The sequence below is a fragment of the Salvelinus namaycush genome, chromosome 42, assembly GCF_016432855.1.
Source record: "Salvelinus namaycush isolate Seneca chromosome 42, SaNama_1.0, whole genome shotgun sequence".
NCBI lineage: Eukaryota > Metazoa > Chordata > Actinopteri > Salmoniformes > Salmonidae > Salvelinus > Salvelinus namaycush.
Window position 1 is genome coordinate 15787390 of NC_052348.1, and position 72089 is coordinate 15859478.

Sequence of the window (72089 nt, forward strand, 5' to 3'; positions counted from 1 at the left end):
GTTGTTAATGGTTTGCCTTGGTCTTGTTGACCCCCTCCCCTTCCTGTTTGGTAAATGTTCCTCCATGTTGTTAATTGTTTGCCTTGGTGTTGTTGACCCCCCTCCTCTCCAGTTTGGTAAATGTTCCTCCATGTTGTTAATGGTTTGCCTTGGTGTTGTTGACCCCCTCCCCTCCAGTTTGGTAAATGTTCCTCCATGTTGTTAATGGTTTGCCTTGGTGTTGTTGACCCCCCTCCCCTCCAGTTTGGTAAATGTTCCTCCATGTTGTTAACGGTTTGCCTTGGTGTTGTTGACCCCCCTCCCCTCCAGTTTGGTAAATGTTCCTCCATGTTGTTAATGGTTTGCCTTGGTGTTGTTGACCCCCTCCCCTCCAGTTTGGTAAATGTTCCTCCATGTTGTTAATGGTTTGCCTTGGTGTTGTTGACCCCCTCCCCTTCCTGTTTGATAAATGTTCCATGTTGTTAACGGTTTGCCTTGGTGTTGTTGACCCCCCTCCCCTCCAGTTTGGTAAATGTTCCTCCATGTTGTTAATGGTTTGCCTTGGTGTTGTTGACCCCCTCCCCTCCAGTTTGGTAAATGTTCCTCCATGTTGTTAATGGTTTGCCTTGGTGTTGTTGACCCCCTCCCCTTCCTGTTTGATAAATGTTCCATGTTGTTATCGGTTTGCCTTGGTGTTGTTGACCCCCCTCCCCTCCAGTTTGATAAATGTTCCTCCATGTTGTTAATGGTTTGCCTTGGTCTTGTTGACCCCCCTCCCCTCCAGTTTGGTAAATGTTCCTCCATGTTGTTAATTGTTTGCCTTGGTCTTGTTGACCCCCTCCCCTCCAGTTTGGTAAATGTTCCTCCATGTTGTTAACGGTTTGCCTTGGTGTTGTTGACCCCCCTCCCCTCCAGTTTGGTAAATGTTCCTCCATGTTGTTAACGGTTTGCCTTGGTGTTGTTGACCCCCCTCCCCTCCAGTTTGGTAAATGTTCCTCCATGTTGTTAATGGTTTGCCTTGGTCTTGTTGACCCCCTCCCCTCCAGTTTGGTAAATGTTCCTCCATGTTGTTAACGGTTTGCCTTGGTGTTGTTGACCCCCCTCCCCTCCAGTTTGGTAAATGTTCCTCCATGTTGTTAATGGTTTGCCTTGGTGTTGTTGACCCCCCTCCCCTCCAGTTTGGTAAATGTTCCTCCATGTTGTTAATGGTTTGCCTTGGTGTTGTTGACCCCCCTCCCCTCCAGTTTGGTAAATGTTCCTCCATGTTGTTAATGGTTTGCCTTGGTGTTGTTGACCCCCCTCCCCTCCAGTTTGGTAAATGTTCCTCCATGTTGTTAACGGTTTGCCTTGGTGTTGTTGACCCCCCTCCCCTCCAGTTTGGTAAATGTTCCTCCATGTTGTTAATGGTTTGCCTTGGTGTTGTTGACCCCCCTCCCCTCCAGTTTGGTAAATGTTCCTCCATGTTGTTAACGGTTTGCCTTGGTGTTGTTGACCCCCCCCCTCCCCCCCTCCAGTTTGGTAAATGTTCCTCCATGTTGTTAATGGTTTGCCTTGGTCTTGTTGTCCCCCTTCCAGTTTGGTAAATGTTCCTCCATGTTGTTAATTGTTTGCCTTGGTCTTGTTGTCCACCCGCCCCTTCCTGTTTGGTAAATGTTCCTCCATGTTGTTAATTGTTTGCCTTGGTGTTGTTGACCCCCTCCCCTTCCTGTTTGGTAAATGTTCCTCCATGTTGTTAATTGTTTGCCTTGGTGTTGTTGACCCCCCTCCCCTCCAGTTTGGTAAATGTTCCTCCATGTTGTTAATTGTTTGCCTTGGTGTTGTTGACCCCCTCCCCTCCAGTTTGGTAAATGTTCCTCCATGTTGTTAACGGTTTGCCTTGGTGTTGTTGACCCCCTCCTCTCCAGTTTGGTAAATGTTCCTCCATGTTGTTAATGGTTTGCCTTGGTGTTGTTGACCCCCCTCCCTTCCTGTTTGGTAAATGTTCCTCCATGTTGTTAATGGTTTGCCTTGGTGTTGTTGACCCCCTCCCCTCCAGTTTGGTAAATGTTCCTCCATGTTGTTAATGGTTTGCCTTGGTGTTGTTGACCCCCCTCCCCTCCAGTTTGGTAAATGTTCCTCCATGTTGTTAATGGTTTGCCTTGGTGTTGTTGACCCCCCTCCCCTCCAGTTTGGTAAATGTTCCTCCATGTTGTTAATGGTTTGCCTTGGTGTTGTTGACCCCCTCCCCTTCCTGTTTGATAAATGTTCCATGTTGTTAACGGTTTGCCTTGGTGTTGTTGACCCCCCCTCCCCTCCAGTTTGGTAAATGTTCCTCCATGTTGTTAATGGTTTGCCTTGGTGTTGTTGACCCCCCTCCCCTCCAGTTTGATAAATGTTCCTCCATGTTGTTAATGGTTTGCCTTGGTGTTGTTGACCCCCCTCCCCTCCAGTTTGGTAAATGTTCCTCCATGTTGTTAATGGTTTGCCTTGGTCTTGTTGACCCTCCTCCCCTCCAGTTTGATAAATGTTCCTCCATGTTGTTAACGGTTTGCCTTGGTGTTGTTGACCCCCCTCCCCTCCAGTTTGGTAAATGTTCCTCCATGTTGTTAACGGTTTGCCTTGGTGTTGTTGACCCCCTCCCCTCCAGTTTGGTAAATGTTCCTCCATGTTGTTAATGGTTTGCCTTGGTGTTGTTGACCCCCCTCCCCTCCAGTTTGGTAAATGTTCCTCCATGTTGTTAACGGTTTGCCTTGGTGTTGTTGACCCCCCTCCCCTCCAGTTTGGTAAATGTTCCTCCATGTTGTTAACGGTTTGCCTTGGTGTTGTTGACCCCCCTCCCCTCCAGTTTGGTAAATGTTCCTCCATGTTGTTAACGGTTTGCCTTGGTGTTGTTGACCCCCTCCCCTCCAGTTTGGTAAATGTTCCTCCATGTTGTTAACGGTTTGCCTTGGTGTTGTTGACCCCCCTCCTCTCCAGTTTGGTAAATGTTCCTCCATGTTGTTAATGGTTTGCCTTGGTGTTGTTGACCCCCTCCCCTCCAGTTTGGTAAATGTTCCTCCATGTTGTTAATGGTTTGCCTTGGTGTTGTTGACCCCCCTCCCCTCCAGTTTGGTAAATGTTCCTCCATGTTGTTAACGGTTTGCCTTGGTGTTGTTGACCCCCCTCCCCTCCAGTTTGGTAAATGTTCCTCCATGTTGTTAATGGTTTGCCTTGGTGTTGTTGACCCCCTCCCCTCCAGTTTGGTAAATGTTCCTCCATGTTGTTAATGGTTTGCCTTGGTGTTGTTGACCCCCTCCCCTTCCTGTTTGATAAATGTTCCATGTTGTTATCGGTTTGCCTTGGTGTTGTTGACCCCCCTCCCCTCCAGTTTGATAAATGTTCCTCCATGTTGTTAATGGTTTGCCTTGGTCTTGTTGACCCCCCTCCCCTCCAGTTTGGTAAATGTTCCTCCATGTTGTTAATTGTTTGCCTTGGTCTTGTTGACCCCCTCCCCTCCAGTTTGGTAAATGTTCCTCCATGTTGTTAACGGTTTGCCTTGGTGTTGTTGACCCCCCTCCCCTCCAGTTTGGTAAATGTTCCTCCATGTTGTTAACGGTTTGCCTTGGTGTTGTTGACCCCCCTCCCCTCCAGTTTGGTAAATGTTCCTCCATGTTGTTAATGGTTTGCCTTGGTCTTGTTGACCCCCTCCCCTCCAGTTTGGTAAATGTTCCTCCATGTTGTTAACGGTTTGCCTTGGTGTTGTTGACCCCCCTCCCCTCCAGTTTGGTAAATGTTCCTCCATGTTGTTAATGGTTTGCCTTGGTGTTGTTGACCCCCCTCCCCTCCAGTTTGGTAAATGTTCCTCCATGTTGTTAATGGTTTGCCTTGGTGTTGTTGACCCCCCTCCCCTCCAGTTTGGTAAATGTTCCTCCATGTTGTTAATGGTTTGCCTTGGTGTTGTTGACCCCCCTCCCCTCCAGTTTGGTAAATGTTCCTCCATGTTGTTAACGGTTTGCCTTGGTGTTGTTGACCCCCCTCCCCTCCAGTTTGGTAAATGTTCCTCCATGTTGTTAATGGTTTGCCTTGGTGTTGTTGACCCCCCTCCCCTCCAGTTTGGTAAATGTTCCTCCATGTTGTTAACGGTTTGCCTTGGTGTTGTTGACCCCCCCCCTCCCCCCCTCCAGTTTGGTAAATGTTCCTCCATGTTGTTAATGGTTTGCCTTGGTCTTGTTGTCCCCCTTCCAGTTTGGTAAATGTTCCTCCATGTTGTTAATTGTTTGCCTTGGTCTTGTTGTCCACCCGCCCCTTCCTGTTTGGTAAATGTTCCTCCATGTTGTTAATTGTTTGCCTTGGTGTTGTTGACCCCCTCCCCTTCCTGTTTGGTAAATGTTCCTCCATGTTGTTAATTGTTTGCCTTGGTGTTGTTGACCCCCCTCCCCTCCAGTTTGGTAAATGTTCCTCCATGTTGTTAATTGTTTGCCTTGGTGTTGTTGACCCCCTCCCCTCCAGTTTGGTAAATGTTCCTCCATGTTGTTAACGGTTTGCCTTGGTGTTGTTGACCCCCTCCTCTCCAGTTTGGTAAATGTTCCTCCATGTTGTTAATGGTTTGCCTTGGTGTTGTTGACCCCCCTCCCCTCCAGTTTGGTAAATGTTCCTCCATGTTGTTAATGGTTTGCCTTGGTGTTGTTGACCCCCTCCCCTCCAGTTTGGTAAATGTTCCTCCATGTTGTTAATGGTTTGCCTTGGTGTTGTTGACCCCCTCCCCTTCCTGTTTGATAAATGTTCCATGTTGTTAACGGTTTGCCTTGGTGTTGTTGACCCCCCTCCCCTCCAGTTTGGTAAATGTTCCTCCATGTTGTTAATGGTTTGCCTTGGTGTTGTTGACCCCCTCCCCTCCAGTTTGGTAAATGTTCCTCCATGTTGTTAATGGTTTGCCTTGGTGTTGTTGACCCCCTCCCCTTCCTGTTTGATAAATGTTCCATGTTGTTATCGGTTTGCCTTGGTGTTGTTGACCCCCCTCCCCTCCAGTTTGATAAATGTTCCTCCATGTTGTTAATGGTTTGCCTTGGTCTTGTTGACCCCCCTCCCCTCCAGTTTGGTAAATGTTCCTCCATGTTGTTAATTGTTTGCCTTGGTCTTGTTGACCCCCTCCCCTCCAGTTTGGTAAATGTTCCTCCATGTTGTTAACGGTTTGCCTTGGTGTTGTTGACCCCCCTCCCCTCCAGTTTGGTAAATGTTCCTCCATGTTGTTAACGGTTTGCCTTGGTGTTGTTGACCCCCCTCCCCTCCAGTTTGGTAAATGTTCCTCCATGTTGTTAATGGTTTGCCTTGGTCTTGTTGACCCCCTCCCCTCCAGTTTGGTAAATGTTCCTCCATGTTGTTAACGGTTTGCCTTGGTGTTGTTGACCCCCCTCCCCTCCAGTTTGGTAAATGTTCCTCCATGTTGTTAATGGTTTGCCTTGGTGTTGTTGACCCCCCTCCCCTCCAGTTTGGTAAATGTTCCTCCATGTTGTTAATGGTTTGCCTTGGTGTTGTTGACCCCCCTCCCCTCCAGTTTGGTAAATGTTCCTCCATGTTGTTAATGGTTTGCCTTGGTGTTGTTGACCCCCCTCCCCTCCAGTTTGGTAAATGTTCCTCCATGTTGTTAACGGTTTGCCTTGGTGTTGTTGACCCCCCTCCCCTCCAGTTTGGTAAATGTTCCTCCATGTTGTTAATGGTTTGCCTTGGTGTTGTTGACCCCCCTCCCCTCCAGTTTGGTAAATGTTCCTCCATGTTGTTAACGGTTTGCCTTGGTGTTGTTGACCCCCCCCCCTCCCCCCCTCCAGTTTGGTAAATGTTCCTCCATGTTGTTAATGGTTTGCCTTGGTCTTGTTGTCCCCCTTCCAGTTTGGTAAATGTTCCTCCATGTTGTTAATTGTTTGCCTTGGTCTTGTTGTCCACCCGCCCCTTCCTGTTTGGTAAATGTTCCTCCATGTTGTTAATTGTTTGCCTTGGTGTTGTTGACCCCCTCCCCTTCCTGTTTGGTAAATGTTCCTCCATGTTGTTAATTGTTTGCCTTGGTGTTGTTGACCCCCCTCCCCTCCAGTTTGGTAAATGTTCCTCCATGTTGTTAATTGTTTGCCTTGGTGTTGTTGACCCCCTCCCCTCCAGTTTGGTAAATGTTCCTCCATGTTGTTAACGGTTTGCCTTGGTGTTGTTGACCCCCTCCTCTCCAGTTTGGTAAATGTTCCTCCATGTTGTTAATGGTTTGCCTTGGTGTTGTTGACCCCCCTCCCCTCCAGTTTGGTAAATGTTCCTCCATGTTGTTAATGGTTTGCCTTGGTGTTGTTGACCCCCTCCCCTCCAGTTTGGTAAATGTTCCTCCATGTTGTTAATGGTTTGCCTTGGTGTTGTTGACCCCCCTCCCCTCCAGTTTGGTAAATGTTCCTCCATGTTGTTAATGGTTTGCCTTGGTGTTGTTGACCCCCCTCCCCTCCAGTTTGGTAAATGTTCCTCCATGTTGTTAATGGTTTGCCTTGGTGTTGTTGACCCCCTCCCCTTCCTGTTTGATAAATGTTCCATGTTGTTAACGGTTTGCCTTGGTGTTGTTGACCCCCCCTCCCCTCCAGTTTGGTAAATGTTCCTCCATGTTGTTAATGGTTTGCCTTGGTGTTGTTGACCCCCCTCCCCTCCAGTTTGATAAATGTTCCTCCATGTTGTTAATGGTTTGCCTTGGTGTTGTTGACCCCCCTCCCCTCCAGTTTGGTAAATGTTCCTCCATGTTGTTAATGGTTTGCCTTGGTCTTGTTGACCCTCCTCCCCTCCAGTTTGATAAATGTTCCTCCATGTTGTTAACGGTTTGCCTTGGTGTTGTTGACCCCCCTCCCCTCCAGTTTGGTAAATGTTCCTCCATGTTGTTAACGGTTTGCCTTGGTGTTGTTGACCCCCTCCCCTCCAGTTTGGTAAATGTTCCTCCATGTTGTTAATGGTTTGCCTTGGTGTTGTTGACCCCCCTCCCCTCCAGTTTGGTAAATGTTCCTCCATGTTGTTAACGGTTTGCCTTGGTGTTGTTGACCCCCCTCCCCTCCAGTTTGGTAAATGTTCCTCCATGTTGTTAACGGTTTGCCTTGGTGTTGTTGACCCCCCTCCCCTCCAGTTTGGTAAATGTTCCTCCATGTTGTTAACGGTTTGCCTTGGTGTTGTTGACCCCCTCCCCTCCAGTTTGGTAAATGTTCCTCCATGTTGTTAATGGTTTGCCTTGGTGTTGTTGACCCCCCTCCCCTCCAGTTTGGTAAATGTTCCTCCATGTTGTTAATGGTTTGCCTTGGTGTTGTTGACCCCCCTCCTCTCCAGTTTGGTAAATGTTCCTCCATGTTGTTAATGGTTTGCCTTGGTGTTGTTGACCCCCCTCCCCTCCAGTTTGGTAAATGTTCCTCCATGTTGTTAATGGTTTGCCTTGGTGTTGTTGACCCCCCCCCCCCTCCAGTTTGATAAATGTTCCATGTTGTTCATGGTTTGCCTTGGTCTTGTTGTCCCCCCTCCTCTCCAGATTGGTAAATGTTCCTCCATGTTGTTAATGGTTTGCCTTGGTCTTGTTGTCCCCCCTCCAGTTTGCGACTCACCTGGTGAAAGTAAACTACCCTCGGGTGACCACCCTGGACGGAGGCATCAACAAGATGAAGCCCACAGGCCTCCTCACTGTCCCCTCCCCCCAGATCTGATCAGAGACCACAACCGCCAGCTGCCAAACAAACTCGGTCCCGCCCACACAAACAAAAGGGATCCGCTCGTCCATAGTCTACCAACGGGCATTCTTTTTTTCTTTTTTTATATAAACTTATCGTAAGAACATTTTGAAAATATTTGCTTGTGTTTCTGTATATTGTTTAACTTTTAGATTTCATAATTTGATGTAACAGTCTCTTTTTTTTATTCTTACGTTGTAGTACTGTATGTATGTGCTCAGAGATGTCACAGCATTAAAATGACTGAGATCAGCTCCTCACTGTACAAAGTGTCTGACTTCTGTTTGCATAAGAGATAAGAAAGGGTGTATCATTTGAAGATATAAGGGAAGAGGTCACATTGATAAAATGTTGAGGTCTTCCGTCTCATCATAAAAGAGAACTCAAGGGTTGCGTTGATAGTTGACATACAGGGGGTGTTGCATCAAAAGCATTGTACTACTCACAGTTCATGTCTGCTATCACTGCTCAGTGCGTATGTAAGTGTTTTCATGTTAAGATAGTGTATTTACAAAGTTTAATCTTTAAAATCTATTATTACAACCATATGGGCCTCATACTGTAGACACACTAAGCTCACTGTAAACCTAGCTCCATGATAAAGACATATATTGGTTTGACCTCAAACCTGACCCTGTCTACCCTGCGCCTGTGTTTGTTCTGCAGGAATCCCTGTATTATGTACACAGTGAAGGTAATATACAGATTGCATATGTAATTACTGCAGTCCCTGCAACTCCATTTCTGAACAGAAAAGCAGCATACAGTAGGTGGGATTTGTCCTGTTACGACCCAAATAGATGTCCCAGTGTGCAAAATTTTTAATTTTCTGGTTTTCAACTGACTTTCTGGTTGAGAAGACGTCATGCAACCAGGTAAAAATGTACTTCATGACGAAATGGAGACGTTGTGGGAAAGATATCGTATTTTGGTTGTTATCAGATCTGTTGTTTTTCTGGTTGCTAAGAAGACGTAAACGTTAAATAAAATGTGTTTTATTTGATTAGAATTCTTTGAAATATCTGCTGTCCTGGGGGCTGGTCTCGTGGTAGTGCTGTAATACCCTTTGTCCCTGGAGGCAAGGGTTCAATTCCCGGCTGTGCCACTTTCCGACCTCGATCCCTTTCTTTAATCTCCTCTACTATCTCAACTACTTCTACCCGTTAGCTGTCAACAAAAACTATAAAATACTGGAAGGAGAATACTTCAAGAGAATGGAATTCCATAGGCTAACCTGACCTGCACTTTATCTGCTTCCTGATGTTACCAAGTAAAAGTGCCTAGTTTGAATGTAAAAAAAAAAAAGGGCAATCACTACTTAGGCTGCTTAAAGTAACATGCTTTTCCACACTTTACTGTATATTTATACAGTAGCTTATGTTATTCGGCAACCCTTTTCCATCAGCAGAGGGCCTCACACAGAGGAGGCTGGTATGAGGAGCTATAGGAGGATGGGATCATTGTAAAGACTGCAGTAAATGGATTGGCATAAAACACATCAAACATATGAAAACCACGTTTGACCCCGTTCTATTGATTCCGTTCCAGCCATTACGATGAGCTGTTCCTCCTATAGCTCCTCCCACCAGCCTCCTCTGGCCTCACCTATTCTTTGGAATTTGCCATGAAGGATATGCGATAAGATGCAAGTTAGTGGTACGTATTGACCGGGTATGTGTCCTGCCAAAAAGCACAATGGATGTTGCATCATCAGTGTGAGTAGGAAGGATTTGGAGGCTGTCCTGGCGTAGCGCTCTAAGGCACTGCATCTCAGTGCAAGAGGCGTCACTACAGTTCCTGGGTCGAATCCAGGCTGGATCACATCCAGCCGTGATTGGGAGTCCCATAGGGCGGTGCACAATTGGCCCAGCGTCGTCCGGGTTTGGCCGGGGTAGGCTGTCATTGTAAATAAGTATTTGTTCTTAAATGACTTGCCTAGTTAAATAAATGTAACATTAAAAAAAATACTGTACAGTATTGTATATATAGTACTAACTCCATATAGTGCCTATACAAGACTCGTAAAATCCTGTTTGGATATCTTGCAGACCACCTAAACAGAGTCTGTGACAACAATGCAATTTCCCACATGTAACTTGCATTGCAGTGCTGAGCAAAGATTTAACCGCATGCCCTCAGAATTGCGAAATTGACGTTACAACACCCTTTCAACCACGGCTCAACCTTTACAAGCAGATTCAACACTTCTGCTGTGTATTTACAATAGGGGATTGGGCAACACTTCGCTATCAACAGTGCCAGAATTTATCATGCAGGATATGCAAAGTCAATGGTGGGAAGTAACACCCAGATATGTACATATGGTTCTACACACACCTCCAGCCAGGTATAAAACGAGCAGTAGGGAAGGTGATCATTACATGCATTTTAAGGCACAGTTAACAGGGTACTACAAACTATCAACCAATCAGGTAAGGGAACTCTGAATGTTTTATTTTTGATAATATGGAAGACATTTTCATCAAGCAAAAGAGCACAGATGTGTGCAAGAAATACAGTTCAACTTGATGTGCAGCGTGATTTCATGTTTTGTTTTCTTCAACTATGTGTAAAATGAGGAGACTATTTAACCAGAGATCAGTGTACTGAGCCATGATATATGTGCATTGTGTGCATTGCATGCACACAATGCAATGGGTATTTTGGATAATATGCACATTGAATAAGCATATTACTCCTGTCTATGGTTCATTTGCTCACTATCATTTGCTTGTGCAAAATGTCCCCCTACATGCTGTGTGTATGCAATAACTGTGGCTTTGCAAGTTTGTTATTCAAGCAAGAATACCCTAAAAAAATGATTTTGTTATATTAAAATGGATCAACAGATATCATGCAAGTCTTAATATTTGCAGAAATGTTTGCACCGTCTACATTGAATGAAATGTTTGCTGTGCAGTCTCAGTGTGTGCTGATAAGCCAATCATAGTGTTTTTCAGAGTCAAAATGGCAAAATACAAGGTGACTGTGCACACACACAACATCGCAACTGCCACCACGATGAACAACGTCTTCATCAAGCTGGTTGGCGAAAAAGGAGAGAGTAAGCGCACGTGGCTCACTAGCTTGACGGGAGGCTTCTATCAAGGCACGGTAAGTCAGTCATGCTCCTATCAGTACTAAGAGATATTTCTCTTTAAATCTAGAATCCTTAATTGAAACAATAACAAAGAGGCGCCCCGCCTCTGTTTTGGGTAAAAAGCTGAGGGATGGGCTTGTAGAAATGTCACCATTCTCAAACTCATAGAAAAATGTATACTTTTAACCATGTTTTGTGGCTATAGCTTAGTGTTTGTTTACATTTACATTGTTTACAAACATTGGGTTCTGATTGGGTACGACAGTTGAACTAAGAAATTATAAATTATATTCTTCAAGAATCTATGAGTATATGTAATTTATAAGTCCAAACAATGGATGTAGCAACAAATTATTCTAGCTTTAATAAGACTTACCATTTGCATTTTTCAAATACTGTCCTCAAAACACACCCAAACGCGCCCAATATGTCCATACACATATAGTGTATATGACATGAAGACTTTGTTTCCTGTATGTTGGGCCCTTACGTAATAATACTGGTAGTACAGGATTAGTTATATTTGCCAATGTTATTTGCTTTCTCACACAGTCCAGGTTCTGCTCTCTCTCACTCTCTGCCCCTCCCTTTTTCTCTCCCTCCCTCCCTCCCTCCCACAGTCCAGGTTCTGCTCTCTCTCACTCTCTGCCCCTCCCTTTTTCCCTCCCTCCCTCCCTCCCTCCCTCCCTCCCTCCCTCCCTCCCTCCCTCCCTCCCTCCCTCCATCTCATTCCCTCCATCTATCTCTCACTTCCTCCATCTATCTCTCACTTCCTCCATCTCTCGCTCTCCCCCGCTCTCTCTGCAGGCGTCTCGTGAATTCGACGTGGTGTGCCCCTTTTCACTCGGCACGCTGGTGCTGATAGAGCTGGACAAACAGCCCCTCCCACTCTTCCCCCAGGACGCCTGGTTCCCGTCCAAGGTTGTCGTGACGACGCCAGAGGGAGACACATGCCAGTTCCCCATCTACCGTTGGATTATGGACAAGGAGGTGCACCTGTTCAGAGAGGGCACAGGTCAGCACGGTGTGACGTTATGAAACAACATCACATGCAGACATGTCAGAATGAGTAATGCTTGGGAAAAAAGTGGATACTTGCAACCATTGTGAGGGGGAGGCATTTCCTTTGTGTGTGCATGCTGTCACTAAGTTTTAAAAGCTACTTTGCCTCTTAGGGCCACCGTACATACAGTAAAACATGCAACACTGGTTCTGAAGGATTAGTGCAATAATACGTGTGATTAACTTGATTTATTGTTTTTTTATATTTTTCAGCTAAAAGACTCTGTGATGAAACTAATCATCTTGCCAGGTACAGCAGAGAAAAGGAGATGAAGAAGAGAACTGAGCAGTACTGGTAGGTGCTGTGGTCTTTCGTCCTAGCTGCCCAGTCTGTCCATTATATCTGACCAACCTCCATATATTTCCTGCTCCTCCTCTTTCTCCTGCTCCTCCTCCTACTCAGCTGGGATACCTACAAGGAGGGTTTCCCCGGCAGCATGAAGGCAGACAACCCTCTGGATCTTCCCAGCGAGATCCAATTCTCGTTCACCAAGGCCACCCAGTTCCTCTTCACCGCCGCCACCGGGTGAGTTCCTCACCAAAGCCAAATGTATACCCGACTTGAGTACACAACACGAGAATGCAATGTACTTCTCATAATGGCTTCCCTATGTGATAAGTGGCAGAATGAGGAATTGGCGTGCTCAACTCGAAAGTCTGTAGTAACAAAAGGTTGTTGTGTGCCGGGTTCAAAAGGCATACACTGGGGGGGAAATAATCCGAAAAACCCTCATTCACTAAAATATTCTTTACGTTTTAATGTATTTTTAGGCACTAGAAGCTGTGAAAAATAGTAGAACAATGTATGTAAATAATGAATGTAAATTATGATTGTGAAAAAATATACTACAATGTTTCATCATTTATAACTATGTGTGAATGCCTTATTTTTCTCCAAACGCTGATGAAGGCTGTCGCCCAAAATGTGTCTGATTGCTCTGACCTCTCCTGCTGATAATTACATTCAAATGTAAGAATAGTTCAGTGCGGATTTGAGCTTTTTTTCCTTTGTCCAGTACGTGGTGAGTTTAACATTTTGGGTTGCACACACTTGCATATTTTTGCGACTACGCAGGACAGCCATTTTTGCGTTAGCGTATTGCGTTGCGTACGTCGGGCATAACTCATCCTCTAAGGACAGTTCAAATAGTACTTCCTGCAGCAGATCATTAAAACTCTTCTAAAGTATTCCATTCATTTATATTGTTGAGTTGTACATTTGCTCTGTGTAACTCTATTGGCTCAGCTTGACATAGTTCCTTGTCTTCCATTGTGTAGGATCACTGAGCTGAAACTGAAGGGGTATTCCAACAGCAAGAAGAACTGGAAAAACATTGATGAAATCAGCAAAGTCTTCTGCTGCAATAGAACTGTCATCTCAGGTGAGTGCATTTCATAGGTGCATTTGCAGTATTAACTCCAGGGGCCTGTTTATTAGGTGGTAAACGTTTTGAAACAAAGTGAAAGGGGGAAGTAATACTACTTGAATATGTCCAATAAAAATATACATACGGTACCAGTCAAAAGTTTGGACACAGCTACTCATTCAAGTTTTTTTTTTTTTACTATTTTCTACATTGTAGAATTTGAAGACATCAAAACTATGAAATAACACATACGGAATCATCTAGGAACCTAAAAAGTGTTAAACAAATATTTTATATTTGAGATTCTTCAAACTAGCCACCCTTTGGCTTGATGACAGCTTTGCACACTCTTGGCATTCTCTCAACCAGCTTCAAACATTTGACTGGTACTGTATATACTGAAAACGACCCTGGTTTACTAGGCATCATGTGGAAGAAAACAGACTGAAACAGGGAGGGAATACCTGTCCAATAAGAAACTCTTGATTTTGTTTTCTGTTGCAAAAGGTTTTGCTACGGTGTGCACTAATTAATACGACCCAGCATTTCCTCCTTCCAGACTACGCACAGGAGCACTGGAAGGAAGATGAGTTTTTTGGGTACCAGTATCTGAACGGCTGCAACCCCATGTTGATCCGTCGCTGCTCGGAGTTGCCGGCAAATTTCCCCGTCACAGAAGACATGGTCAAGCCCTCTCTTCGTGGATCGTCCAGCCTCCTAAGGGAATTGCAGGTACTGTACAGTATGTCAAAATAGGACTCTTTGGTAAAATAAATGAATTGTTAAAAGTTGCCTACATTATTGCAGTACCACTTATATTATACGTGGCGCTGGACTTGGGCAGTACTCTTGGACCTAGATGAATATCTTAGATATTCCCAATTATCAATGGAAGTCAATAGAGATCCCTTTGTTGGATGTCTAGATGTCCACTTTCTTGGACCATCAGAGGCATGTACCAGATTCCTTTTTGGACCTCCAGATGACTTTTGTGGAGGTCCATCCAGTATGTTTCTCAATAGCTAGGTTTCCATCCAATTGGCAACAGATTTTCATGCAAATATTCTCAAATCCACATAAAACAATATGCACATTTCCCCACGATAGATGTTTCCATCAAATTGACCTGTATAAGGCTGTGTGATGACGCAGTTCACATAAAAATAACCTTTGTGGTTCCCATGTACCCAAACATAAAAAATAAAAACATGTAAATGGCATTTCCATGGCATTTTCAACTCTGATGGCTTTGTCACAATTATTCTTCTGTTATATAGCGAATGTGCCCACTCTGGTCTTGGCTCGTGCACTCTAGCCAACAGCTGGCAGATACAGTGCAGGTATAGCCTACATGATGACATTATTATATGGACCAAAAATATTATTTTTACTTATCAACGGCAGTCAAGCATCGGTCATCATGTCACCAGAAAAAGACCCTAGATATTTATTGGAGAGGAGCATCAAGCTCATCACTGTGCACTTTCACCACCCTGTGAAGTTCATCATAACTTATTTAATCTGTAGCCTAATAAACTGCATGTTTTCCCGAGTCGTAGTGAGAGGACCACACAACATATCATCATGTGACTCCAAGTTTACTTAGATGTGATGGTTATTATATCAATCTTTGCACATAAAAGTGCCATTCCACCACCATTTCTCCCATAATACATTTTACCTTAAAAAATATCACACCTTGTCTAGTATATTTTGTTTTGTTGACATGCTGAAAGTTTACAGACAAACGTTCTGTTTCCTTCAGGCCTGTCGTGACATTTTCTATCTGACATGTACTTCAAAAATGTTGGATGGAAACCTGGTTACTGAAAAAATGAAAAACATCCCAGTATTACTTTCTTTTATGTTTTTGTGGAGGGATGGTAACCCTAAAATCCAAGAAAGTAATCCCAAAAATAACTTTATTGGATTTTTTGGGGATAATCCTAGTAAAAACACAGAGCTACAATATCTGTCCCATTCCAAAATATCAAGAAAGTGAACCGTAATCCTAAACTGTTGCATTGTAACTTTTGGATTTATTCTCCCATGTCATCCAATCCCAAACAGAGCGGCAACATATTCCTGCTTGACTACAAGAACCTTAATGGATTAAAGGCAAACGTGATCAATAGGAAAAAACAGTACATGGCGGCTCCTCTGGTCCTGCTCTACAGAACCCCTGATGACATGCTGGTTCCCATCGCCATCCAGGTAAGGTTGACCTAACTAATGTTGAAGTGAAGACTACAGTCACGGAGACCATTACAAGTGAGAGAGTCTGTAAACCCATCATGATTCAATCTCCTTTAGAGAGCCCACTTACCCGTGGAGGCTGGTGGAGGTAGAAATGCAGAGTACAGGCTCATTACTACCGTTCCCTTCTTTACGTTCCAAACATTATGATGAGTCCGTCCTCCCCATGTTTCCCTCCACCAGCCTCCACTGTATCTGACAGCGCCCAAAGAAAATATGTTTGATATTGTCTTCAAATGCTTTTAATTAATGCATTACACACTTAGAACATATGGTTCATCAAGGGTTCTTTGGGAAGGGTGATGGTTTTATGTAAAACCTTTGAGTCCTTCAATGCTTCTTTGGAGTTCAGAAAAGGGTTCTTTCCTCTTTTTGTGATAATTAAAATGCTCAAAGCTCTTTTTAAGTGGGAGTGTCATCCCAGTTTATCTGTTGTGTTATGTTCAATATGACTATGGCCAGTGAAAGTGTCTTGTGAAATACGTAAAGGATAATCAACGACTATGTGTTCTCTGGAAAATAAGTAATAATGAGGTGTGTTCCACAATGCGCTAGCAGAGTGGAACTAACCTTCCACAGAGTTACATTATTTTCCAGAGTACTCAGAGCCCCGAGTTGATTATCCCTTTTATACCATGGCTATAATTTAGCACATTTACTGCTAGAAATGTGTTCATTTGCAGGGATAAATGAGTTCAACATCCACTGAAATAGCTAGCAAGTTTACTAGATAGCGACACTAGTTGCCTGAGTAACCGAAAAGACTTGCTAGTTTAGTTAACCAAACCATCAGTCCTAGCTTGCTATTATGAATTCTAATTCAACAATGCCAATAACATTTGCGCATAGACTACAGCCATGTGTGCATTGTTGAGCTTATAATATGAATAAAAACATTTTTTTAAACAAATGTATCAACAGTTTAAGCTAAACGGTCTGAGCTCTTGCGTCAGCCTATTGCATTTTTACATGTTTGATGTGCAGTGGTTGTATGCATTTTGAATCTGTCCGTCTTTTGAACCGTAGGCATGTATCATCCCAGCGATGACGGGAAGCCCTTACTTATAAAGACATAACAAGTAGGCTATTTGGTTGTAATTGTAACGTTGCAACATTTTCTAGACTACCTACCAAGGGTGTCCAACCATCCTCCAGGAGAGCCTTGTTGTATTTTGAGACTGCCTTACCTATGGTCAAAAAAAAGATGGGAATGCATTTCATTTTGTAAAGTGGTTCCTTGCATCATACAATGATGTACAAATGGTGTTACAGACCATTTTTTTGTGTCTTGAGCTTTTGGACAAGTAAAAAGTTTCCTACTTGTACAAAGGACAAGTGGCTAAAAAAGTGAATGTCAAGCCCTGAACCAAAAAGGGTTGAAACGATAGCAGAACCCTTTTTGGTGCTATATAGATTTTTTTTTTTTAAATAGTTATTTATAGAACCTTAGGACAGGGTTCTTTATAGCACCATTATCATTCCATTTATAACCTTATGTTCATGGTTTTTTATAGAACCTTCAAAAAAGGGTTCTATGTAGCACCAAAAAGGAATCTGCTATTGTTATTATTTGTATTTTTCCATTAAACAGGGATTATGTTGCTGGTAGCCATCTATGAGGTCCCTAACACTCTCTCTCTCCACAGCTGAATCAGAAGCCTGCAAAAGACAACCCCATCTTCCTTCCTACTGACTCTGAGTATGACTGGCTCCTGGCCAAGATCTTTGTGAGGAGCGCTGACTTTCAAGAGCACCAGCTCAACGTCCACCTGCTGCGCACTCACCTTCTGGCTGAGGTGTTCGCCGTAGCACTGCTGCGCAACATGCCCATGGTGCACCCTCTCTACAAGGTACATAACACAGCATAGCATAACATAGCATAAACCCAGGAGGTTGGTGGCACCCTAATTGGGGAGGACGGGCTCGTGGTAATTGCTGGAGCGGAAAGAGTGGAATTTGATCAAAACACATGGTTTCCATAATATGGCATAGCATAACATAATATATCAGAGCATAACATACTATAACCTAATATAGCATAACATAATATATCATAACATAACATAATATAACATAACATATCGTAGCATAACATAATATAACATAATATAGCATAACATAATATATCATAGCATAACATAATATAGCATAACATAGCATAAAATAGCATACAATAACGTAACCTAATAAAGCATAGCATAAGATAAGATAACAAAATATAGCATAACATAATATAGCATAACGTAATGTATCATAGCATAATATAACATAATATAACATAACATAATATATCATAGCATAACATAATATTACATAATATAGCATAATATAACATAATATATCATAGCATAACATAATATAGCATAACATAGCATAAAATAGCATAGAATAACGTAACATAATAAAGCATAGCATAAGATAACATAATATATCATAGCATAATATATTATATCATAGCATAACAGAATATAGCATAACATAACATAATATAGCATAGCATGTCCAGTTAGTGCTCCGAGGTGCGCCAAATACAAGAGGTGTAGACCTTACCGTGAAATGCTTACTTACCAACAATGCAGTTAAGTAAATAGAGTTAAGAAAAGATTTACTAAATAAAATAAAGTTAAAAAAGTAACACAATAAAATAACAATAACGAGGCTATATATAGGCGTACCGGTACCGAGTCAATGTGCGGGGATACAGGTTACTCGAGGTAATTGAGGTAATTTGTACATGTAGGCAGTGGTAAAGTGAGGGTTGAGGTCAATATAAATAGTGGCCATTTAATTGATCGTTCAGCAATCTTATGGCTTGTGGGTAAAAGCTGTTAATGAGCCTTTTGGACCTAAACTTGGCGCTCCAGTACCGCTTGCCGTGCGGTAACAGAGAGAACAGTCTATGACTTGGGTGACTGGAGTCTTTGACAATTTTTGGGGCCTTCCTATGACACCGCCTATTATATAGGTCCTGGATGGCAGGAAGCTTGGCCCCAGTGATGTACTGGGCCGTACACACTACCCTCTGTAGCGACTTACAGTCGGATGCCGAGCAGTTGTCATACCAGGCAGTGATGCAACCGGTCAGGATGCTCTCAATGGTGCAGCTATAGAACTTTTGGCAAATCTTTTTAGTCTCCTGAGGGGGAATAGGCATTGTCGTGCCCTCTTCCCGACTGTCTTGGTGTGTTTGGACCATGACAGAGGATAATGACACATGAAAGTATAATACACTTATTTCTAATGTGGTCCTCCAGACAGTCCTTACTAATGCCAGTTTCTCTCTTGGGATTGTTGACCATCCATCCTTCTCTCCACCCTGGTTTACTGCTTTAGCTTCTGATTCCACACACCCGCTACTCCCTCCAGATCAACCTCTTGGCTCGGGCATTTCTAATAGCTGATGAAGGAGTTTTCACTCAGGTAGGCTACTGAGTGGACTGTTTCCATAGAAGTGTGTGGTGTCCATATTAGGAATCACACATCCATGGAAGTTGTGTCAGAGTCAGCATACATGCGGTTGTATGTCTTGTAGTGAACCTACAGTACCCCCAAGTATGGTCATTTGGCACTCCGGGTCAACATACTTGCTGGTAGGTTAACTATCTCTCATAGAACCAGTGTAATATTGTAGCTTAGTTAAAGTACATTATAATGTTACAGAATTATGTAATCAAGTAACTTTAAGTGACGTTGTAGTTTGCTGCTTCGGGCGGAGAGGGGATGATTGAGATCCTGAGGAGATCTGTGGCCTCATTGACCTACAGCTCCCTCTGTATGCCGGACGACATCACTGCACGAGGTCTGGAGTCAGTCCCCAACAACTACTACAGGGATGATGGACTCAAGCTGTGGGACATCATCCACAGGTAGGCTACGACAGACCTACATGGTGGTAATATAGTATCATCCGCTGGTAGAATCTACAGTGAAAGTATAGCTCTACATAGATATGATATCTTCTTCTTCCTTCGTTCTTCCGTTGTCGTCTTCGGTATAGGTTTGTAGAGGAAGTGATTAGTTTCTATTACAAGAGTGACTCAGAGGTCCGGGAAGACCAGGAACTACAGAACTGGATCAAGGATATCTTTGACCATGGCTTCCTGGCCCAAGAATGCACAGGTGACGATGTACAGGGTAATAGTGGGGGGGGGGGTAATGACGTAATGACGTATGGGTAAATGTCTTGTTTTTACCAATATGTTTTTTTGTTTCTGGACCATAACTTCCTCGGCATAACTCACAACTCCCATGGACGTGACTGTCCTATAGTAACAGTCCACCCAGCTCCCCTGGCATAACTCCATTCATCACACACCTCTCTCGGTTCTTATCTTTCTGTCCAGGAATCCCTCAGTCTTTCTCCACTGTGCCAGAGGTCGTCAAGTTCGTCACCGTGGTGATCTTCACCTGCTCAGGCCAACATTCTGCTGTCAACTCTGGACAGGTGGGTGTAGCGTAGCCCATACTTTTCTCAAGTGTGTTATTAATCTAAATCTAAGCACTACTGACATTATCTGCCTCCTCTACCATTTAGGAAGAGACATATTTGTAAAAACGTTGCAAGGTTTTTTCTGTAATTCCTTGCCACTATCATATAATTTCAGAATAGCACTATATTGGATGTCAGTAATAATCAGTCATTCTTCTTCGTGTTACAGTATGACTATGGTGGCTGGATGCCCAACACCCCCATCTCCCTGAAACAGCCACCTCCCACCACTAAGGGGGAGTCTACTGAGAGCACCATGCTGGAGACCCTCCCCGATGTCGGCACAACAGCACAGGGCATGTCAACTATGTGGCTCCTTAGCAAGCAATCCAGTGACTTTGTGAGTCTGCCATCTTTCATGAACTATTATCAATATCATCTAGGCCCGAAATACTATATTTATGTAAATATCATATTTAAGTGTCCTTTTTAATGTTAATGATATTGTAACTATCAATATTTTTCTAACTGATTATTCTCCGTATGCAGGTGGCCCTTGGCCAGTACCCAGAGGAGCACTTCAACGAGATACCACCCTGCAGGATGATTCAGAAATTCCAGACGGAGCTGAAGGTCTTCAGCGAGACCGTCAATGCCAGGAACTCTGGGCTACCAGTGCCATACACCTATATGGACCCTGCTGTGGTGGAGAACAGTGTGGCCATTTAGATAAGCCAAAGTCCTAGACCAGGGTCCAGTTCATTAGGCACTAATTGGAAGAAAACACCTTATTTTTGTTGTCCTTTGTTTAGCGCTTTAAAACGTTTTCCATTGCGTGCCCTGATGAACACGACCCAATGATTCTGGAGGCATGCAATACTAAACATTCTAAAATCTACAAAATGTATTGAGTATGTCAATTTTTGGAGCTTTGCTAAACTAATGTCCCACTTCAATCAGATAAAGGGAAATCGCACTGCGGGTTTTAACTGTGTTAAACCAACACACACCTCCACATGGTGTCCCTCTCACGGACATAGACCTTGTTGATGTTATTACTACCTTTGTACGTTTTAATGGATGTTAAGAAATACAGGGACTTTCTGACGGATTCTTTTCTGGTGCCATATAACTAACGACGACAGGGACTCCTGGTGAAAATGAGCTCTCCTGCTAAATGATGTGACACTGAAATGTTGATTAACAGTAAACAAGTATCAGAATAATATGAGAGAACAATAGGTGTGACTCTCGTTTGCAATTAAAAGCGAATCATTTTTTATCTCCAGTCTTATTGTGGTATTTGCCTCATCTCATTTTGCTTGAAGCCCTGTCTCCCTCCCTCATGTATTAAATTTAAAAAAATACACGCGTAAAACGATTAGAAAATTATATGAATTCCAGACGTTTTTCTTTTTTTTAAGGCTGGATCAGCTTGATATTGCGGAAAGATTGTTGCTTCCATCAACATAATTTTCTGCATAATTTCCAATCCCCCATATATTTTTGGGGTAAATATATATACATGTATATCCATATACATACATACATACATACATATATACATACATACATACTCATATATATACACATATGCATACAAAAACATGCATACATATATACATACACATACATATACAGTTGAAGTTGGAAGTTTACATACACCTTAGCCAAATACATTTAAACTCAGTTTTTCACAATTCCTGACATTTAAACCTAGTAAAAAATTCCCTGTCTTAGGTCAGTTTGGATCACCACTTTATTTTAAGAATGTGAAATGTCAGAATAATAGTAGAGAGAATTATTTATTTCAGCTTTTACTTTCATCACATTCCCAGTGGGTCAGAAGTTTACATACACTCAATTAGTATTTGGTAGCATTGCCTTTAAATGGTTTAACTTGGGTCAAATGTTTCGGGTAGCCTTCCACAAGCTTCCCACAATAAGTTGGGTGAATTTTGGCCCATTCCTCCTGACAGAGCTGGTGTAACTGAGTCAGGTTTCTAGGCCTCCTTGCTCACACATGCTTTTTCAGTTCTGCCCACAAATTTTATGTAGGATTGAGGTCAGGGCTTTGTGATGGCCACTCCAATACCTTGACTTTGTTGTCCTTAAGAGATTTTGCCACAACTTTGGAAGTATGCTTGGGGTCATTGTCCATTTGGAAGACCCATTTGTGACCAAGCTTTAACTTCCTGACTGATGTCTTGAGATGTTGCTTCAATATATCCACATAATTTTCCTCCCTCATGATGCCATCTATTTTGTGAAGTGCACCAGTCCCTCCTGCAGCAAAGCACCCCCACAACATAATACTGCCACCCCCATGCTGTACGGTTGGGATGGTGTTCTTCAGCTTGCAAGCCTCCCCCTTTTTCCTCCAAACATAACGATGGTCATTATGGCCAAACAGTTCTATTTTTGTTTCATCAGACCAAAAGTACGATCTTTGTCCCCATGTGCAGTTGCAAACCTTAGTCTGGCTTTTTATGGCAGTTTTGGAGTAGTGGCTTCTTCCTTGCTGAGCGGCCTTTCAGGTTATGTCAATATAGGACTCGTTTTACTGTGGATATAGATACATTTGTACCCGTTTCCTCCAGCGTCTTCACAAGGTCCTTTGCTGTTGTTCTGGGATTGATTTGCACTTTTCGCACCAAAGTACGTTCATCTCTAGGAGACAGAACACGTCTCCTTCCTGATCGGTATGACAGCTGCGTGGTCCCATGGTGTTTATACTTGCGTACTATTGTTTATACAGATGAACGTGGTACCTTCAGGCATTTGGAAATTGCTCCCAAGGATGAACTAAACTTGTGGAGGTCTACAATTTATTTTTCTGATGTCTTGGCTGATTTCTTTTGACTTTCCCATGATGTCATGCAAAGAGGCACTGAGTTTGAAGGTAGGCCTTGAAATACATCCACAGGTAAACCACCAATTGACTCAAACGATGTCAATTAGCCTATCAGAAGCCATGACATAATTTTCTGGAATTTTCTAAGCTGTTTAAAGGCACAGTCAACTTAGTGTACGTAAACTTCTGACCCACTGGAATTGTGAATGAGTGAGTTATAAGTTAAATAATCTGTCTGTAAACAATTGTTGGAAAAATGACTTGTGTCATGCACAAAGTAGATGTCCTAACTGACTTTCAAAAACTATAGTTTGTTAACAAGAAATTTGTGGAGTGGTTGAAAAACGAGTTAATGACTCCAACCTAATTGTATGAAAAACTTCAGACTTCGACTGTATATACACTAATGTAATTGTTTACCATAATAAAACAAGAGTTCAGTTCACGTTACAGGGATGACCTTAAAATGAGGAACCATGATGTTGAAAATGTGGAGAAATGTTGTCTTTATTCACATAAAAAAATCTGCTGCATAGAAATGTCCATGTGGTCTATATTAAAGGGCACTTCATTTAATATAACAGGCTTTTTGAGTGCACAATATCTTTTTAAAATTTCAAAGGCGAGGCTAAGTCTACTCAATTCCTGGAACGGCCCTCCTAAGACCTATGCTTGTGTTAGCAGAAAGCACAAGCATGTCATAATGACCCGTCTCCACACTCTCACCTACAGTATGTATAGCATTCTAGTTTCCAGTAAGATTTAAACGATTTTCCAAAGAAAGAGAGGCATTATGTGAACACCAGCTCCAAAAATCAGGTGCTTGGAATTTGATTGATGAGAAAAGAAATGTATTCCTGCACAGTCATGTTTGTGAAGCCAGCATGTCCCTCAACATTTTATCAAGGAAGCAATAGTTTGTTTGTAGGGTTGTAACAATATATTCCTCACCAGGAGCCATTGTCTGACCAATGTCATTTGTATATTAACAAAGTCTAGTACATTCCATAAGGTAATTAGCAATGTGCAATAAAGTATTAGGCTATGAGTTATAGTTGACTATAAAAAATTGGTCTGAAAGTTAAATCAAAGGAATTTAATAACATTGTAAAATGAATTAACTCCATTATACAACGCAAAAGCATACGTTTAAATGAATGATCATTTAGAGAGAGAAAACCTCAGGACAGCATCAAAAAGAGATATGAAAACATTTTAAACCATTTGTTCTGTTGGTATTCAAACTATGAGTTGTTGACCAATAGAATCCTGTAAAGGGGAACTTCCAAACAGATCACCAGACCTACAGGATGTGATCACAACACTTCTACTCCCCAGAGGTGGGAACATTGCAGATGAGGCAGAAATCCTCAGAAAGACATGTTTGTGTGGTGACTGTTTTCCTCAGAGTTTCATGCCTAGACCTGACACTCCCAAACCTACAGTTCTGGTCAAGAGTTTGGACACACCTACTCATTGCAGATTTTCTTTATTTTTTACTATTTTCTACATTGTAGAATAATAGTGAAGATATCAAAACTATGAAAAAACACATATGGAATCATGTAGAAACCAAAAAAAGAGTTAAGCAAATCAAAATAGATTTTATATTTCAGATTCTTCAAAGTAGCCACCATTTGCCTTGATGACAGCTTTGCACACTCTTGGCATTCTCTCAACCAGCTTCATGAAGTAGTCACCTGGAATTTCAATTAACAGATGTGCTTTGTTAAAAGTTAATTTGTGGAATGTCTTTCCTTCTTAATGTGTTTGAGCCAATCAGTTGGGTTGTGACAAGGTAGGGGTGGTATACAGAAGATAGCCCTATTTGGTAAAAGACCAAGTCCATATTATGGCAAGAACAGCTCAAATAAGCAAAGAGAAATGACAGTCCATCATTACTTTCAGACATGAAAGTCAGTCAATACGGAAAATTTGAATAACAGAGGATAAATTCATTAGAGTTAACTGCACCTCAGATTGCAGCCCAAATAAATGCTTCACAGAATAACAGACACATCTCAACATCAACTGTTCAGAGGAGACTGCGTGAATCAGGCCTTCATGGTCGAATTGCTGCAAATAAATCACTACTAAAGGACACCAATAATAAGAAGAGACTTGGTTGGCCCAATAAACCTGAGCAATGGACATTAAACCGGTGGAAAACTGTCCTTTGGTCTGGTGAGTCCAAATTTGAGATTTTTGGTTCCAACCGCTGTGCCTCTGTGAGATGCAGAGTAGGTGAACGGATGATCTCCGCATGTGTGGGTCCCACCGTGAAGCATGGTGGAGGAGGTGTGATGGTGTGGGGGTCCTTTGCTGGTGACACTGTCTGTGATTTATTTAGAATTCAAGGCACACTTAACCAGCATGGCTACCACAGCATTCTGCAGCGATACCCCATCCCATCTGGTTTGCGCTTAGTGGGACTATCATTTGTTTTTGAACAGGACAATCACCCAACACACCTCCAGGCTGTGTAAGGGCTATTTGACCAAGAAGGAGAGTAATGGAGTGCTGCATCAGATGACCTGGCCTCCACAATCACCCGACCTCAACCCAATTAAGAAGGTTTGGGATGAGTTGGACCGCAGAGTGAAGGAAATGTGGCTAACAAGTGCTCAGCATATGTAGGAACTAATTCAAGACTGTTGTAAAAGCATTCCAGATGAAGCTGGTTGAGAGAATGCCAAGAGTGTGCAAAGCTGCTGTCAAGGCAAACGGTGGCTACTTTGAAGAATCTCAAATATAACATATTTTGATATGTTTAACTCATTTTTGGTTACTACATGATTCCATATGTGTAATTTCATAGTTGTGATGTATTCACTATTATTCTACAATGTATAAAATAGTAAAACTAAAGAAAACCCTGGAATGAGTAGGTGTGTCAACTTTTGACTGGTACTTTATTTTAAAGAATAAGGGATTGTTAAAACTTCTCTAGGATAGGGGGCAGCATTTTCACGTTTGGATGAAAAGCATACCCAAATTCAACTGCCAGCTACTCATCCCCAGAAGATAAGATATGCATATTGTTTGTTAGTAGATTTGGATAGAAAACACTCTGAAGGTTCTAAAACTGTTTGAATCATGTATGTGAGTATAACAGAACTTATTTAGCAGGCGAAACCCCGAGAAAAAACCATTCAGATTTTCTTTGTTTTTGAGCTCACTCTCTTTTAAATGAATTTTCATTGGGAAACCAGATTTCTAAGGGACCTGCTTGCAGGTCCTACCGCTTCCACTGGATGTCAACAGTCTTGAGAAATTGGTTGAGGTTATTCCTTTGTGTAATGAAGAAGTACAGCCATCTTGAACGAGAGTCACATTAAGTGTCCTGTTAGATAGAAGCGCGTGACCAGAAAGCTGGCTATAGTTGGTTTTAAACCTGTATTGAACACAGATCATCCCATCTTCAATTTTATTGATTATTAACGTTAAAAAATACCTAAAGTTGTATTACAAAAGTAGTTTGACATTTTTTGGCAAAGTTTACAGGTAACCTTTGAGATATTTTGTAGTCACGTTTGAGCAATTTGGAAGCGGTTTTTTTCTGGATCAAACGCGCCAAATAAATGGACATTTTGGATATATATCGACGGAATTAATCGAACAAAGGGACCATTTGTGATGTTTATGGGACATATTGGAGTGCCAACAACAGAAGCTCGTCAAAGGTAAGGCATCAATTATATTTGTATTTCTGCGTTTTGTGTCGCGCCTGCAGGGTTGAAATATGCTTATCTCTCTTTGTTTACAATGGTGCTAACTCAGATAATAGCATCGTTTGCTTTCGCCGAAAAGCCTATTTGAATTCTAACATGTTAGCTGGATTCACAACCAGTGTAGCTTTAATTTGGTATCTTTCATGTGTGATTTAATGAAAGTTAGATTTTTATAGTAACTTTTATAGTAATTAATTTGAATTTGGCGCTCTGCATTTTCTCTGGCTTTTTGCCAAGTGAGACAGTAGCGTCCCGCCTAAACTCAGATTTTTGGATATAAATATGAACTTTACCGAACAAAACATACATGTATTGTGTAACATGAAGTCCTATGAGTGTCATCTGATGAAGATCATCAAAGGTTAGTGATTAATGTTATCTCTATTTCTGCTTTTTGTGACTAGGTACTGACCTAACATAATTGTTTGGGGTGCTTTCGTCGTAAAGCCTTTTTGAAATCGGACACTGTGGTGGGATTATCAACACGTTTATCTTTAAAATGGTGTAAAATACTTGTATGTTTGAGGAATTTTAATTATGAGATTTCTGTTGTATGAATTTGGCGCCCTGCACTTTCACTTTCACTTTCACAACCACTTCATCAACATTAAGGGACATGGGCAGCTGTGAAGAGGAGGGTTTATTCTCCAGGTCTTTAACTGTTTTCCAGAACTTCTTGGTGTTAGACCCACAGAGAGAGAACTTCTCCTTAAAGTAACTAACTTTGGCCTACCTGGATAGCCTGAGTGCACTTATTTCTCATTTGCCTGAACGATAGCCAGTCAGCCTGAGTATGCATGTGCCGAGCCTTTCGACAAATGCAATTCTTGAGGTGGAGTACCTCTGCAAGATCACGGTCGAACCAGGGGCTGTACCTGTTTTTAATTCTCATTTTCTTTATGGGGGCGTGTTTGTTAACAATACCACCGAAAATATAGAAAAAGAAGGTCCAAGCGTCTTCAACAGCTGATTCTGTACCATTTTAGAGGCCAGTTCATGAAGGAAGGCTTGCTCATTAAAGTGTTTTAGCAAGCGTCTATGACAAATCAGGACAGGTCGTTTCACGGAGCAGCCATTACGAACACTGGCTGTATAAAACAGTTATTACTAAGGTCATTACAGAAAACACCAGACTGATACCTATCAGGATTATTTGTGAGGATAACATTGAGGAGAGTAGCCTTTTCTGGGTGTTTGGAGTCATACCTTGTGAGATTGGTAATAATCTGAGAAAGATTTAGGGAGTCCCATTGCTTTAGGACTTTAGATCAGGTGCTTTGAGGATGTCCCAGTTTAGGTCCCCTAGCAGGACAAATTCAGACTTAGTGTAAGGGGCCAGGAGAGAGCTTAGGGTTGGTAGGGTACAGGCCGGTGCTGATGGAGGACAATAGCACCCAGCAACAGTCAACAAAGAGCTATTTGAGAGTTTAATGCTTAAAACCAGCAAATCAAATTGTTTGGGGACAGACATGGAGGAGATAACCGAGCACTGAAGGTGATCCTTGGTAAAGATTGCCACTCCCCCACCTTTGGAAGGTCTGTCTTGCCGAAAAAGGTTATAACCAGAAAGGTTAACATCCGTATTCAAAACACTCTTCTTTAACCACGTCTCAGTAATGACCAACACATCTGGATTGAACCCACACTTCAATTGATCCATTTTAGGTAATAAGCTTCTAGTGTTAACGTGCAGAAAACCCAGGCTTTTACGAGAGCAGAAATCAATGAAGCAGATATCAGAATTGGGGCTAGCAACAGTATATGGGCCAGAGTGTACATGCACATTTCCAGATATCATCAACAGAAATACAATCAAGGCACGGCATAGTACAGGGAGAGCTCTGCAGTGCTGATTTATGACATCTGAATGTGTATCAGACGGCAACAAGATCATATTGTACAGCAATTTCATTAGGTAACATGAAAACAAAGCCGGCGGGAGGTGGTTAGAATAGGATGGGAGGCCAAAAGACCTTGTAACCAATAGAGTCAGAGTCCCGAGTGTGGGAACAAACAGTCTGTCCTACGGTCGGGTAAAGAATGTTCGTAGTCAACAAAGCATGCAGGAGTCATGAGGCAAATATCAAAATGCACGAGAAAAAATATAAATATATAATGATTTGGGACTAGCCATTGTACGTTCAGTCACTCGCCCCAACAGTGCCTGTGTGAAACGCTCGGGAGAGAGGAATGCTTGGGAGAAGCATTTATTTCTGGAGGCAGATTTCTTGTAGAAAATGCCAGTCTCTAGTTACCATAGTGTGATGAGATCTGGGGTTTGATTTCGTGAATTATTCTTCGAGTGAAAGTTTTTCAGCTATGTGACCTTGAAAATGTGCCTGCCTGCCGTCCTGTACCTGCCTGTCTCTGACCTGAATACTAACCTCTGCCTGCCCTCGACCTGCCCTTTGCTTGCCCCGTGTTTCTAATCATCTGAGAACTGTACTGTCCGCCTCCCGTGCCTGCATCTGGATCATATCCTGATAACTGCTACTCTTTAATTATTTGTAACTTTTTTTATTTATTTAACACTTTTTTTTTCTTGACTGCATTGTTGGTTAAGGGCTTGTAAGCATTTCACTGTAAGGTCTACACCTGTTTGGTGCATGTAACAAATACAATTTGATTTTAATGATGGGGGCCACTGTTCTTGGGGACCCTCAAAGCTGGAGAAATGTGTTGGTACCCTTCCCCAGATCTGTTCCTTGTCACAATCCTGTCTCGGAGCTGTACGGACAACTATTTTGACCTCATGGCTTGGTTTTTGCTCTGACACGCACTGCCTTATGTGGGACCTTATATAGATGTGTGTGTGCCTTTCCAAATCATGTCCAATTAATTGAATTTACCACAGATGGACTCCAATCAAGTTGTAGAAACATCTCAAGGATGATCATTGGAAAAAGGGTAAACCTGAGCTCAATTTCAAGTCTCATAGCAAATACTTATATAAATAAGGTATTTCTGTTTTTTGTTTTTTTAATACTTGCAAAAATGTCTAAACCTGTTTTCGCTTTGTCGTTATGGGGTATTGTGTGTAGATTGAGGATTTTTTATTTAAACCATTTTAGAATAAGGCTGTAACATAACAACATGTGGAAAAAGTGGAGGGGTCTGAATACTTTCCGAATCCACTGTCATTGACTTTATTTTTATGGAACTGTAACCTTTAGTTCCAGTTTCAGCAGATGTGTGAATCAGGTTTAGAAAATGTTCTCCCCTCGGTGCATTCTAATTTCTACAGAACTGGTTGTGAGTCAGCTGTAGCAACTCTCATAGGCCCATGAATATATAGAGTTTAGAAGCCAGTGATGTTTATCCAGAGCACACTTGATCTGATACTACGCACGCAGGTAAGGAAAGCTTGATACTTTGTCAATTGAATTCTGCTGCACTCTCTGTGGATTTGAATGTGGTAGTTCCTTATGAACAGGACACAGGAGGCTGCTTGACACTACTTTTCTTTTTTGAGTTCAACCTTGGATGTAGAATAATTACATTGTAATTTACGTTTTAATTTTAAACGTGTTGTATGGTCGGTACATGAAGCAACATTTTCATCTTGTAAAAGACTACCAATATTATGGGCCGTTCCAACAAATGAAATGAAAAATAATGCACCTAATTTTAACATTCCAAAGAGTACATGTTCAACTTAATAAACACATTTAAATAACAAAATGACTACAGTTAAGTGTCTAAGTAACAGGGTTGACAATTTCATCTTAAATTAGCCATAAATCCATCCCCTCATGACAGAAGGAATCGAAGCTTGTTTTGTGCAACAGAGCAGGGCAATTGAATAACAAGCTCACCTGCTTTCACACTATGATTTGACTAATAGATGTTCAATGTTTCTTTTTAAAATGTATATTTAATTGTGGGTTAAACTCTTCCTAGAAGTCAGGGTACGCAGAGGGAAATGTCAAAATGCTGAACTTTGTTGGTTAAGTGGGTTAAACTCTTCCTAGATGTCAGGGTACGCAGAGGGAAATGTCAAAATGCTGAACTTTGTTGGTTAAGTGGGTTAAACTCTTCCTAGAAGTCAGGGTACGCAGAGGGAAATGTCAAAATGCTGAACTTTGTTGGTTAAGTGGGTTAAACTCTTCCTAGAAGTCAGGGTACGCAGAGGGAAATGTCAAAATGCTGAACTTTGTTGGTTAAGTGGGTTAAAATCTTCCTAGAAGTCAGGGTACGCAGAGGGAAATGTCAAAATGCTGAACTTTGGCACTTTAGAAAGTCTTTATTAATTTTTAAAGGTGGTCTATAATTAAAGGGCACTTATAACAGGCTTTTAAAATGCAACATTGGTGCACAATTTCTACTTAAGATATCAAAGGGACTATTTGTGGAACGACCCATTTATTGTGGCAAACATTTAGTTGCAGTTGATCATCTTGAGTTGGCTCAAATTGTAACGCAGTATGTCTAATATGTTGTTTTGCTGTGTGTGTAGAATTATTTGTCTTGTAGAATCATCATGGTGAAGTACACAGTGAAAGTGTTTACTGGAGAAATGCTGCTTGCCGGCACACTGAACAGTGTCTACGTCAAACTGGTCGGCACAAAGGGAGAGAGTGAACGCATGTACATCCCTAAAACCGCCAGCCAAGGATCTGTAAGTAAAAAAATAAGTATGTTGTATTATACCACCATCCATCTGAGTGTGGGAGTCTAATAAAGTATTAAACCACCTGTACTGTAAAAATGGCCAAATTAAAGCTACATTCTGGTATTCAAAAAACAACTACACAAACAGGCTCAACTTAGAGTCTAAGCTGATAGGATGTGTGTTTGCAGGATCATTATAACATTTAATCTATTTCTCTGTAGGTGATAGAATACACCGTGCTCAATCACTTCTCCTTGGGCAATCTGGAGTTTGTGGTACTGGATACAGAGCCATACTGCCTGCTCGGCTACATCAAAAATGACTGGTTCTGCTCTAAAGTTGTGGTGACCACACCAGAAGGAGACACGGCCAACTTCCCCTGTTACCGCTGGATCTCAGGCTATGTGCCGCTGATGATCAGAGAGGGCACTGGTCAGTATGTTGGTATACAGTATAGATAATTGTGTAGGTTTAGTTTTGGGTAGAACTGCTGTGCCTATGACACACAGCTATAGGTCAGCTAGCTGAATGTCATTTGTAGTAAAATCATATTTTATTTGTCATGTGCCGAATACAACCGGTGTAGACCTTACCGTAAAATGCCTACAAGCCCTTAAACAACAATGTCGATTTAAAGAAAATGAAGTAATTATTTGCTAAATTAACTAGACTAAGTAACACAATAACGAGGCTATATACAAGAGATACCGGTACCGAGTCAATGTACAGGTTAGTTGAGGTAATTGAGGTACTACGTACATGAAGGGCAGGTGTAAAGATAACAGATAATAGCCAGAGAATAGCAGCAGCATATGTGAATGTATTAATATGAATAAAGAGGGGTTCATTGAAAAAGTCAGGGAAGTCATAGTTTATTTTGAAGTGTGTGTGAAATGGGCCATATTTATGGAATAATGGTCGATATACACAGTGGATTTCTTGAGATGTTGACCAATACATAAAAACATGAAAATGATCAACATTTCTATTCTTTTGTATACAAGGTAAGCTAATATTCAATGAGACCTGCCCAGAAGCCATAGAGGAGAGAAAGAAGGAGCTGCAGAGTCGCTGTGAGGTGTACCGGTGAGCTTTGTGGAAACATTACTAATTTGTAAAAATACACTAACAACTTTAAACAACATCCAAATAAAAACATAACTCTTACACACAGATACATTGATGTGCGATCGTAATAAAAGTGCCAGGTGGCCTAGCGGATCCCTGAGCTGACTAGTTGAAAAATCTGTTGATATGCCCTTGAGCAAGGCACTTAACCCTAATTGCTCTGGATAAGTGTCTGCTTAACGACATCATTTTTATATAAGCCCCCTCCCTTGAATGTTTTAGGCCTGGCTTCAAATACTATTGGAAATCTTTCAAATACTTTGAGCATTTAGTTTAGCCTGCCTGGAGTAGCAGGTGGGCGGGGTTTGCACTTAAAATAATCAACCCAGGTCTGGTATGGCTGTGTGTAATAGTGAATGACAGGCTGTGTATCCCGTCTTGATTTACCGTGTCTATTCCCTTCAGCTGGAGTAAATATGCAGAGGGTCTACCCCAAATAATGAAAGTTGCCAGCGCTTCTGATCTCCCTGCTGAGGTCCGCTTCTCTTTCACCAAGGACTTGGAGATCAAGTTCACAGCAGCCAAAGTGTAAGTTAGAGCACTGGTTCTCAACCTTTTTTTCTTACTGTACCCCAATCACATTTAGCTCTGTGTGGAGTACACCTGAAGTACCCCCTTCGTGTGAATTTCACCTTTAGGCCTATTTTCTTATGGGTCTTCCCAAGTACAGGCCAAGAACCCCCAGGGGTACTGTCGTGGAAATTCTAATCAATAATGAGGAGAGACAAGGTCAATCACCAATCAGGATATTACTTTATTCAAAACGTATTAATACAGGAGCAGGTCACACCACACACAAGTGAACAATGTGAGTGCTCTGCAGTAATGAGGCTGGTCAATGACTCACCCGTAGGTGATTCGTCGAGAGTCCAATGAGCAGAGGAATCATGGTTCTTATATTTGACACAAAAAATCATAAGCCACCTTGGGTTCATCTTGTGGTTATCCCCCAACCTGGCTTAGTCCTCCAGATGCAAGGATGATTAGACACAATGAGGGTTTGGTTCCACTCCTCCAGGCTCCCAATCTGGGTTACACCCACCACATCTTGTCTATGGAATGCAGGCTGAAATCAGTTGTCAGCTCAAGCTATCTCTCGTGACCATACACCCAGACTAGCTGCAGGGAGCTGGAGTGGAGACCATACACCCAGACTAGCTGCAGGGAGCTGGAGTGGAGACCATACACCCAGACTAGCTGCAGGGAGCTGGAGTGGAGACCATACACCCAGACTAGCTGCAGGGAGCTGGAGTGGAGACCATACACCCAGACTAGCTGCAGGGAGCTGGAGTGGAGACCATACACCCAGACTAGCTGCAGGGAGCTGGAGTGGAGACCATACACCCAGACTAGCTGCAGGGAGCTGGAGTGGAGACCATACACCCAGACTAGCTGCAGGGAGCTGGAGTGGAGACCATACACCCAGACTAGCTGCAGGGAGCTGGAGTGGAGACCATACACCCAGACTAGCTGCAGGGAGCTGGAGTGGAGACCATACACCCAGACTAGCTGCAGGGAGCTAGAGTGGAGACCATACACCCAGACTAGCTGCAGGGAGCTGGAGTGGAGACCATACACCCAGACTAGCTGCAGGGAGCTGGAGTGGAGACCATACACCCAGACTAGCTGCAGGGAGCTGGAGTGGAGACCATACACCCAGACTAGCTGCAGGGAGCTGGAGTGGAGACCATACACCCAGACTAGCTGCAGGGAGCTGGAGTGGAGACCATACACCCAGACTAGCTGCAGGGAGCTGGAGTGGAGACCATACACCCAGACTAGCTGCAGGGAGCTGGAGTGGAGACCATAAAAACACTACATTAGTAGAACAGAAAATGTATTTTACTATTTGTTAAGTGTATAATTAAACTATTAATATAAAACAAATCTACTAAATACCTAATTTCTCTCACATACCCCCTCTCAAGAAACTCAGTTTCTTCTAGAAAAATGTAAGGGTACAAGCATTACATAATTATTGTTAAACATACATTTAAACAAACAAAGTACATATAAATTCCTGAGTTTAACCTTATCAATCTGGAACAGAAAATTAAACAAATAATTTTTGATCACAAGTTTCATTACTGCAAATAGGACCGTCATCACGCTGGCACCATGCACAATGGTAGGGGTCAGCATGATGGAAATAGCCATTTTCATCCTTATAGCACCATCTGTAGAAACAGAAATTAGCATATTTTGTTGGACAAATCCAGGTAGTGATTCCCGGTTTCAGTAAAATGTCTTCCTTTATGTGCTTAATGAACATGACCCAGGACAAGCATCATGATACCACTATTTACAAGGTAACACCTATGGACTCTATGTACCATTAGCATAAACCTGCTATAGTTCCTGAGTATTATCATTATCATCAAATGTAATTTCAGTAACGGATTAGGATCAGATTCACTCTCAGGATCAGAGTTCACCCTCTCCATTCCCAAGGGCATGGTGAAAACGATGTCAACATCTGTAGTACACAACTTCTTTACACATGTCACAATCAGCATAACAATCATAACATAAAACATTCATTGCTTCACTCATAGAATTATTAACATACTCAAATCAATTACTAATTTTAAAAAATCATTCAGTTTCCCTTAACTTCTAGCGACTCAGAAACCCGGATCCGGGAGCACCCCCCACCCCCCCCCCCACACTGATTAGCATCGCTAGCATAGCGTCACAATTAAATAGTAGCATCTACATATCATTAAATCACAAGTCCAAGACACCAAATGAAAGATACAGATCTTGTGAATAAAGCCACCATTTCAGATTTTTAAAATGTTTTACAGGGAAGACAAAATATGTAAATCTATTAGCTAACCACGTTAGCAAAAGACACCACTTTTCTAACTCCATCAGTTTCTTACTCCATCAGGTGCTATCACCAATTCGACCAAATAAAGATAAAATAGCCACTAACCAAGAAAAAACTTCATCAGATGATAGTCTGATAACATATTTATTGTATAGCATAGGTTTTGTTAGAAAAATGTGCATATTTCAGGTATAAATCATAGTTTGCCATTGCAGCCACCATCACAAATCTCCCCAAAGCGACTAGAATTACTACAGAGAGCAACGTGTATTACCAATTTACTCATCATAAAACATTTCTTAAAAATACACAGCTCACAGCAATGGAAAGACACAGATCTTGTGAATTCAGACAATATTTCAGATTTTCTAAGTGTTTTACAGCGAAAACACAATAAATCGTTATATTAGCATACCACATATGCAAACGTTACCCGAGCATTGATTCAAGCCAAAGAGAGCGATATCGTTATCATCGCCAAAATATATTAATTTTTTCACTAACCTTCTCAGAATTCTTCCGATGACACTCCTGTAACATCATATTACAACATACATATAGAGTTTGTTCGAAAATGTGCATATTTAGCCACAAAAATCGTGGTTATACAATGAGAATAGTAGCAAAACTGGTCTGAAAATGTCGGGCGCCATCTTTGAGAGTGATCTAGCCTAATCGATAACTAATCATAAACTTGACTAAAAAATACAGGGTTGACAGGAATCGAAAGACAAATTAGTTCTTAATGCAATCGCTGAATTACATTTCTAAAATTATCCTTACTGTGCAATACCGGGTCCGCCAAAGCGAAGCTACACAAAACAAAATGGCGATATATGCGTTTAACATTTTTCAACAGAACAGCGATTTATCATCATAAATAGTTCTTACTATGAGCTGTTCTTCCATCAGAATCTTGGGCAATGTATCCTTTCTCGGGTCTAATCGTCTTTTGGTCGAAAGATGTCCTCTTGTCCCGTCGAAATGGCCACTAACGTTCGACCGGTACTGGAAACGTGCCCAGCGCTTCAAAGTGCGTCACAAAGAAATGCCTCAAAATCGCACTAAACGGATATAAATTGCTATAAAACGGTTTAAATTAACTACCTTATGATGTTTTTAACACCTATAACGAGTAAAAACATGACCGGCGATATATAAGTGGCTAAACCAAAGCTTGGAAGGAGGCCAGTCCCGACGTCCATCGTGCGTCAGGCGCAGGAAGAAAAGAAAGCTACTTCCGCCTTGTGCTCTTTTATACAGGCCCTGATTGCGCAATCGACTCCATTCAAATTGTCACCTCTTACTGACATCTAGAGGAAGGCGTGGGCAGTGTTTGTATCCTCATAGCATTTACAGGGACATTAAAACTGACCTGGGACCAGAGGCCAAGATTTCTGAAATCTCACTCCCTGTCAGGAAAAGTGCTGTAGAATGAGTTCTGTTCCACTCAGAGACATAATTCAAACGGCTATAGAAACTAGAGAGTGTTTTCTATCCAATAATAACAATAATATGCATATTGTACGAGCAAGAATTGAGTACTAGGCAGTTTAATTTGGCAACGTCAAAAAAAAAAAAATGCTAACAGCACCCCCTATTGACAAAAAGTCCCTTAACATACTGTAGTGGACTTCCATCAGTCCTGGAAAAAAGAATCCTACTCAAAACACGTCAGATAACACAATGTTCCATTTAGTGGAATAGACACCTTCTAAAGTAAACAATCGCAGAGCCGCTTTCTGGTTATCTTATCATTTTAACCTGATGCATTAATTTAGTCAATATAAAACCTGTTGTAACAAATCTAGGACCTCCATAAGTCTGGTTCATCCTTGGGAGCAATTTCCAAACGCCTGAAGGTACCACGTTCATCTGTACAAATAATAGTACACAAGTATAAACACCATGGGACCAGGCAGCCGTCATACCGCTCAGGAAGGAGACACGTTCTGTCTCCTAGAGATGAACATACTTTGGTGCAAAAAGTGCAAATCAATCCCAAAACAACAGCAAAGGACATTGTGAAGATGCTGGAGGAAACAGGTACAAAAGTATCTATATACACTATAAAACGAGTCCTATATCGACATAACCTGAAAGGCCGCTCAGCAAGGAAGAAGCCACTGCTCCAAAACCGCCATGAAAAGGCAGACTACGGTTTGCAACTGCACATCGTACTTTTTGGAGAAATGTCCTCTGGTCTGATGAAACAAATATAGAACTCTTTTGCCATAATGACCATTGTTATGTTTGAAGGAAAAAGGGGGAGGCTTGCAAGCCGAAGAACACCATCCCAACCGTGAAGCAGGGGGGTGGCAGTATTATGTTGTGGAGGTGCTTTGCTGTAGGAGGGACAGGTGCACTTCACAAAATAGATGGCTTCATGAGGGAGGAAAATGATGTGGATATATTGAAGCAACATCTCAAGACATCAGTCAGGAAGTTAAAGCTTGGTCGTAAATAGGTCTTCCAAATGGACAATGACCCCAAGCATACTTTCAAAGTTGTGCAAAATGGCTTAAGGACAACAAAGTCAAGGTATTGGAGTGGCCATCACAAAGCCCTGACCTCAATCCCATAGAAAATGTGTGGGCAGAACTGAAAAAGCATGTGCGAGCAAGGAGGTTTTACAAACCTGACTCAGTTACACCAGCTCTATCAGGAGGAATGGGCCAAATTCACCCAACATATTGTGGGAAGCTTGTGGAAGGCTACCCGAAACGTTTGACCCAAGTTAAACAATTTAAAGGCAATGCTACCAAATACAAATTGAGTGTATGCAAACTTCTGACCCACTGGGAATATGATGAAAGAAGTAAAAGCTGAAATAAATCATTCTCTCTACTATTATTCTTAAAATAAAGTGGTGATCCTAACTGACCTAAGACAGTGAATTTTTATTAGGATTGAATGTCAGGAATTGTGAAAAACTGAGTTTAAATGTATTTGGCTAAGGTGTATGGTAACTTCCGACTAAACAATGAACCATAATCACAACTCATGACATTCCCACCCTGCGTGAATCTGTAGGTAGCTAACTAACCAGGTTCAACGTTAGCTAGCTAACATTAGGCTATTACTAGCCAAGCAAATGTCTCTTTCTGTCAAAATGAATAACGTGTAATATCTGAAAGTGTAGCTAGCTGGACTATCTTACCCGTGTACATCATTCATGGTTGGATGCGTCTCCTGTCAGATGCCATGGTTGCCCTTAGAGACAGGTGTTTTCTCCTTAGCTTTCATAATCGAATTCCACTGATTTCACAACTCAGTCCTCCAGAAAGTGGAGAGCAACACTTATGCAGTTTTAATACACAATACATAAAAAAGCAGCATTAGACAGGATTACCTAGATATACTGACCAGCTCAAATAGACAGAATTGTGCTATATGGCAGACCAATCAAAACTCATCTCTCGGCATGTCCAGCCAACATTATCTAAGCCAATCATGGCCAACGGGAAGGTTTGCTGGCTTTTTCTTTGGCTAAACCAACTAGGTTCGTAATTTAACAATTTATTTGTATTTACAGTTGGCATACAAGTTTGTTATTAAGACACATAAGTGAGTGCATGCATTTTCAATATTGTTAGACCCCAGCAGGAATCAAACCCACTATCATTGTAGCCATGCTCTACCAACTGAGCCACACAGGACCACATAGGAACACATTTAACCTAAAGAGCAGACATTTTCTTCAAATTGCGATTGACACATTCAATATATGTGGCCTGTGCATGAATCAACCACCCAAGGGGGACATTCTGGTGTTAAAACCATTGTCTAACCAAATGCACCATCCAACGAAGTCTTTCCCATGTTGAAGTTAATATCCTTCTCTGTCCCGGCAGATTAACTAATCTGAACCTAGCAGGACTGTCCACCAACAAGGAGCAATGGAAAAGCCTAGATGAACTCAGTCACGTCTTCAATAGCCGCAAGACTGATGTTTATGGTAAGGTCTGGTCAGTGGTGTCTGTCTTGAATAAGTCATGGATTCAAATGGTTTACTGGAACCATTAGCATCTCATTATTTCATTATTTTGTTATCCATTAGACTATGTCGAAAAGAACTGGAAGGAGGATGAGTTTTTTGGGTACCAGCTTCTGAACGGCATCAACCCCATGATGATCCATCGCTGCTCCAAGCTTCCAGAGAACTTCCCCGTCACAGAAGACATGGTGAAGGCTTCCCTTTTTGGAAAAAGCCTTGAAGCGGAAATTCTGGTTTGTCAAAATAGTCTGTCTGCTGTCACTCATCATTCTGTTATTGCTCTAGTGGTTTCTTCCTCAGTAAGTATATTACATTGTGTCAGTAGCCTACACATTTCTTTGGTATGATGTTGACGTAGAAGTCATCTGCCTTCCTAACTCATTCATTTCCTAACCTAAACAGAAAGGCAACGTCTTCCTGGTTGACTACAAGCGCCTGCATGGAGTGACTGCAAACGTGATCAACGGGAAACAGCACTTCTTGGTTGCTCCTCTCTGCTTGCTCTACATGACTCCAGAAGATAAGCTCATGCCCATCGCAATCCAGGTACATCTTACATGAGAGTGAAATGTAGAGTTCTGAACTCCACATTGAAGAAGCTTAATAGAACATTTGCCACTGGGAGTGCTCTTGAGCTAAAAGGGGTCCCCTAAATGAAAATAAATATTGCCCAGAAATTACCTAATTGACCACAAAGCAAGAACCATGAGCAAAATCATATACTGTTAGCCTAAGGTTTTTGTTGTATCATGAGTTAAGAATTGTATTACTGTTATATCATATGACCTTATGTGCCATACAGATAACACTCAAGCCAAAGGTAACAATTAAACTTAGTACCAGTTAAAAGTTTGGACACACAACTCATTCAAGGGTATTTTCTATATTTGTATTTTATTTTTTATTTTATTTCACCTTTATTTAACCAGGTAGGCCAATTGAGAACAAGTTCTCATTTACAACTGCGACCTGGCCAAGATAAAGCAAAGCAGTGCGACAAAAACAACAACACAGAGTTACACATAAGCAAACATACAGTCAATAATGCAATAAAACAATCTATGTACAGTGTGTGCAAATGTAGAATAGTAGGGAGGTAAGGCAATAAATAGGCCATAGGGGAGAAATAATTACAATTTAGCATTAACACGAGTGATAGATGTGCAGATGATGATGTGCAAGTAGAGATCCTGGGGTGCAAGAGGATAAGTAACAATATGGGGATGAGGTAGTTGGGTGTGCTATTTACAGATTGGCTCTGTACAGGTACAGTGATTGGTAAGCTGCTCTGACAGCTGATTCTTAAAGTTAGAGAGGGGGATATAAGACTCCAGCTTCAGTGATTTTTGCAATTCATTCCAGTCATTGACAGCAGAGAACTGGAAGGAAAGGCGGCCAAAGTAAGTGTTGGGTTTGGGGGTGACCAGTGAAATATACCTGCTGGAGCATGTGCTATGGGTGGGTGTTGCTATGGTGACCAGTGAGCTGAGATAAGGTGGGGCTTTACCTAGAAAATACTTATAGATGACCTGGAGCCAGTGGGTTTGGCGTGAGTATGTAGTGAGGGCCAGCCAACAAGAGCATACAGGTCGCAGTGGTGGGTAGTATATGGGGCTTTGGTGACAAAACAGATGGCACTGTGATAGACTGCATCCACATTTTTTGAGTAGAGTGTTGGAGACTATTTTGTAAATGACATCGCTAAAGACAAGGATCGGTAGGATGGTCAGTTTTACGAGGGTATGTTTGGCAGCATGAGTGAAGGAGGCTATGTTGCAAAATAGGAAGCCGATTCTAGATTTCATTTTGGATTGGAGACGCTTAATGTCTGGAAGGAGAGTTTACAGTCTAACCAGACACCTAGGTATTTGTAGTTGTCCACATATTCTAAGTCAGAACCGTCCAGAGTAGTGATGTGGTTGGAGAGCATGCACTTAGTTTTACTAGCATTTAAAAGCAGTTGGAGGCCTTAGAAGGAGTGTTGTATGGCATTGAAGCTCGTTTGGATGTTTGTTAGCACAATGTCCAAAGAAGGGCCAGATGTATACAGAATGGTGTCGTCTGCGTAGAGGTGGATCAGAGAATCCCTAGCAGCAAGAGCGACATCATTGATATAGAGAAAAGAGTCGGCCTGAGAATTGAACCATGTGGCACCCATGTGGAGACTGCTAGAGGTTCGGACAACAGGCCCTCCGATTTGACACACTGAACTCTATCTGAGAAGTAGTTGGTGAACCAGGCGAGGCAGTCATTTGAGAAGCCAAGGCAAGAAGCCAATTATTGAGTCTGCCGATAAGAATGCGGTGATTGACGGAGTCGAAAGCCTTGGCCAGGTCGATGAAGACTGCTGAGCAGTACTGTCTTTTATTGATGGCGGTTCTGATATCGTTTAGGAACTTGCTGAGGTGCACCCATGTCCAGCTCGGAAACCAGAGTGCATAGTGGATAAGGTACAGTATAACTCTTGGCTGACAGAAAATAGAATGAATTAGCTACTAGCAATTACTATTTATCATTAAACCAAGGCCTCATACCTTTTAAAGGGTTAATAAATTGTGTTATGATAAACTGTAAGGTCTGCTCTTAGGAGTGTGTGTTAACAACTGTTTTGAGTGTTGTGCCCTTCAGACACTATCAGAAGGCGGAAACCGCCTACGTTCATACTCCTCCTGTCTGGGACCCACCTTGGCTATCTGAGGTTCTGAGAATACGACGGGTTTTCTGAGAACACAAGGCTGCCGCAGGCATGATTAAAACAGCCACCTGTCAGAAGATGCTTAGACTCGTTCATCTTGTTATGACCCTATACTTGTGCTGAAAGGTCCATTTTCGGTCAAACCCACTTCTGAGCTTTTAATTGCTGACAAGATGGTTTCTGCTGTCAGAGGAAGGTTAGATTTATTAAAATGTTGTTGCCAGGGAAAGTCACGCAAGGGGGACTGGGGAGGCTATAAGAGTTACAGGATGTCTTAGACACTTTGCAGAACCTGGGGACAGCAATCATATACTGTACTCAGTACCAACTTCTGCTTACAATTGTATTACGAAAGGAGAATATTAGTACTTAAACAAAGAGTCTGTGTTTCCTTTCCATTACTAATATGTGTCTAATAATTATATAGACCTGATCATCTGTTGAAGAAATTGACCAACACTTGCTTTGCCTTCCTTGTTGTTTTCCTTACAAATAATAACTTTGGACATGAGTGCGTTCATATCAAAGTATGTTCCTTATTTTCTGTATATCGTGTTGTCGTTTCTACTGTAGGCGCATACAGTATGTATGTATAGAGCATAATGTATTTACAGTTTTATTCACATGTTTTCAAGTTCTTGTGACAAATAATGCATTCCCGATTATTGCATCTATTGTAATGGACACCTATGATGTGTACTGATGATAATGAGCTAAGCTATTTGCCAGCTATGTGTGGCGCCATGTTTGTTGACATTATACAATGCATTCTGGTGTCACGTAATCTGTCAGACCAAAGATGTTATAATGAGGTGAAGGAATGGTTCACTCATCTTTCGGATAAACTTCCGGAAGTGAATGAAAGGAAGTGGATGATCGTAGACGACACACCCCCTTCAATATGCATACTATAAACAGACCAAACTCATCTAGTCTCCTCTTATTATCTTTGGTTGATGCAAAAAAAATAAACATTCCGGCGTGCACAAACTACCTATCTTTGGACTACTTTTGATTCTAGAAAGTGTTTTACTCAATTATTTTGATCAATGGTGAGCTCGCCTGTGATGTGATTAACCCCTTCACGAGCGCCAGCAAGAAAAAAGACTGCGCAAATATATGCATACTTGATCTGCGCAAACATGAGTGAAGTGTGGTGGGCTCTCCTCAAAGAGAGAAGTTTAAATTGCTCAGTAAAGCCTCAAACATAAATTGTCTGCAATGCTGAAATCGGCAACTTCTATGTGAATTAATGAGGGGGAGGAACACACCTCAATTCAAACTGTTAGAAAATACAACTTGTTAGAAAATAATTTGAAATTGACAAGGTGAAACACAGCCTATAGATAATTAGCGGGCAGCACGCGTTAACTGTCCTGTTGCGTAATAATCACATTTTGGAACAGTGAGTGCACACGTGCATAAAACAACTCACACTGTGGCGAGCGTTAGAGATATTTGGAACTCACATGTGAAAAGGTTAACAAGGCAAACCGGTTAATTGAAATGCATTCCAGGTGACTACCTCATGAAGCTGGTTGAGAGAATGCCAAGAGTGTGCAAAACTGTCAAGGCAAAGGGTGGCTACTTTGAAAAATATATTTTGACTTGTTGAACACTTTTTTTTGGTTACTACATGATTCCATATATGTTATTTCATAGTTTTGATGTCTTCACTACTACTCTACAATATAGAAAATAGTACAAATAAAGAAAAACACGAATGAGTAGGTGTGTCAACTTTGACTGGTACTGTATGTCTTAAAATGTAATTATAGTAATATACACGTTCTCAATTATTGAAGCAAGCTATGATTTGTGTTTTGTATTTCCTTTCACAGCTGAAGCAGGATCCTGGAGAAGACAACCCCATCTTCCTTCCTACTGACTCTAAGTATGACTGGCTCCTGGCCAAGATCTTTGTGAGGAACGCTGACTTCGCTGAACATGAGCTGAACTTTCACCTACTGAGGACTCACCTGCTGGCTGAGGTGTTTGCCATGTCGACACTGCGTAACCTACCAATGGTCCATCCCCTCTACAAGGTACCTACCTGGTGCTCTGTTTGCAGACAGTTTGTTTTCAACTGTTATTAAAAGAAATCTGTTATTATCCAATCAACTGAATGTGTTTAACATGATAATTCAAGAGAAACCTGAATTTGAAAAAATTCAATAGAAAATGCATGTATTTAAAAAAAAAGTTGCAGTAGGTGGTAGTACAAAACATAGCTTCTTTAGATGTGAATTTCATGTACGATCGTTCCATCTTTCTCCATAGCTCCTGATCTCTCACTTCCGCTACACTCTGCAGATCAACACTCTGGCTAGACAGGCCCTCATATCAGAGAATGGGGTGATCACAAAGGTACTGCCTATTCCATTCTTATAATGTTGTGTTCTATAAAACGCTAATACTTATGGAATGTCACAATGCTAGTGGAAACTGATTGTATCAGTTATCACAGGGGTCTCCTACAGGTCGATTGCGACATACCAGTAGCTCGCCAAACAATTCTCATTCATTTTTAATGTTTTCCATCTGAAAACAAACCTCACAAGTCTTAGACACCATCTAATCAATGCAGCATTATCCCACCCCTGGTTCGCCACTATTGGCTTAAAACGCGAAACCTCACACTATCTGCCAATTCATTTCTAGCAATATTGCTCCCGTCTGTTTGTGTGATGCGTGCGTTTGTCTATCACTCTGTCCGTGTGTAGTCAGTTGATGTGATAACCGTATTGTGGGTTGACAGAAATACTTTCCCGAAAACCATCTTTTCAATTTTAGGACCCCTTTAGGTTAAATAAAATATTGAATTTAGCCTTTACTGTAGCCCATAGAAACACATTGATACTGTAAATCATAATGAATACGATTTTGAAGTGTCTGTCCTATATCTAGGATCTATAAGAAAGCTCAAAATATACACCACCGTTCAAATGTTTGGGGTTACTTAGAAATGTCCTTGTTTTTGAAAGAAAAGCTATTTTTTTTTTGTCCATTAAAATAACATCAAATTGATCAGAAATACATTGTTAATGTTGTAAATGACTATTGTAGATGGAAACGGATGATTTTTTATGGAATATTTACGTAGGCGTACAGAGTCCCATTATCAGCAACCATCACTCCTGTGTTCCAATGGCACGTTGTGTTAGCTAATCCAAGTTTATCATTTTAAAAGGCTAATTGATCCTTAGTGAACCCTTTTGCAATTATGTTAGCACAGCTGAAAACTTTAGTCTCCAGTGTCAACGACCTCATCCCCAGTCCTGACATCTCCTTGCAGTACAACACAGTTAACAATGCATCACTCTCATCAAACTTGCTTGCCGTGGAGCCTGGCTTGCCAAGGCCGACATCCATCTCCGCCTTGAAGGTGCTGCCCCTCTATCCCGAAACCTGCCATCTCTATGGAGTCTGTCGGGAGGGGCGGTACTACATCTGTCCTCCTGACTTTTGGATGCCAGAGCAGCCCTCGAATGTTCGACACCTTAGCCAAGGCCCTGTTTTGGATTTTGCTGAACATCAACAGACTTCCATTTATGTTCTGATGCTCGCCCTTCCATCAGGATAGGGGGTTTCTACAGTGGTTGTTGGTTGGCTGCCGCATGGCCTGCCAAACTTGCTTCCTCTCCTGCAGCCCCCTCCTCCGCCCTTTTCTAGTCTTAACTAATTGTAAGTGCTTCTCTCTGGGGGAATGACTGGTAGAAGGGCAATACTCAACCATTCCGACAACTTTCCATGGTACACATTAACAAGGACCGATCTAACTACCTCCCTATCAGGCGTTTCCTAAGATGTCTAACCTGGCTATCCATCACCCATCAGTTCCTTCTCAGAGCTGCACATTGTCATGATGTGGCCCTCTTTGGATATAGCAAGCACCAACTCTCTCTCTCTCACCACGTCTCTCTTCCCCCTACAACCAGGCTCTGTTAACTCAGGTCGTAAATTCCTGGAGGAGACTCTCTCCCTCATGCAGTATAGAGAGAGAAAGGTTCACAGTAGAACAAAGGAACTTATTCTACATCACAGAACTGAACAATGTCCATGTTTTGGAGAATGTGTAAACGGTTGTTGAAGAATCCAGCTATGACTGGTCCATTTTGTGTAATGTTTGTGACCTCATGAGAGACAATACAGCCTCATTACCATAACTCTGTTTATAAAAGAGTCTCCATTATGAGTTTTGCATCTACTTATTGTATGTAATGAATGAGTAAAGATGAAACTATTTGTGAAATTATGTAATGTGATTTTAAACTGTTTAATGAAAGAGAATCCAATTCCCTTTAAAGTTAAAGTGAGTCATTGGCCCGCCCCATGAGCACATACATTGATTTGGCATCATGGGACATCCCTTTTCTGCTGTTCCGAATATAAACCTCACCTGGAGAAGCCCACTTCAGACCAAGCATACCTCGATTACCGAGAGGGCTAAGGGTTGAGTAGAGACCATGCGTACCTCGATCACAGACGGAGCTAAGGTTGCTGAATTCTTAACCATACCACGTGGTTAAACGAAGCAAATCTTCGGTACCAATTTGTAGTCTGCAGCTAGGAATTAAGGACCTGGAATGCGAACACCGACACCCGCCGAAACAACTATTCTATATGAACATTTCTGAATGGGACTCTGAAGTATCCATTCTAACCACAAAAGACTCCAGGGACGCAAAGAGAAGTTCAGATGAACTTTTCAACAGAAAGACTGACGATTCCAACAGAGATTACGACGACACACTGAGCGTAAATATATATATTGATTGCAATTATTCCCGAATGAGTGAGCGTTCGTGTGCAAAGGATTAGCATTTCAATGAATATATTTATCAACTGTGTAGTGTCTTTTGTCTTTCGCGCCCTTCTCAGTCCCTTTGTCTACCAAGCCGCCATACCGGTTTAGCCCACTCGGGCACATCCCCTATCATTTCCTTGTAACCATATCTACTGTTTGTTTGTTTGTTATGTATTTCTGTGATTATTTAGTTAGTTAGTAAATAAATGATTAAGACAATTGATGTATGGATGATTCATAGTGAAGGCTGGGTTCGTGCAGATAACCAACAATTTACGACGTTTGGAATGAGACTAACGTGAGGTAAAGAATAATTCATTAATTAGAAGACTAATTGATCAGATATTCAAATATCTGAAAAGTTATATTAGGAAAATTATAATCTTAATTATAAATTTGTAATCTGAAGATTTTCCTTGGTGCCCCGACTTCCTAGTTAATTACATTTACATGATTAGTTTAATCACGTAATAATAATTACAGAGAATTGATTTGATAAAATAACAGTCTTCACTTTAATGATGTCAGAGACACGACAACATGCTCCTGGTCAATGTAACTAAATCGCTGATTCTCTGTCCCGCCTCCAATTTCAGTTTTTTAGGTGCTTGGCCCTGTATGCAGAACCCCTACCAACCCCAGTCCCTCCAACCTTCCCGTAAAACATCCACTCCTTTGCCTCATCTCTCAGCCATGCCATCCTATCAGCTGTTGCACCAAGTACACTGTCCTCTTACTGGACAGCCAGGAGATGTTTCCAAACCATCTATTACCTGTCTTTAGCATTCAACTTGGTCACCATGTCTGCCTTTTGTCATCCCTCTCCACATCCCAGCATGTCAGATGTCACCATCCTCAACAAAGATTTCACCATCAAACATAGCAAAACCAATCAGTTTGGCAGAACCACACCAATCTATCTGTTCCGACTACCATCAGCCCTTACGAACCACTCACCTACTTCCTGCAGCTCAGACAATCTCAACATGCCTCTCCATCCGATCCACTATTCATCTCAGATTCTGATCCCATCGCCAATTGTTACATTCCCATCTGAGACAAATACTATCCCTGTCCGGCTATCCTGCTGATCAATTCTCCAGACACTCCTTCCGCATCGGAGCCACTTCCATGGCATCTAAGAAAACACTGTACAGCTCCTCTCAAGCCTATCATTCCTACATCTGTTCTGACAACAACAATAAAAGACAACCCACAACATGCTCACTCATCTCTCAGAACCTGCATTAACTCTGGCACAGTCCTCCAGTTTATGCCTCATTTCATGGACACCGTCAATCTCATGCACCGTATCGTACCCAACCAGCCAAAAGGCAATTGGCTCCCCAGCTGAGCCTGGTTCCTCAAGGTTTTCTTCCTTGAAGGGAATTTTTTACTTGCCACCGTCGCTTCTGCTTGCTCTCCTGGGGTATGTTGGCTCACTCATGGGCATCTTGTTCGTATGTCTGTACTACTTCAAATATATCGCCAACCATTCAGCACCTGCAGTCCAGAACAGCGCACTTCCTCTCCAGGGTCCATCTAACTTGGAGTTCTCTTATTGGGGATTTGTCTTCCCCACAGCAGCCTAGCCTGACTGTCTACCTGAGACGCAAAGCCAAACCCTACAGTCAACCCTTCATCTGCTGCCCTTAGCTTCCTCCGATCCATTCTCATTTCCCTCCTTAATCCTCATTCTCTCATCCAATTCATCAATAAATATTCAAAACAAATTTTCATGTCTGTTCCTTAAAGTTGTGAAATGGAAGTTGTATGGTAGATTTGAATATCTGATTGACTGACACTAGATTAGCACTACTCTCACTAAAGTTGAGGCAGAATTTTTCTAACATGTATTTTTTTTTTTAGGTATGCTGTAGAGTGCCCGGGTGCCCGTAAAAATCGAAATTCTGGGCTGCGATGTAATGTTCTCCCCTGAGTTTACTTTATCTGCGATTTCAGAAATGCTCATCGGGAGTCCACGGGCACTGCAAATTTTTTTGCTCTATCTGCCCTTAAGTTAAAAAATTGTGAACTATCCCTTTAACCCATCTTGAAGAATGCTGGTGTAGGAGGTTCAGGGATGATGGAGTTTCTGAAGAAAGCAGTGGCCTCATTGACCTACAGCTCCCTCTGTATGCCGGAGGACATCACTACACGCGGTCTGGAGTCAATCCCCAACTTCCTCTACAGGGATGACGGACTCAGGTTGTGGGACATCGTCCACAGGTAATGTTTGTACAGGCCTATAGATTTTCATGGTGCAAAAAAGCCCAGATCTGCACAAAGAAATTCTGTAAACCTTATAAAGCAGCATGATTTGTGTATTAAGGATTGTATATTCCTGCAACTACATTTTGCATTGCCCAGTTTACTAAACTCTACTATACCCCCCCATGCTGCCAGATTATATTGACTTTTATAGTGTCTTTTGCACATACTGTGTCTGTGCTCTTTTGCCGTGTTGTCATCGTGTTTTGGCTAATGCCTGATATTTTGTATAGGTTTGTTCAGAAAATGATTGGTCACTACTACACCTGTGACTCAGACATCCAGAAGGACTCTGAACTGCAGAACTGGATCAAGGAGATCTTCTTCTATGGGTTCCTGGCAGAAACCAGCACAGGTTACACTTTTCTCATTTAAATGACACAATCTGTATCACAAATGGCAACAGCTCTCTGGTCAAAGGTAATGCACTATATAGGGAAAAGGGTGGAATTTGACAGACTACACTTTTAAAATTTGTGATGCTGTTGCATCACTGCAACTCAAAAGTATAATATTAAATCACAATGGTTCTCTACAGATCTGGTTTGTTGATTAAATTATTTCTGATATCAAACATGTCCATTCCCTTAGGCTTCTCGTTCCCTAACTATATTCTGGATCATTTGCAAAATGTGTCAATTCGGTGTCTGATTGTGGCATACTGTATCTTCTCTGTGCAGGAATCCCTCAGTCTTTCAGTTTGGTGACAGAGCTAGTCAAGTTTATCACCATGGTGATCTTCACAGTGTCTGTCCAACATGCTGCAGTCAATAGTGGACAGGTAATGAACTTTGAAACATGTCAAAAACCTGTGTGCTGTATCCTCGGCTGTTAATCAAAATGTGATGTTAGTATTAGTGTTTCTGGTGTATTATATTGGAAAAGCTAAGTGGTTTGATATATTTCGCCATTGTCATTCCAGTTTGATTTTGGCGGCTGGATGCCCAACTCCCCCATCGCTCTGCAACGTCCACCTCCCACCACTAAGGGGCAGTGTACTGAGAGCACCATGCTGAAGACCTTCCCTGACATCAATACCACCGACCATGGTATGGTCACAGCGTACCTTCTGAGCAAGCAGCCCACTGACTTTGTGAGTATATGAGAGAAACTATATTTTGACATTTGTAATGAAATCTTAAATCACAATCAAATTGTTTCCTTAGTAGTCATAATTAGTATATCAGTGGTTGTGAAATTTCAAATTTCATCAACTTTTGCCTACTTAGGTCGCTCTTGGAAATGGCTATCAGGATCACTTCAGCGAGAAGGCCCCTCTGCAACTGATTCACAAATTTCAAGATGAGCTGAAGAAATACAACGTTGAAATCCAACACAGGAATGTCTCTTTGCCCTTGCCGTACACCTACCTGAGTCCCAACAATGTGGAGAACAGTGTGGCCCTGTAATGAGTCAGGGCTGTATTTATTAGGCCCCAAATGGAAGGAAAAACACTGATACAGGGAGACTACCTTGTTTTCCGTTGAAACATGTTTTAAAGCATTTATCTTATGGTACGACCTAGGAAGTTTACTCAACTGCGGTTCAGCCCACTTTTTCTTATTTTTAATAGCACCATAGCCACATAACCAGAGCTGGCCATGCAGTCAAGATGAGAAGTTAAATGTTTCTACTTCTGTTTTGTATGCCACTAGATGATCCCTTTTAACGAAGTATTTTAGTTGGGTTCTTGTATAACTGAAATGTTTGTGCCTTGGCTCCCTTCCTGTTAACGGTTAATTGCAAAACCTAATCTTGCATGCTAAACAGAAAGCTACTGTAGCTGCTCCCCGTGGCCTTCCATTTTCCAGCTAACGAGCAGGAGGTGGGGTGTATGGTTCCCATAGAGAGAGGTGACCTTAAGGAGAACTTCTTTCAGCTACCTGCCTCCCTCTAAAAGGGGAGTGTTGAGAGTAAACTACCAAATGGACAACACCTACAGACGTCACTTCCCATAGTGCCTTGCTGCTGAGAGCAAGCTGCAAGTGACGTTCCTGATTTATTAGCAGTGTAGCTTAAATTGAACCCACTCAATAAATGTGTGGTAGCCAGAAGGACACTACTGTCCATACAGCTAAGATAGAGATTATCTTTTTGTTCCTCTGCTTTGTAACTCTATTTGCTGGCTGATCAAGAGCTTTTTGATTTCATGCAATAAGTCTTAGTTAATCTTCATCCTTGTCTCTTTCAGTGTTCATGGTCCATGTGGCGCAAGCAGTTTTGTTCAACTGGTTGACTCTTACATACCGGAGCCTTATACTGAGTAGCAAACAAGGATAGAATGCTAAAGATGGTGAAACGTGTATATATCCACCAGACTGTAGTGGTTAATACCTTTCAGTAGTCAGTCAATCTTCATGTTACACTGATTCAGCTATGGAAATAACCTGCAATGTGATGGCTTATCCTCCCATGAACAGGGTTATGGCTTAGGATATTGAATAGGGGACCATTCTTTAACCAAACTTTACTAGGCGATACTTGATTCTCAGCTTGGAAGGCACCAGTGTCTTCTACATTTCCATGGTCAAGATCGGTGGGTGTCCACCCCATAGGTACGGTCCACCCAAATGTGATGCATGTCATGAGCGCGACTCCGAAATCAAGTGTCGCTTTGAACGACACCCACCTGTCTCGATCAATGAGAGGAGATCAGATCTCGAACAGATGGCGGCATATACACTGAACAAAAATATAAACAACATTTAAAGTGTTCATCCCATGTTTCATGAGCTGAAACAAAAGATCCCAGAAATTGTCTGTATGAACAAAACATTTTCTCAAATTTTGTGCAAACATTTGTTTACATTCCTGTTGTGAGAATTTCTACTTTGCCAAAATAATCCATCCACCTGACGATGTGACATATCAAGAAGCTGATTAAACAGCATGATCATTACACAGGTGCACCTTGTGCTGGGGACAATCAAATGCCACTCTAAAATGTGCAGTTTTGTCACAATGGCACAGATGTCTTAAGTTTTGATGGAGCGCGCAATTGGCATGCTGACTGCATCAATGACCAGAGTTGTTGCTAGAGAATAATTTAATGTTCATTTCTCTTCCATAAGCCGCCTTCAACAGTTTTTGAGAATTTGTCAGTACGTCCAACCGGCCTCACAACCGTACACCATGTGTATGGCATTGTGTGGGCAAGTGGTTTGCTGATGTCAACATTGTGAACAGAGTGCCCCATGGTGGGGTTCTGGTATGGGCAGGCATAAGCTATGGACAACGAACACAATGGAAATTTGAATGCACAGAGATACCGTGGCGAGATCCTGAGGCCCATTGTCGTCATTCATCTGCTGCCATCACCTCATGTTTCCGCATGATAATGCAAGGATCTGTACACAATTCCTGAAAGCTGAAAATGGCCCAGTTCTTCCATGGCCTGCATACTCACCAGACATGTCACCCACTGAGCATGTTTGGGATGCTCTGGATCAACGTTTATAACAGCGTGTTCCAGTTCCCGCCAATATCCAGCAACTTTGCACACCCATTGAAGGTGAGTGGGACAATATTCCACAGGCCACAATCAACAGCCTGATCAACTCTATGCAAAGGTGTCGCTGGATGAGGCAAATGGTGGTCACACCAGATACTGACTGTTTTTTAAATTTAATTTTTATCCACTCCCCTACCATTTTCTAAAGGTAACTTTGACTAGAAGATGCATATATCTATTCCCAGTCAAGTGAAATCCATAGATTAGGGCCTAGTAGATTTATTTAAATTGACCGTTTTCCGTATATATGAACTGTAAGTCAGAAAAAGCGTTGAAATTGTTGTACGTTGCATTTATATATACACTGCTCAAAAAAATAAAGGGAACACTTAAACAACACAATGTAACTCCAAGTCAATCACACTTCTGTGAAATCAAACTGTCCACTTAGGAAGCAACACTGATTGACAATAAATTTCACATGCTGTTGTGCAAATGGAATAGACAACAGGTGGAAATTATAGGCAATTAGCAAGACACCCCCAATAAAGGAGTGGTTCTGCAGGTGGTGACCACAGACCACTTCTCAGTTCCTATGCTTCCTGGCTGATGTTTTGGTCACTTTTGAATGCTGGCGGTGCTTTCACTCTAGTGGTAGCATGAGACGGAGTCTACAACCCACACAAGTGGCTCAGGTAGTGCAGCTCATCCAGGATGGCACATCAATGCGAGCTGTGGCAAGAAGGTTTGCTGTGTCTGTCAGCGTAGTGTCCAGAGCATGGAGGCGCTACCAGGAGACAGGCCAGTACATCAGGAGACGTGGAGGAGGCCGTAGGAGGGCAACAACCCAGCCGCAGGACCGCTACCTCCGCCTTTGTGCAAGGAGGAGCAGGATGAGCACTGCCAGAGCCCTGCAAAATGACCTTCAGCAGGCCACAAATGTGCATGTGTCTGCTCAAACGGTCAGAAACAGACTCCATAAGGGTGGTATGAGGGCCCGACGCCCACAGGTGGGGGTTGTGCTTACAGCCCAACACCGTGCAGGACGTTTGGCATTTGCCAGAGAACACCAAGATTGGCAAATTCACCACTGGCGCCCTGTGCTCTTCACAGATGAAAGCAGGTTCACACTGAGCACGTGACAGACGTGACAGAGTCTGGAGACGCCGTGGAGAACGTTCTGCTGCCTGCAACATCCTCCAGCATGACTGGTTTGGCGGTGGGTCAGTCATGGTGTGGGGTGGCATTTCTTTGGGGGGCCGCACAGCCCTCCATGTGCCTGCCAGAGGTAGCCTGACTGCCATTAGGTACCGAGATGAGATCCTCAGACCCCTTGTGAGACCATATGCTGGTGCGGTTGGCCCTGGGTTCCTCCTAATGCAAGACAATGCTAGACCTCATGTGGCTGGAGTGTGTCAGCAGTTCCTGCAAGAGGAAGGCATTGATGCTATGGACTGGCCCGCCCGTTCCCCAGACCTGAATCCAATTGAGCACATCTGGGACATCATGTCTCGCTCCATCCACCAACGCCACGTTGCACCACAGACTGTCCAGGTGTTGGCGGATGCTTAAGTCCAGGTCTGGGAGGAGATCCCTCAGGAGACCATCCGCCACCTCATCAGGAGCATGCCCAGGCGTTGTAGGGAGGTCATACAGGCACGTGGAGGCCACACACACTACTGAGCCTCATTTTGACTTGTTTAAGGACATTACATCAAAGTTGGATCAGCCTGTAGTGTGGTTTTCCACTTTAATTTTGAGTGTGACTCCAAATCCAGACCTCCATGGGTTGATAAATTTGATTTCCATTGATAATTTTTGTGTGATTTTGTTGTCAGCACATTCAACTATGTAAAGAAAAAAGTATTTAATAAGAATATTTCATTCATTCAGATCTAGGATGTGTTATTTTAGTGTTCCCTTTATTTTTTTGAGCAGTGTATATATATACACACATATATTCACCTTTATTTAACCAGGTAGGCCAGTGGAGAACAAGTTCTCATTTACAACTATGACTTGGCTAAGATAAAGCAAAGCAGTGCGACAAAAACAACAACACAGAGTTACACATGGGATAAACAAATGTACTGTATACTTTGTTAGATTACTTCATGGTGTAATTTAATTTTAATAAATTTCGTAAATTCTAACGTTCAACCAATAACTAGCCATGGGAGTTTAGAAGACACTGGTGCCTTCCAAGTCGAGAATGAAGTAAGTATCGCCATGTAAGGGTTGGTCTGAGGTTAACACAGGCTTAGACCTGATCTATTTGGGTCGATCAGATAATATCAGTCGTTTAACCTGTTAAACTCTGACTCCCTCTGGTAGCATTTCTAAACGACGCATTGTATACTACCCTCATAAAGTACATTTCTGTCTCAAAACTATATGTCTTGCAAACACATGCTTAGCACTGTTAGGAATTAGGAAGGTAAGAACTGTGGGATTCAGATAAAGGTGTCAGAAACAATGTGACTACTACAGAGCCCGAGACTCAGCAGAATCTTTTTTGGGGGGGGGGTCCCCGCAATTGTCCCCATGTTGGGGAATAAGCGATTTGAAATCCTAGGTTTGAGAAAATGTCACTAATTACTGTTCCAAAAGGAATTAAAATACAAATATTTCTCATATCTTTTAGCAAATGGTGACACCTGATTATGATAGGGGGCGCTATTTACACATTGGGGGAAAATCGTTCCCAATTTAAACGGCCTCGTACTCAATTCTTGCTCGTACAATATGCATATTATTATTACTATTGGATAGAAAACACTCTCTAGTTTCTAAAACCGTTTGAATTATTTCTCTGAGTGAAACAGAACTCATTCTGCAGCACATTTATTGTCAGGGAGTGAGATTTCAGAAATCGAGGTCCCTGTTCTGGGGTCAGTTTATAAGTCCCAATGTAAGTTATGGGGCCACATGCACTGCATACGCCTTCCTCTAGATGTCAGTAAGCGGTGAGAATTTGAATGGAGTGGATTGCGCAATCTGGGACCTTATATAAGACCGTGGAACGGAAGTACCGTCCTTTTCAACGGTGCGCCTGGCGCAAGAAGACATCACAATGGCGTCCTGCAAACGCTTTCGTTTTAGTAGTTCTATATCTCCGGTCATGTTTTTATTCGTTATAGGTGTTAAAGACATCATAAGGTAGTTAATTTAAACCGACTTATAGCAGTTTATAGCAGTTTATTGCGATTTTCCTGGATTTCTTTGTGATGCGCGTTCACGAGTTGGACACCTCTCCAGTGGGTGGCTAACGTTAGCGGCTAATTCGACAGGACAAGAGGACATCTTTCAGCCAAAAGACGATTGTTCTGAAGAAAGGACACCTTGCCCAAGATTCTGATGGAAGCTCAGCTAATAGTAAGCAGTCTTTATGCTGTTAATTCGTACTTATGTTGACAAATGTCAAATAATAATTCCGCCATGAATTATGGTGCGGTCTCGCTTTAGCGCACGCTGTATGCTTGAAGTAACGTTAATTTTAATAATGTAACCCAGCGATTGCATTAAGAACTAATTTGTCTTTCAATTGCTGTCCAACCTGTATTTTTTTAGTCAAGTTTATGAATAGTTTTCGATAAGAATAGGTGCCTTTCCAAGATGGCGCCGGACAGATTGCTTGACGTTATGGACACTATTCTCATTGTATAAGCACGATTTGTGCCGCTAAATATGAATATTTTCGAACAAACTCTATATGCATTGTGTAATATGATGTTATAGGACTGTCATCTGAAGAATTCTGAGAAGGTTAGTGAAAAAATTAATATATTTTGGTGGTTTATACGTTATTGCTATGTTTGGCTTGAATCAATGCTGTTGTAATGTTTGCTATTGTGCTAAGCTAATATAACGCTATATTGTGTTTTCGCTGTAAAACACTTAGAAAATCTGAAATATTGTCTGGATTCACAAGATCTGTGTCTTTCATTTGCTGTACGCTGTGTATTTTTCAGAAATGTTTTATGATGAGTATTTAGTTATTCCACATTGGTCTCTATAATTGCTCTGGCTGCTTCGGTGCTATTTTTGACGGTAGCTGTGATGGTAGCTGCAATGTAAAACTGATTTATACCTCAAATATGCACATTTTTCGAACAAAACATAGATTTATTGTGTAACATGTTATAAGACTGTCATCTGATGAAGTTGTTTGTTGGTTAGTTTGGTTGGTTCTTGGTTAGTTAGGTTGGCTTTGTGCATGCTACCTGTGCTGTGAAAAATGTCTGTCCTTTTTTGTATTTGGTGGTGAGCTAACATAAATATACGTGCTGTTTTCGCTGTAAAACATTTTAAAAATCGGACATGTTGACTGGATTCACAAGATGTGTATCTTTCATTTGCTGTATTGGACTTGTTAATGTGTGAAAGTTAAATATTTCTAAAAAATATTTTTTGAATTTCGCTCTCTGCCTTTTCAGTGGAATGTGGGAGGAGTTCCGCTAGCGGAACGCCTGGGCTAGACAGGTTAAAGATGCACAAATTCCCATTGGAACACAGCCATTTTAAAAGTGCAGGGCATGTTCAACGTGTCGTTTTCATCTTGGAATGATATACAGAACCAGTCAACAGTTTGGACAGAAGGGTTTTTCTTTATTTTGACTATTTTCTATATTTTACAATAATAGTGAAGACATCAACACTATGAAATAACACATATGGAATCGTATAGTAACCAAAAAAGGTGTTAAACAAATCAAAATATATTTTATATTTGAGATTCTTCAAAGTAGCCACCCTTTGCCTTGATGAAAGCTTTGAACACACTTGGCATTCTCTCAACCAGCTTCATGAGGTAGTCAGCTGGAATGCATTTCAATTTTTAATTTACAGGTGTGCCTTGTTAAAAGATAATTTGAGGAATTTCTTACCTTCTTCATGCGTTTGAGCCAATCAGTTGAAGATGGCCCTATTTGGTAAAAGACCAAGTTCATATTACGGCAAGAACAGCTCAAATAAGCAAAGAGAAACGACAGTCCATTATTACTATAATCAAATCAAATTAAATGTATTTATATAGCCCTTCTTACATCAGCATAGAAGCACGGTGGCTAGGAAAAACTCCCTAGAAAGGCCAAAACCTTGGAAGAAACCTAGAGAGGAACCAGGCTATGAGGGGTGGCCAGTCCTCTTCTGGCTGTGCCGGGTGGAGATTATAACAGAACATGGCCAAGATGTTCAAATGTTCATAAATGATCAACATGGTCAAATAATAGTAATCACAGTGGTTGTCGAGGGTGCAACAGGTCAGCACGGCCAGGTGGACTGGGGATAGCAAGGAGTCATCATGCCAGGTAGTCCTGAGGCATGGTCCTAGGGCTCAGGTCCTCTTAGAGAGTGAAAGAAAGAAAGAGAGAATTAGAGAGAGCATACTTAAATTCACACAGGACACCGGATAAGACAGGATAAATACTCCAGATATAACAGACTAACCCTAGCCCCCCGACACTTAAACTACTGCAGCATAAATACTGGAGACTGAGACAGGAGGGGTCAGGAGACACTGTGGCCCCATCCGATGATACCACCGGACAGGGCCAAACAGGCAGGATATAACCCCACCCACTTTGCCAAAGCACAGCCCCCACACCACTAGAGGGATATCTTCAACCACCAACTTACCATCTTGAGACAAGGCCGAGTATAGCCCACAAAGATCTCCGCCACGGCACAACCCAAGGAGGGGCGCCAACCCAGACAGGAAGACCACGTCAGTGACTCAACCCACTCAAGTGACGCACCCCTCCTAGAGACGGCATGGAAGAGCACCAGTAGGCCAGTGACTCAGCCCCTGTAATAGGGTTAGAGGCAGAGAATCCCAGTCGAGAGAGGCGAACCAGCCAGGCAGAGACAGCAAGGGTGGTTTGTTGCTCCAGTGCCTTTCCGTTCACCTTCACACTCCTGGGCCAGACTACACTCAATCATAGGACCTACTGAAGAGATGAGTCTTCAATAAAGACCTAAAGGTTGAGACCGAGTCTGCGTCTCTCACATGGGTAGGCAGACCATTCCATAAAAATGGAGCTCTATAGGAGAAAGCCCTGCCACCAGCTGTTTGCTTAGAAATTCTAGGGACAATTAGGAGGCCTGCGTCTTGTGACCATAGCGTGCGTGTAGGTATGTACGGCAGGACCAAATCGGAAAGATAGGTAGGAGCAAGACCATGTAATGCTTTGTAGGTTAGCAGTAAAACCTTGAAATCAGCCCTTGCCTTAACAGGAAGCCAGTGTAGGGAGGCTAGCACTGGAGTAATATGATACATTTTTTGGTTCTAGTCAGGATTCTAGCAGCCGTATTTAGCACTAACTGAAGTTTATTTAGTGCTTATCCGGGTAGCCGGAAAGCAGAGCATTGCAGTAGTCTAACCTAGAAGTGACAAAAGCATGGATTCATTTTTCTGCATCATTTTTGGACAGAAAATGTCTGATTTTTGCAATGTTACGGAGATGGAAAAAAGCTGTCCTTGAAACAGTCTTGATATGTTCGTCAAAAGAGAGATCAGGGTCCAGAGTAACATCAAGGTCCTTCACAGTTTTATTTGAGACGACTGTACAACCATCGAGATTAATTGTTAGATTCAACAGAAGATCTCTATGTTTCTTGGGACCTAGAACAAGCATCTCTGTTTTGTCCGAGTTTAAAAGTAGAAAGTTTGCAGCCATCCACTTCCTTATGTCTGAAACACAGGCTTCCAGTGAGGGCAATTTTGGGGCTTCACCATGTTTCATCGAAATGTACAGCTGTGTGTCATCCGCATAGCAGTGAAAGTTAACATTATGTTTCCGAATGACATCCCCAAGAGGTAAAATATATAGTGAAAACAATAGTGGTCCCAAAACAGAACCTTGAGGAACACCGAAATTTACAGTTGATTTGTCAGAGGACAAACCATCCACAGAGACAAACTGATATCTTTCTGACAGATAAGATCTAAACCAGGCCAGAACTTGTCCGTGTAGACCTATTTGGGTTTCCAATCTCTCCAAAAGGATGTGGTGATCGATGGTATCAAATGCAGCACTAAGGTCTAGGAGCACACGGACAGATGCAGAGCCTCGGTCTGACGCCGTTAAAAGGTAATTTACCACCTTCACAAGTGCAGTCTCAGTGCTATGATGGGGTCTAAAACCAGACTGAGGCATTTCGTATACATTGTTTTTCTTCAGGAAGGCAGTGAGTTTCTGCGCAACAGCTTTTTCTAACATTTTTGAGAGGAATGGGAGAGTCGATATAGGCCGATAGTTTTTTATATTTTCTGGGACAAGGTTTGTCTTTTTCAAGAGAGGCTTTATTACTGTCACTTTTAGTGAGTTTGGTACACATCCGGTTGATAGAGAGTTGTTTATTATGTTCAACATAGGAGGGCCAAGCACAGGAAGCAGCTCTTTCAGTAGTTTAGTTGGAATAGGGTCCAGTATGCCGTTTGAAGGTTTAGAGGCCATGATTATTTTCATCAATGTGTCAAGAAATATAGTATTTAAAAAACTTGAGTGTCTCCCTTGATCCTAGGTCCTGGCAGAGTTGTGCAGACTCAGGACAACTGAGTTTTGGAGGAATACGCAGATTTAAAGAGGAGTCCGTAATTTGCTTTCTAATGATCATGATCTTTTCCTCAAAGAAGTTCATGAATTTATTACTGCTGAAGTGAAAGCCTCTCTTGGGGAATGCTGCTTTTTAGTTAGCTTTGCGACAGTATCAAATATACATTTTGGTGTCACGTCCTGACCATAGTTCTTATGTGTTTTGCTTGTTTAGTGTTGGTCAGGACGTGAGCTGGGTGGGAATTCTATGTTGTGTGTCTAGTTTGTCTGTTTCTGTGTCCAGCCTAATATGGTTCTCAATCAGAGACAGCTGTCAATCGTTGTCCCTGATTGAGAATCATATATAGGTGGCTTGTTTTGTGTTGGGGATTGTGGGTGGTTGTTTCCTGTCTCTGTGTTTGTGGTCTGCACCAGATAGGACTGTCTCGGTTTTCACGTTTGTTGTTTTGTATTGTTGTAAGTGTTCACAGTTCGTTATATTAAACATGTTGACCACTAACTGCGCTGCATTTTGGTCCACTCCTTCATCCCAGGAAGAAAGCCGTTACATTTGGATTGTTCTTATTTTCCTCAATTAAGTTGGAAAAATAGGATGATCGAGCAGCAGTGAGGGCTCTTTGATACTGCACGGTACTGTTTTTCCAAGATAGTCGGAAGACTTCCAGTTTTGTGTGGCGCCATTTCCGTTCCAATTTTCTGGAAGCTTGCTTCAGAGCTCAGGTATTTTCTGTATACCAGGTAGCTAGTTTCTTATGACAAAATGTTTTTTGTTTTTAGGGGTGCGACTACATCTAGGGTATTGCGAAAGGTTAAATTGAATTCCTCAGTTAGGTGGTTAAACTGATTTTTTTGTCCTCTGACGTCCTTGGGTAGGCAGAGGGAGTCTGGAAGGGCATCAAGGATCTTTGGGTTGTCTGAGAAATTATAGCACGACTTTTGATCCTTGGTTGGGGTCTGAGCAGATTATTTGTTGCGATTGCAAACGTAATAAAAAGGTTGTCCGATAGTCCAGGATTATGAGGAAAAACATTAAGATCCACAACATTTATTCCATGGGACAAAACTAGGCCCAGAGTATGACTGTGGCAGTGAGTAGGTCCGTAGACATGTTGGACAAAACCCACTGAGTCGATGATGGCTCCGAAAGCCTTTTGGAGTGGGTCTGTGGACTTTTCCATGTGAATATTAAAGTCACCAAAAATTTGAATATTATCTGCTATGACTACAAGGTCCGATAGGAATTCAGGGAACTCAGTGAGGAACGCTGTATATGGCCCAGGAGGCCTGTAAACAGTAGCTATTAAAAGTGATTGAGTAGGCTGCATAGATTTCATGACTAGAAGCTCAAAAAACGAAAACGTCGTTTTTTGTTTTGTAAATTGAAATTTGCTGTCGTAAATGTTAGCAACACCTCCGCCTTTGCGGGATGCACGGGGGATATGGTCACTAGTGTAACCAGGAGGTGAGGCCTCATTTAACACAGTAAATTCATCAGGCTTAAGCCATGTTTCAGTCAGGCCAATCACATCAAGATTATGATCAGTGATTAGTGCATTGACTATAACTGCATTGGAAGTGAGGGATCTAACATTAAGTAGCCCTATTTTGAGATGTGAGGTATCACAATCTCTTTCAATAATGGCAGGAATGGAGGTCTTTATTCCAGCGAGATTGCTAAGGCGAACACCGCCATACTTAGTTTTGCCCAACCTAGGTCAAGGCACAGACACGGTCTCCTGATTTAGATGCACTATTGTAAAGTGGCTGTTCCACTGGATATAAGGTGAATGCACCAATTTGTAAGTCGCTCTGGATAAGAGCGTCTGCTAAATGACTTAAATGTAATGTAAATGTAAATGTCTCAATGAGGATAGCTGAGCTGACTACACTGACTGTGCTAGTGGCGGACTCCACTAAGCTAGCAGGCTGGCTAACAGCCTTGCTGCCTGGCCTGCACCCTATTTCATTGTGGAGATAGGGGAGTTAGAGCCCTGTCTATGTTCGTAGATAAGATGAGAGCACCCCTCCAGCTAGGATGCAGTCCGTCACTCCTCAACAAGGCCAGGCTTGGTCCTGTTTGTGGGTGAGTCCCAGAAAGAGGGCCAATTATCTACAAATTCTATCTTTTGGGAGGGGCAGAAAAGAGTTTTCAACCAGCGATTGAGTTGTGAGACTGCTGTAGAGCTCATCACTCCCCCTAACTGGGAGGGGGCCAGAGACAATTACTCGATGCCGACACATCTTTCTAGCTGATTTACACGCTGAAGCTATGTTGCACTTGGTGACCTCTGACTGTTTCATCCTAACATCGTTGGTGCCGACGTGGATAACAATATCCCTATACTCTCTACACTCGCCAGTTTTAGCTTTAGCCAGCACCATCTTCAGATTAGCCTTAACGTCGGTAGCCCTGCCCCCTGGTAAACAGTGTATGATCACTGGATGATTCATTTTAAGTCTAATACTGCGGGTAATGGAGTCGCCAATGACTAGGGTTTTCAATTTGTCAGAGCTAATGGTGGGAGGCTTCGGCGTCTCAGACCCCGTAACGGGAGGAGTAGAGACCAGAGAAGGCTCCGCCTCTGACTCCGACTCGCTACTTAATGGGGAGAACCGGTTGAAAGTTTCTGTCGGCTGAATAAGCGACACCGGTTGAGCATTCCTACAGCATTTCCCTCCAGAAGCCACGAGAAAGTTGTCCGGCTGCGGGGACTGTGCGAAGGGATTTATACTACTATCTGTACTTACTGGTGGCACAGACGCTGTTTCATCCTTTCCTACACTGAAATTACCCTTGCCTAACGATTGCGTCTGAAGCTGGGCTTGTAGCACAGCTATCCTCGCCGTAAGGTGATCTTTCTCCTGTATATTATGAGTACAGCAACTGCAATAAGGCATCATGTTAATGTTACTACTTAGCTTTGGCTGGTGGAGGTCCTGAAGAACCACATCCAAATAAAGCGCCCGGAGCGAAAAAGTTCAATGGAATAAAAAAAGTTGAGTGAGGGAAAAAACTAAAAATATAAACGGTAATTAAAAAGTAAAATCCATAAAGTTGTCAGGTAGCAAAGTAAAGTTAGAAACAAAACGCACAGCAGCACGTAAACAAGTCTGCAAGTAAGACATTAAGGTTAGTCAATCTGGAACATTTCAAGAACTTTGAATGTTTCTTCCGGTGCAGTTGCAAAAACCATTAAGCGCTATGATGAAACTGGCTCTCATGAGGACCGCCACAGGAATGAAGAACCAGAGTTACCTCTGCTGCAGAGGATACGTTCATTAGAGTTACCAGTCTCAGAAACTGCAGCCCAAAGAAATGCTTCACAGAGTTCAAGTAACAGACACATCTCAAAATCAACTGTTCAGAGGAGACTGTGTGAATCAGGCCTTCATGGTTGAATTGCTGCAAAGAAATCACTAATAAAGGACACCAATAAGAAGACTTGCTTGGGCCAAGAAACACAAGCAATGGATATTAGACCATTGGAAATCTGTCCTTTGGGCCGATGAGTCCAAGTTTGAGATTTTTGGTTCCAACCTCCATTTCTTTGTGAGACGCAGAGTAGATGAACGGATGCATTTGTTCCCACCGTGAAGCATGGAGCAGGAGGTTTGATGATGTGGGGGTGCTTTGCTGGTGACACTGTCTGTGTTTTATTTAGAATTCAAGGCACACTTAACCAGCATGGCTACAACAGCATTCTGCAGCGATACACCAACCCATCTGTTTTGTGCTTTGTGGGACTATAATTTGTTTTTCAACAGTACAATGACCCAACACACCTCCAGGCTGTGTAAGGGCTATTTGACCAAGAAAGAGAATGATGAAGTGCTACATCAGATGACCTGGCCTCCACAATCACCTACCTCAACAGAATTGAGAAGGTTTGGGATGAGTTGGACCGCAGAGTGAATGAAAAGCAGCCAGCAAGTGCTCAGCATATGTGGGAACTCCTTCAAGACTGTTGGAAAAGCATTCCAGGTGAAGCTGGTTGAGAGAATGCCAAGAGTGTGCAAAGCTCTCATAAAAGCAAAAGGTGGCTACTTTGAAGAATCTCAAATTTAAAATATATTTTGATTTGTTTAGCACCTTTTTTTGGTTTCTGCATGATTCCATACGTGTTTTCATAGTTTTTATGTCTACACTATTATTCTACAACGTAGAAAATATTACAATTAAGAGGAACCCTTGAATGAGTACGTGCCCAAACTTTTGACTGGTACTGTAGATATGAAGAGAAAGCTGAATTCTATCTATCCATTGATGTAAATAAATCCTAATTCCCAGTTTGCTTACTAGATAGCGGTAAAGATCACATGACGTCTCCTGGAAAGTTGAAACTAGTTGCATCTGGTTTGGGTAGTGAGTCACTATGCCAAAATTGCTGAACAGATTTTCAAGCTTGACAACTTAAAATGACCTTAGCAATCAGGGCTTTGAAGTTACTGATATATATTTTTTTTGGAAAGACAGGTGAAGAAACTTCAAACTTGTTTTACTATTCACTTATCTTATTATAAACGACGAGCTAGCTAAACGGTGCATGTGGAGGATGCATATAAGGTAAGGTGGATGGATTAGAAAATGCATTGCTTTACAATGACCATCAGGGTGTACCCTTTCCATTCATACTAAATGCTCGTACCTTTGGTGACTTGACCTACATTGCATACTCTATGAGAATGTCCATGTCCATAGTGCATGATTTATGGCCTTAATGAGGGGGGGGGGGGATCTTATGACATCTCCAGCAGCAAGATTTGAGTTTGATTTCTGAAAAGACATCGCTTATAGCTTTCAAATGATATCTCACTATCTATTTTCTGATTATTATAATTCTTTTGTGTGGGGGGGGGGGGGTACTCCACAAACTCAACGGGCTCTGTACAGGGCCCAAAACAACTGCTCAGAGTTGACCTGATTAACATGACCTTTATGAATTATGAAGCCTTTAAGTGCTATATGTGCTTGTTTTTTATTAACTAAATGCTTCATAATTCACACAGTGATGATAGCTGAAGATGATCACATAGTACAAAACGTATAAGATCTCCTAAGCCTGTGTTTACCACAGGACTTTTTTTTCTGAATTTATCCAAAACCCTATAAAACATTAATTTCCCCATAGGCTTTGGCCAACGAGCCATGGCAGAGTTAGTGTATACAAAATAAGTATCTCATAAGAAGAGGTCTATGCCAATGCTAGCAAGCCTGCCTAGCTGTGCCTATCTCCATCATGTCTGGATAAGATGATGACTCCAGTAATAACTAAAAGTACAACAATATCCAGTAATGTTTTACCACAAGGAAAATTGCAACGTCAGGCGCCAGCTAGCATGAGTTAACTGGCTATCTAGCTAGCATGAGCTAACTGCCTATACTTGAGTAGCCATCACAGTCAGAAAAGGTGAGGAACTCATGGAAATTAAATCGGAAATAGTTGCCTATTTCTAACTATTTTAGAATACAAAGACGCAAAAAAAAATATCCTCACTCTTCTCATTAACGGCAAATGATTGCATCTTATAATTCTATTTACCTGTTTTGTTTGTTATGAATAAGCGTGTCATCATATCCCCACTAGAAACTGTGCGTATGCATGGTCTAAAGCAGTGGTTCCCAAACTTTTTATAGTCCCCTTCAAACATTCAACCTCCAGCCACGTACACACTCTAGCACCAGGGTCAGCGCACTTCAAATGTTGTTTTTTGCCATCATTGTAAGCCTGCCACACACACACTATACCATACACTTATTAAATTAAGAATGAGTTTGAGTTGTCACAAACCGGCTCGTGGGAAGTGACAAAGAGCAATTATAGGACCAGGGCACAAGTAATAATATAATAATAATCATTCATTTTGCTCTTTATTTAACCGTCTTACATATAAAACCTTATTTGTTCATCGAAAATTGTGAATATGTTATGCTGATGAATGAGGACCCAAAAGCGACGTAATAGTAACAGAGTCTTTATTCCAGTAATAAACAAATAATGATTCTCCTGGATATTAACAATGGTCAAATCCTCTCGTCAATAGAGAGGAACGACTGGAGACGCGACCACAGACTGCAGGTCGCTTCAGGAAGGCACTGGCCGTAGCTGACATAGACACCTGCTCACACGCAGCATCTGAAGAAGGCAAAGAACACGACAGGGCGGAACAAGGACACAGGAACAGCAAACATCAAACAAGAATCCGACCAGGCAGAAGCGGAAAACAGAGGGAGAAATAGGGACTCTAATCAGAGGGCAAAATAGGGGACAGGTGTGAAAGAGTAAATGAGGTCGTTAGGAGAATGAGAAACAGCTGGGAGCAGGAACGGAACGATAGAGAGAGAAAGAGGGAAAGAACCTAATAAGACCAGCAGAGGGAAGCACAGGGACAAGACATGAAGATCAAAGACAAAACATGACAGTACCCCCCCACTCACCGAGCGCCTCCTGGCGCACTCGAGGAGGAACCCTGGCGGCAACGAAGGAAATCATCAATCAACGAACGGTCCAGCACGTCCCGAGATGGAACCCAACTCCTCTCCTCAGGACCGTAACCCTCCCAATCCACTAAGTACTGGTGACCACGTCCCCGAGAACGCATGTCCATGATCTTTCGTACCTTGTAAATAGGAGCGCCCTCGACAAGGACGGGGGGGGGGGAGGGAAGACGAACGGGGGCGCGAAGAAAAGGCTTGACACAAGAGACATGGAAGACAGGGTGGACGCGACGAAGATGTCGCGGAAGAAGCAGTCGCACAGCGACAGGATTGACGACCTGAGAGACACGGAACGGACCAATGAACCGCGGAGTCAACTTGCGAGAAGCTGTCGTAAGGGGAAGGTTACGAGTGGAAAGCCACACTCTCTGACCGCGACAATACCTAGGACTCCTAATCCTACGTCTATTGGCGGCTCTCACAGTCTGCGCCCTGTAACGGCAAAGTGCAGACCTGACCCTCCTCCAGGTGCGCTCACAACGTTGGACAAAAGCCTGAGCGGAGGGAACGCTGGACTCGGCGAGCTGGGACGAGAACAGAGGAGGCTGGTACCCAAGACTACTCTGAAACGGAGATAGCCCGGTAGCAGACGAAGGAAGCGAGTTGTGAGCGTACTCAGCCCAGGGGAGCTGTTCTGCCCAAGACGCAGGGTTTCGAAACGAAAGGCTGCGTAATATGCGACCAATCGACTGATTGGCCCTTTCTGCTTGACCGTTAGACTGGGGATGAAACCCGGAAGAGAGACTGACAGAAGCACCAATCAAACGACAGAACTCCCTCCAAAACTGTGACGTGAATTGCGGACCTCTGTCTGAAACGGCGTCTAACGGGAGGCCATGAATTCTGAACACATTCTCAATGATGATTTGTGCCGTCTCCTTAGCGGAAGGAAGCTTAGCGAGGGGAATGAAATGTGCCGCCTTAGAGAACCTATCGATAACCGTAAGAATCACAGTCTTCCCCGCAGACGAAGGCAGACCGGTAATAAAGTCTAAGGCGATGTGAGACCATGGTCGAGAAGGAATGGGAAGCGGTCTGAGACGACCGGCAGGAGGAGAGTTACCTGACTTAGTCTGCGCGCAGTCCGAACAAGCAGCCACGAAACGGCGCGTGTCCCGCTCCTGAGTAGGCCACCAAAACCGCTGGCGAATAGAAGCAAGCGTACCCCGAACGCCGGGATGGCCAGCTAACTTGGCAGAGTGAGCCCACTGAAGAACAGCCAGACGAGTAGAGACAGGAACGAACAGAAGGTTACTAGGACAAGCGCGCGGCGACGCAGTGTGAGTGAGTGCTTGCTTTACCTGTCTCTCAATTCCCCAGACAGTCAACCCGACAACACGCCCTTCAGGGAGAATCCCCTCGGGGTCGGTAGAAGCCACAGAAGAACTAAAGAGACGGGATAAGGCATCAGGCTTGGTGTTCTTATTTCCCGGACGATAGGAAATCACGAACTCGAAACGAGCGAAAAACAACGCCCAACGAGCCTGACGTGCATTAAGTCGTTTGGCAGAACGGATGTACTCAAGGTTCTTATGGTCAGTCCAAACGACAAAAGGAACGGTCGCCCCCTCCAACCACTGTCGCCATTCGCCTATGGCTAAGCGGATGGCGAGCAGTTCGCGGTTACCCACATCATAGTTGCGTTCCGATGGCGACAGGCGATGAGAAAAGTAAGCGCAAGGATGGACCTTATCGTCAGACTGGAAGCGCTGAGACAGAATGGCTCCCACGCCCACCTCTGAAGCGTCAACCTCGACAATGAATTGTTTAGTGACGTCAGGAGTAACAAGGATAGGGGCGGATGTAAAACGCTTCTTGAGGAGATCAAAAGCTCCCTGGGCGGAACCGGACCACTTAAAGCAAGTCTTGACAGAAGTCAGAGCTGTGAGAGGAGCAGCCACTTGACCGAAATTACGAATGAAACGCCGATAGAAATTAGCGAAACCAAGAAAGCGCTGCAACTCGACACGTGACTTAGGAACGGACCAATCGCTGACTGCCTGGACCTTAGCGGGATCCATCTGAATGCCTTCAGCGGAAATAACAGAACCGAGAAATGTGACAGAGGAGACATGAAAGGCGCACTTCTCAGCCTTCACGTAGAGACAATTCTCTAAAAGGCGCTGGAGTACACGTCGAACGTGCTGAACATGAATCTCGAGTGACGGTGAAAAAATCAGGATATCGTCAAGGTAAACGAAAACAAAAATGTTCAGCATGTCTCTCAGTACATCATTAACTAATGCCTGAAAGACAGCTGGAGCATTAGCGAGACCGAACGGCAGAACCCGGTATTCAAAATGCCCTAACGGAGTGTTAAACGCCGTTTTCCACTCGTCCCCCTCTCTGATGCGTACGAGATGGTAAGCGTTACGAAGGTCCAACTTAGTAAAGAACCTGGCTCCCTGCAAAATCTCGAAGGCTGACGACATAAGGGGAAGCGGATAACGATTCTTAACCGTTATGTCATTCAGCCCTCGATAATCCACGCAGGGGCGCAGAGTACCGTCCTTCTTCTTAACAAAGAAAAATCCCGCTCCGGCGGGAGAGGAAGAAGGCACCACGGTACCGGCGTTGAGAGAAACAGACAGATAATCCTCGAGAGCCTTACGTTCGGGAGCCGACAGAGAGTATAGTCTACCCCGAGGGGGAGTGGTCCCCGGAAGGAGATCAATACAACAATCATACGACCGGTGAGGAGGAAGGGAGCTGGCTCTGGACCGACTGAAGACCGTGCGCAGATCATGATATTCCTCCGGCACTCCTGTCAAATCACCAGGTTCCTCCTGAGTAGAGGGGACAGAAGACACAGGAGGGATAGCAGACATTAAACACTTCACATGACAAGAAACGTTCCAGGATAGGATAGAATTACTAGACCAATCAATAGAAGGATTATGACATACTAGCCAGGGATGACCCAAAACAACAGGTGTAAAAGGTGAACGAAAAATCAAAAAGGAAATGGTCTCACTGTGGTTACCAGATACTGTGAGGGTTAAAGGTAGTGTCTCACATCTGATACTGGGGAGAAGACTACCATCTAAGGCGAACATGGGCGTGGGCTTCCCTAACTGTCTGAGAGGAATGTCATGTTTCCGAGCCCATGCTTCGTCCATAAAACAACCCTCAGCCCCAGAGTCTATCAAGGCACTGCAGGAAGCAGCTGAACCGGTCCAGCGTAGATGGACCGACAAGGTAGTACAGGATCTTGATGGAGAGACAGGAGTAGTAGCGCTCACCAGTAGCCCTCCGCTTACTGATGAGCTCTGGCTTTTACTGGACATGACATGACAAAATGTCCCGCAGAACCGCAATAGAGGCAAAGGCGGTTGGTGATTCTCCGTTCCCTCTCCTTAGTCGAGATGCGAATACCTCCCAGCTGCATGGGCTCAGTCTCTGAGCCGGTGGGAGGAGATGGTTGAGATGCGGAGAGGGGAAACACCGTTAACGCGAGCTCTCTTCCACGAGCTCGGTGACGAAGATCTACCCGTCGTTCTATGCGGATGGCGAGTGCAATCAAAGAGTCCACGCTGGAAGGAACCTCCCGGGAGAGAATCTCATCCTTAACCTCAGCGTGAAGTCCCTCCAGAAAACGAGCGAGCAACGCCGGCTCGTTCCAGTCACTGGAGGCAGCAAGAGTGCGAAACTCTATAGAGTAATCCGTTATGGATCGATCACCTTGACATAGGGAAGCCAGGGCCCTGGAAGCCTCCTTCCCAAAAACTGAACGATCAAAAACCCGTATCATCTCCTCTTTAAAGTTCTGATAATCGTTAGAACACTCAGCCCTTGCCTCCCAGATAGCTGTGCCCCACTCCCGAGCCCGACCAGTAAGGAGTGATATGACGTAAGCGATCCGAGCTCTCTCTCTTGAGTACGTGTTGGGCTGGAGAGAGAACACAATATCACACTGGGTGAGAAAGGAGCGACACTCAGTGGGCTGCCCAGAGTAACATGGTGGGTTATTAACCCTAGGTTCCGGAGACTCGGAAGACCAGGAAGTAGCTGGTGGCACGAGATGAAGACTCTGAAACTGTCCAGAGAGATCGGAGACCTGAGCGGCCAGGGTCTCAACGGCATGACGAGCAGCAAACAATTCCTGCTCGTGTCTGCCGAGCATTGCTCCCTGGAACTCGACGGCAGTGTTGAGAGAATCCATAGTCGCTGGGTCCATCTTGGTCGGATTCTTCTGTTATGCTGATGAATGAGGACCCAAAAGCGACGTAATAGTAACAGAGTCTTTATTCCAGTAATAAACAAATAATGATTCTCCTGGATATTAACAATGGTCAAATCCTCTCGTCAATAGAGAGGAACGACTGGAGACGCGACCACAGACTGCAGGTCGCTTCAGGAAGGCACTGGCCGTAGCTGACATAGACACCTGCTCACACGCAGCATCTGAAGAAGGCAAAGAACACGACAGGGCGGAACAAGGACACAGGAACAGCAAACATCAAACAAGAATCCGACCAGGCAGAAGCGGAAAACAGAGGGAGAAATAGGGACTCTAATCAGAGGGCAAAATAGGGGACAGGTGTGAAAGAGTAAATGAGGTCGTTAGGAGAATGAGAAACAGCTGGGAGCAGGAACGGAACGATAGAGAGAGAAAGAGGGAAAGAACCTAATAAGACCAGCAGAGGGAAGCACAGGGACAAGACATGAAGATCAAAGACAAAACATGACAGAATAACTCACCACAGGTTAATGAGAAGGGTGTGCTTGAAAGGATGCACATAACTCTGCAATGTTGGGTTGTATTGAAGAGAGTCTCAGTCTTAAATCATTTTCCACACACAGTGTACAGTGTATACACAGCCTGTACTTAGTTTTCATGCTAGTGAGGGCCGAGAATCCACTCTCACATACAGTGGGGAGAACAAGTATTTGATATACTGCCGATTTTGCAGGTTTTCCTACTTACAAAGCATGTAGAGGTCTGTAATTTTTTATCATAGGTACACTTCAACTGTGAGAGACGGAATCTAAAACAAAAATCCAGAAAATCACATTGTATGATTTTTAAGTAATTCATTTGCATTTTATTGCATGACATAAGTATTTGATCACCTACCAACCAGGGTGTACCAGGGTGTTAGTAGGTGACGCAAGCACCCAGATTAAATAAAATACATTTAATGAAACAAACCCGAAGATGTTAACATCATTCAGCTACTGTAGCTGCCTACCTGACATCAACAGGCAGCACCAGTAGCGCATCAATTAAAAATAGACACCAAAAGTAAAGTTCCTGGCGATCATTGCGATCTGACTCCCCCCTTCTGTCTGAACTTGGAATATTCCTGTTCTTTGGCCACTGACCCTCAACCTGGTTGTTCTGTTCTGCGTTGTGAACTATTCTAATTGTTTGAAGTTTGTTGGAATAACCATTTTAACTCTACTACACACTGTAAACTGTGATGCACTGTGTCCATGATTGCTCTTACCCAGAAGGTATTTTTAAATCAGTGATCTTGTATTGTCTTGTAGTATTCATTATGCATGACTAAACAGAGGTGGAGAAATTATTGATTTAAAGATTTCTTTAGCATCTCTTTCAATCATTTTCCATATTGTGGACATCAAGCATATTTTGCACCCAATTGCGCACAGACATTTTAAGTGATGTCTGCAATGAATCTGATTGGAGCAAGCAAGCTATCATGGCCTTTGTGAATTAGCTAGCCCTTGACAGGCCTAGTCCATTATAGATCCCTGTATTTTATAATAGACACGACAGTGTGAACACATGGCCTGGAGATGTCTTCTGGAGGTATCAG

General features: G+C 42.6%; 3 protein-coding genes across 3 annotated transcripts in view; all 3 read left to right on the top strand.

Moving 5' to 3' along the window:
- Nucleotides 1-7917, top strand: part of LOC120034756 (TBC domain-containing protein kinase-like protein) — a 71240-nt gene extending 63323 nt beyond the window's left edge. The window contains exon 15 of the mRNA XM_038981360.1: nt 7527-7917. Within this exon, the coding sequence (XP_038837288.1) occupies nt 7527-7637 (111 nt within the window). The 3' untranslated portion in view covers nt 7638-7917. The remainder of the gene's footprint in view (nt 1-7526) is intronic.
- A 2658-nt stretch (nt 7918-10575) lies between these two features.
- LOC120035180 (hydroperoxide isomerase ALOXE3-like) lies at nt 10576-21140 on the top strand. The gene is made up of 14 exons (XM_038982004.1): nt 10576-10775; nt 11569-11776; nt 12037-12118; nt 12227-12349; nt 13102-13205; nt 13750-13922; nt 15261-15404; nt 17093-17296; nt 18780-18866; nt 19143-19312; nt 19444-19565; nt 19790-19890; nt 20105-20275; nt 20425-21140. The coding sequence occupies exons 1-14, from the start codon at nt 10629-10631 to the stop codon at nt 20602-20604; spliced, it is 2016 nt and encodes a 671-aa protein (XP_038837932.1). The 5' UTR covers nt 10576-10628; the 3' UTR covers nt 20605-21140.
- Nucleotides 21141-30922: 9782 nt separating this feature from the next.
- Nucleotides 30923-50400, top strand: LOC120034996 (hydroperoxide isomerase ALOXE3-like). The gene is made up of 14 exons (XM_038981728.1): nt 30923-31094; nt 31301-31504; nt 32077-32158; nt 32606-32728; nt 38888-38991; nt 39094-39263; nt 39433-39576; nt 43567-43770; nt 44006-44092; nt 48592-48761; nt 49037-49158; nt 49484-49584; nt 49726-49896; nt 50033-50400. The coding sequence occupies exons 1-14, from the start codon at nt 30941-30943 to the stop codon at nt 50210-50212; spliced, it is 2016 nt and encodes a 671-aa protein (XP_038837656.1). The 5' UTR covers nt 30923-30940; the 3' UTR covers nt 50213-50400.
- The last annotated feature ends 21689 nt before the right edge of the window (nt 50401-72089 follow it).

Excerpts from the sequence above, each read along its gene's own strand:
- LOC120035180 (XM_038982004.1), top strand. The coding sequence starts at position 10,629 with ATGGCAAAATACAAGGTGACTGTGCACACACACAACATCGCAACTGCC. Across the intron at positions 10,776-11,568 it reads GAGGCTTCTATCAAGGCACG|GCGTCTCGTGAATTCGACGT; the intron begins GTAAGTCAGTCA and ends CTCTCTCTGCAG. Across the intron at positions 12,350-13,101 it reads CTCTTCACCGCCGCCACCGG|GATCACTGAGCTGAAACTGA; the intron begins GTGAGTTCCTCA and ends TCCATTGTGTAG.
- LOC120034996 (XM_038981728.1), top strand. The coding sequence starts at position 30,941 with ATGGTGAAGTACACAGTGAAAGTGTTTACTGGAGAAATGCTGCTTGCC. Across the intron at positions 31,505-32,076 it reads GATGATCAGAGAGGGCACTG|GTAAGCTAATATTCAATGAG; the intron begins GTCAGTATGTTG and ends TTTGTATACAAG. Across the intron at positions 43,771-44,005 it reads TGGTCCATCCCCTCTACAAG|CTCCTGATCTCTCACTTCCG; the intron begins GTACCTACCTGG and ends CTTTCTCCATAG.